Here is a 71,249-nt window from a genome sequence, read left to right as displayed (position 1 = left end):
TCTGGAATTTCCTGATTTAATTTAAATCCAGAAATTCAATTACTGCGTCAGCCTGACGTCACAATGACATCAGCAGGTCAACAGAGCTGGCTCGGGTCAAACCTGACGTGTGGGGTCCACACGTCAGTGTCACAGGGGCTAATCCCGCGTTGACCCCGGGCTGGTTAGCTTTGACTAACCCCTGGGGCCCACTTGTCAGCGTCTGTGGGTGGTGGGTTAGTGGTTAATTAACTAGGCCACGTCAGCTCGCCGGAGTTCTGGCCGGCGGCGACCAACAGTGCGGCGGCGATAGTGGTTTTGGACGTTTCGGCCACCAAATGGAACGTGGCGACCACCGGAGTGAAGCTGAGGACGACCCGCGGCTCTTGGTGGAGTCCGTTGGGGTCGGGGTGGCCGGAGTCGACGGCGGCGAGCTCGGCTGCGGCCGCCGGGGTTCGGTCGTGCACGGGAGTGGTGCTGGAGCTCGAAGTCGAGCAAGGTGAGGCGCTAGGGATGCTCTACTGGGTTCTGTGAACGCGTTGGACTCGCCGGGGTGACCAAATGGTCACCGGAGCTGCGTCGACGGCGAGCTCGGCGACGGCGGAGGTTCGGCCGAGGTGGGGATGCAGCTACGGTGAGGGAACAAGGGGGAGAAGAGGGGGAAACGGTGGCGTAGCTCACCGCGGTTGCAGTGGGCGTCGAAGCGGGCTCGGGGACGCGCTGGAGACGGCGAATTCGTCGGCGACGGTGGTCGGAGTCCGAAGAGGGGAACGGCGACGTGGCGGCGATGCAGGGCTTCCGGGGACTCGTGGAGCGGTGGGGAGGAAGAGGGAGTCGAGGCGGAGCTTCTGAGCTACTCGGGGGAGCGAGGGGTGGCCGGAGTCAGTGGCTACGGCGAACGGCGGCGACGGTGGTGTTCGGCCGAGAGCGAGAGAGAGCGAGGGAGAAACGGGGGAGAGTGAGCGAGAGCAGGGGGGATCGGGACGGCTGCGGGCGTCGTCCACGCGGCCAGGGGGCGTCGGCAAGCAGGAGGTGGCCGCGCGGCCGCGCGCGCGCGAGCACGCAGCAGCTTCGGGGCGTGGGGAGGAAGACGACGGGGAGCTACAGTGCTGGGCTGGGCCGGCCAGCTGGCTGGGCTGAACAGGGAGGAGCCCAGGTAAGCTTCTCCCTTTTAGTTTTTTTCTGTTTTCTGTTTTATTTAATATTTTTGCAGCTTTGTTGAATTAAATAAAATACCTAGACAACTCCAAAAATCACCAAACTACTCCTGGTCCATAGTTGGAATATTTCCAACATGAAACATTTTAGTTTGGAGATATTTGAGCATTTAAATATTTTATATTATTTTAAATGCCCAAATTCAAATAGTTATGATTTAACTCAAGAACCCTAGGATGGCCTAGAAAAGTGTGCACCATTTTTGGCAGAGGTTCTGAACCAAGGCTAAAATGATGGACATTTTAGAAGGGCATTTCAGGTTCATTGAAGAATTATTTTAGTAACCCTAATTGGTTTCAGAGGGAACTGGGGGTTCTGTCATCCCCATTTCAAGTTTCTGATGAAAGAATAAACATGATGCAACACTCTAATGCATGACTAGCTAGGGTGTGACAACTCACCCCCACTCAAAAGAATCTCGTCCCGAGATTTGGGTTCCTCCGAGAAGAAGGCGGGGTACTCAAGTCGAAGACGATCCTCCCTTTCCCAAGTTGCTTCATCTTCAGAATGGTGCGACCATTGAACCTTGAGAAACTTGATATTATGACGTCGCGTGGTACGCTCGGCTTGATCGAGGATACGAATGGGGTACTCTCGATATGTAAGATTATCTTGGAGATCAAGCGTTTCATGGTCCACTTCACGGATAGGATCCGAGAAGCAACGCCTGAGTTGAGAAACGTGGAAGACATCGTGAACTCTGGAGAGGTGCGGAGGTAGTTCCAATTGGTAGGCAACTTCTCCTCGTTTGGCAAGAATGCGAAAAGGTCCAATGTAACGAGGAGCCAATTTGCCTTTGATACCGAAGCGATGGGTTCCCTTCAGAGGGGTGACCCGAAGATAAGCCTTCTCGTCAACCTCGAAAGTCATAGCCTTATGTTTTCGGTCATATTGACTCTTTTGACGAGATTGGGCTGTTTTCAACTTTTCACGAACGATACGAACTTGTTCTTCTGCTTCCTGAATCATATCCGGGCCAAAGAATTGTCTTTCCCCGGTCTCTGACCAGTTAAGGGGTGTTCGACATCGTCGTCCATAGAGAACTTCAAAAGGGGCTTTACCCAAGCTAGATTGATAGCTGTTGTTGTAAGCGAATTCGGCAAATGGAAGGCACTTCTCCCAGTCCATTTCGAAAGAGATAACAGAGGCTCGAAGCATGTCTTCTAGAATTTGGTTGACGCGTTCCACTTGACCACTTGACTGAGGGTGGAAAGCGGTGCTAAAGGAGAGACGGGTTCCCATAGCATTTTGGAAACTTTCCCAAAATCGAGAGGTGAAAAGACTTCCTCGATCCGAATTGATTTCCAAAGGAACACCATGGAGGGACACTATTCGGGAGATGTATAAGTCTGCTAGCTGACTAGCGGTTATACTCTCACGAACAGGTAGGAAATGAGCTACTTTGGAAAGACGATCGACCACGACGAAGATAGCATTATTCCCTCTCTTGGTCCTGGGAAAACCGGTAATGAAATCCATACCAATTTTATCCCATTTCCATTCAGGAATAGCTAAGGGTTGAAGGGTGCCAGCAGGCCGTTGATGCTCTGCTTTTACACGACGACAGACGTCGCAATTGGCAATATACTGAGCAATTTCTCTCTTCATCCTAGTCCACCAGAACCTCTGGCGTAGGTCCTGATACATTTTAGTACTACCGGGATGAATGGTGAGAGGAGATTCATGGGCTTCCTTAAGGATTAATCGCCTTAGGTTGCGCACTTTGGGAACTACTAATCGATCCCCGAAGTACACGACTCCTTGATCATTAACGGAGAAACAATTCGCAATTCCTTTCTGAATGTTCCTCTTGATGCAGGAGATTCCCGGATCTACCTTCTGTGCTTTGATGATTTGATCCGTAAGGGTAGGTTTTGCCACCAAGGTGGAGAGAAAACCTTGAGGTACAATGTGAAGGTTAAGCTTCCGAAATTCCTCATGGAGAAGCGGTTGACTTTGTTGTAACATCAGGTTGTTACAATAAGATTTACGACTTAGCGCATCAGCCATGACGTTGGCTTTCCCTGGGGTATAGGTTATCCCTAAGTCGAAGTCTGTGATCAATTCAACCCAACGTCTTTGCCTGAGATTCAGATCCAGTTGGGTGAAAATGTACTTCAGACTTTGGTGATCAGTGAATATTTCGCAACGATTACCGAGGAGGTAATGTCGCCAGGTCTTAAGGGCATAGACTACGGCTGCGAGTTCCAGATCATGAGTAGGATAATTCTCCTCATGTGGGTGCAATTGCCGTGAAGCGTAAGCAATTACGTGTCGATCTTGCATGAGAATGCAACCTAGTCCTTGTCGCGAGGCGTCGCAGTAGATAACAAAGTCTTTGGAGAAGTCTGGTGGTATCAGCACGGGAGCAGAAGTCAGGCGTCTTTTCAGTTCCTGAAAGCTGTGCTCGCATTGTGGGGTCCATTCGAACTTCTTATCTTTCTTGAGGAGTTCGGTTAGAGGTTTAGCAACTTTGGAGAAGTTCTCGACAAAGCGACGGCAATAGCTCGCTAAGCCTAGAAAACTCCGAACTTGCTTGACCGATTCGGGTGGAGTCCAGTCAAGGACAGCTTGAACTCGCTCAGGGTTAACAGCAATACCTTTACCAGATATTACATGACCCAGATAGGTCACTTCTGGCAACCAGAATTCACATTTAGAAAATTTGGCATAAAGGCGATGCTCTCGAAGTTTCTGCAACACTAGCCTTAGATGTTCGGCATGTTCTTCCTCGTTCTTGGAGTATATGAGTATATCATCGAGATAAACTACGACGAATTTATCCAAATACTCCATGAAGATTGAGTTCATTAACCGAGAAAAAGTGGCTGGAGCGTTGGTTAAACCGAAGGACATGACGGTGTACTCGTATTGGCCGTAACGAGTAACAAAGGCCGTTTTAGGAATGTCCCCGTTTCTGATTTTGATTTGATGGTAGCCCAACCTCAAATCCATCTTGGAGAAGACTGAGGATCCAGCAAGCTGATCATACAGATCGTTGATCCTGGGAAGCGGGTATTTGTTCTTGATTGTGACCAAATTGACCGGCCGGTAATCTACAACCATTCGGTCCGTACCATCCTTCTTCTTAACGAATAGGACGGGGCAAGCCCACGGAGATGAACTAGGGCGGATGAAACCCTTTTTCAAGGATTCATCGAGTTGTTTCTTAAGCTCGGCTAGTTCTAGGGGTGCCATCTTATAAGGTCTTCTAGCAATCGGAACGGTTCCTGGAATGAGGTCTATTACGAACTCAACATCCCTGTCAGGTGGAACCCCTGGCAATTCTTCTGGAAAGACATCCGGAAAATCACGAGCTACCGGAACGTCCTCAAGGTCTGGCAAAGGGCTGGCGTTAAGAGAATATAATTGTCGCTTGGCTATTCGAGTCAAAACATTGACTATCTTCCCCGAAGGATGGGTGAGTTGAACGGTCCTAGAGAAGCAATCAATTTTGGCTTGATGAGCTGACATCCAGTCCATACCCAAAATGATATTAATATCTGAAGATTTAAGGGCTATCAAAGATGCAAGAAAAACAAGTCTGTCGACTTGGATTTCATTTCCATGGCTTACTCTAGAAGTTTGCCATTTGGATCCCGGAGTTTGAATTACCATGGAGGATGGCAAGTCACAGAATGCAACGTTATGCAAACGAGCATAATTTTCAGATATAAAAGAATGAGAGGCTCCTGTATCGAAAAGAACAGATGCCGGGTGGCAATTAACAAGAAGCGTACCGAGAACGACGTTGGGATCTTCTTGAGCTTCTTCGGCAGAGATACAGTTGACATGGCCACGTGAAGCGGTGACCGGTTTGGCATGGAACACCTTCCCTGTCGGCTTGCCACGGCCAACAGCTTTAGCAGATTGATTGGGGTTGGTCTGGGGACACTCACGCATATAATGACCAGATTCCCCACACTTGAAACAAGTCACGGAACTGGTACGTGGAGGAGCATTATTGGATGGACCCCCATAGGGCTTGGCGGGTGCAGACTGTTGAACAGGGCGAGGCGTCTGGAAAGATGGCCTCGGTGTGAACCTGGGTGGCAGGGCGGTGTTGGGTACCCACACGCGGCGCTTCTGAGGACCAGCACCGGATGAGGAGCCTGTATCACGTCCATGCTTGCGTGTTGCGTCATAATCAGTCTGACCAGTTTCAGCACTGATGGCTGTGTTGACAAGTTTCGAAAAAGATGTGCACTCATGCAGACGGAGGTCGCGACGAAGCTCAGGACTAAGGCCCTTACGGAACCTTGCTTGCTTCTTGGCGTCAGTAGAAACTTCCTCGGTTGCATATCGTGCAAGGTTACCAAACTCCCTGCTATAGACATCCACAGAAAGTCGGCCTTGGGTGAAATTGCAAAATTCTTCACGCTTACGGTCCATGAGACCCTCCGGAATGTGGTGTTCACGGAAAGCCTCACTGAATTCAGCCCAAGTTGTGACATGGCCCGCTGGGCGCATAGCTCCATAATTCTCCCACCATAGACTGGCGGGGCCTTCAAGGTGATATGCAGCAAAGGTGACCTTGTCAGCCTCAGCTACCAGCGCGGAACGCAGCTTGTGAGAGATACTGCGAAGCCAGTCATCAGCGTCGAGAGGCTCGACGGAGTGGTGGAACGTGGGTGGATGCAATTTGATAAAATCACTGAGTGACACCATGTTAGCCCTCTGATGGTGTGCTGTATTCTATTCAATACGCTCCAACAAACGGTTTGTCTCCCGCTTGTTTCTCTCAGCTTCCATCATCACCTCGGCTAGTGAGGGAGGATGAGGCAGATTTACATCCCTGGCTTCACTGCCTTCGGCCTGCTCTTGAGAAGCAGGGTTGGCGCGCGTGTTGACCATCCTAGGTAGACAAGGCAATGATTTAGTCAGAATGATAAAATTCCGACATAGGATACATAATGCAAGGAATAACTCGGAATGCAAGATGATCATCCGTATGACATGGTAGATACAGAAACTGCTTCTTTATTCCATCGTCATACACACCATACAAGGTTTAGTACAAGACCAAACAAAGTACTAATACGGTGAAAAGAGGATTACATCTCATCGGAGGCATTCCAAGCTCCTATACATTATTTTTCTACACTCCGGAAGAGTACAAACTAGGTCATATCCCACGAGACACGCAGGACAATAGACGACACAGCTAGTGCGAACTAGTGATACTACTACTAACTCAAACCGATCCGTAGTAGTCCTCGTAGAAGTCACCTCCATAGCCCGGAAGTTCAACATGATCATCCGGAAACAGACGGTCTCGCGGAGCTTGTGGACCATAGGGACTAGGGTGAGGTCTTGGACCAGCAAACGGTGGCCTGCGGGGACCGCGAGGTGGGGTGATGCCTCCTACATCACGCCAAACCATCACGTCTAGCAGAGCAGATCTCACAGGATAGAGATCGCGCATATCTGAATATCCAGCTTGCACCGCCGGTGCGAACCGAGTCAAAGTGGCCCAGTGGTCAGCACGGGTATTGAAGAGCTCTAACCTTAAGGCCCGGTTTTCACGGTCCTTATCCTCGAGCATCTCAGCAGTGGTGCGAGTCCGTGAATCCTCCTGAGTGGAGTCAGCATATATAGCCTGAAAATATCCTTGTGCTCCCGGAAGTGATCCTGGCATATACCGGAAATCAGAGTCCCGAAATAGACCAGATCTGACTCGCATAATGGTCATCATAGAGTAGGCGGCATCCTGCACAGCCATCTCGATAGTAACCCCGAGTCCATAGGAGCAGTGAAGAGGCTCAGTGGATCCAGGATAAGATGGAAATATTCTGACAGTGCAGAGATACTGGCTTTGATTAAAGTCTCGGAATTGCTCTTCGACCGTGTACTCAGGATACCAGCGGTATCCAGCCTCAGTCATTACCCTGACCAACTTAGCAGTATGGCCGGGTACATCTAGGCACCGAGTCAGGCGAACCACTTGATTGAGGTCGCGAGTGGCCATCTGAAAGCACAATTATAATGCAAAGGCATTAGAATTTCTAGCAAAATTTCGGCAGCATAACAGCTGTAAATGCTCAAAAAGGATATTGAGACATTTGACCAAGGATTTTGTACACACTCAACATCATCATATCAAGTCTTGAAACCATTCTTACAACATAATGTGGTAGTAGAACTGAACTAGGCTTGTAACCATCAAACTTATAAGGTACTACTGATTAGTAACTCGTGATCCTGATAGAGAGAGCAGATCCTAATTCCTTAACCCCCGGTGGAAGAATGGACTGACTCAGATCAGAAAGTCATAAGATATAAGGAGTAAAAAGAGCCTTACGTTCCAACCCACAAACAATTCCCCTACATATAACTAAAGAATTTCTAGACTCAACATCGACCAGTTTGGCTTGAAGAACCTACAGGCAGTCCGGCTCTGATACCAACGTTGTCAGGACCCCGACTCGATGTCACATCGATCTAGCCGGTAACACTTCATATCACTTTGCGGCCTCACGCACGGTATTCCCACGGGTGTCGCCTTACCTTTGCCCGGGACCGTTTGCGCCTTTTGGCTCACGTATATGATAGTGTCGCTAGCATCCATATGATAAAGAGCCCGGGCTGACATGACTATTCGTAAACCCAAAGTGGCACAGACTTACAGGGACAGGCATCCATGACCCAGCTTCGAACGTGTCGGTCATCAGCAAGTGGGTCCGGGCTGTAGCACTGGGCTAGCAGGACTCCGGTAAACCGGGCTGTAGCGGGCTAACAGGACTCCGGTACTCAAAGCGTGACATTTCCCCGAAGGGACAGACACAGGAACGAAGAAGGACACATGCCGGCCAGCCTAAGTGTTCCAGAGCAGTAGCAAGCTACCATGGCTCAGCGGTAACACTAGGAGACATTTCCCGGTAAGAGAGGCTACTAAAGATAAACAACTAGATAGTCAGATCCCACACATACCAAGCATTTCAAACATACACACAATATGCTCGATATGTGCAAATACAACGAAGCATCACAACATGACTCTACGACACAAGTACTTTATTTAAGGCTCAGAGAGCCATACATAACATACACACAAAGGTACGGGTCTCACGACCCAACATACAAGTCATACAGTCATACAGGCTAACAGCGGAAGTAACTTGTCTGAGTACAGACAACTAGTAAAATAAAAGAGGCTTGGAAAGCCTAGCTATACTACGTGGTCCATCACAAGCTCAGGGTCACCACCTGGGTCTTTAGCCTACTCGTTGATGTCAACGTCTACATAGAACCCATCAGAAGGGGTTGCAGCGTCTTCTGTAAAAATGTAGATTATAGCAACATGAGTACAAAGGTACTCAGCAAGACTTACATCAGATCCTACATACATGCATAGTATCAAGAAGGGTTGGTGGAGTTATTGCAGCAAGCCAGCTTTGACTCCTGGCTAGACTATCCTACGATACTCCATTTGAAATAGTTTTGCGCACTCGAGTCCACTATTCACCACTTCAATACACTACCGAGGATCCACCTCCGTCTTCCTACGGAAGAGCCATCCTCGGCACTCACACTTATCTTGAGGCTTTTAATAGTTTCCATTTACTTGTCTATGAACTGTATAGGCAACCAAGTAGTCCTTTACCGCGGACGCGGCTATTCGAATAGATCATGATAACCCTGCAGGGGTGTACTTCTTCATACACGCTCTCACCACTTATCGTCGTTTACACGACATGTACTCGGCAACCTTCAAGCGGAAGCCCAACGTGGGTGTCGGCCACGACCTACCTAATCACCTAAGCCTCCAGTCCAGGTTTATCGCCTATTCAGGTTCCATCCGCAGGGAGTCCGGCCGAGGTTTCCCATACGGCCCCGAACGATGTGAACAGGGTTCCCGAGATACCTAACGGGTATTCGGTACACCGTGCTACGTACCTACCGCATCACAGCCCACCCCTACGGTCAGCGCTGTCCACGGCCTCCAGTAGGCTACAAACACCAGAAACTACTTGCAACTCCTGGACGGAGAACTAGGGTGAATAAGAAGTCGAGAGGGTCCATTGGTTTCGGGCCCAATGCATGGTAGTAGCTGATTCTTAAATCACACATACAGATCTCAGTGCTTAAGGTCGGCTTCAATGAAACAACCCACCATGTACTCCTACATGGCCTCTCATCGATACCTTTACCAAATCGTGTTCACTACACCACTCTCATTACCGACATAATCATTTCACTCTAGCCCATCACCCAGATGAACCAGACCTGACACAACTCTAAGCATAGCAGGCATAGCAAGGTAGGAACAACACATACATATGGCTCAATCAACTCCTACACATGCTAGTGGGTTTCATCTAGTTACTGTGGCAATGACAGGTCATGCAGAGGAAATGGGTTCAACTACCGTAGCACACAGCAGTTTGAATCGCGTTGTCTTAATGCAGTAAAAGAGAGCAGGAGCGAGAACATGGGATTGTATCGATATGATCAAATGGTTGGTTGCTTGCCTGATGGTTCGTTGCACGGATACGATTCCTCGTTAGGGTAATCACGGTACTCCTCGGGGACAGATCCTGTCGCAAAGGATAACGATACACAGGCATCACCAAACAAAGTGCAACAATATGATGCATGCATGAAACATGGCAATATGGGTGTGTTGGGCTAATGCAACTAAAACCAGAAGTGTTTGAGCAAATTTGAATCAAAGATTCAAATTCCAAATTCGAATATGGCCTTTTAAAGTGCCTTTTCTTGTTCTGATTAAAACATCAGCTTAACTTGTTTGATCATGCATGAAAATGGTACAGATGGATAGATTGGATTTTTCTGATCATTTTTCATATATTATTTGTCCAGTTTGGAGTTACAGAATAAAAGTTATGAATTTTTGAAGTTTAAATAATATTCTGGAATTTCCTGATTTAATTTAAATCCAGAAATTCAATTACTGCGTCAGCCTGACGTCACAATGACATCAGCAGGTCAACAGAGCTGGCTCGGGTCAAACCTGACGTGTGGGGTCCACACGTCAGTGTCACAGGGGCTAATCCCGCGTTGACCCCGGGCTGGTTAGCTTTGACTAACCCCTGGGGCCCACTTGTCAGCGTCTGTGGGTGGTGGGTTAGTGGTTAATTAACTAGGCCACGTCAGCTCGCCGGAGTTCTGGCCGGCGGCGACCAACAGTGCGGCGGCGATAGTGGTTTTGGACGTTTCGGCCACCAAATGGAACGTGGCGACCACCGGAGTGAAGCTGAGGACGACCCGCGGCTCTTGGTGGAGTCCGTTGGGGTCGGGGTGGCCGGAGTCGACGGCGGCGAGCTCGGCTGCGGCCGCCGGGGTTCGGTCGTGCACGGGAGTGGTGCTGGAGCTCGAAGTCGAGCAAGGTGAGGCGCTAGGGATGCTCTACTGGGTTCTGTGAACGCGTTGGACTCGCCGGGGTGACCAAATGGTCACCGGAGCTGTGTCGACGGCGAGCTCGGCGACGGCGGAGGTTCGGCTGAGGTGGGGATGCAGCTACGGTGAGGGAACAAGGGGGAGAAGAGGGGGAAACGGTGGCGTAGCTCACCGCGGTTGCAGTGGGCGTCGAAGCGGGCTCGGGGACGCGCTGGAGACGGCGAATTCGTCGGCGACGGTGGTCGGAGTCCGAAGAGGGGAACGGCGACGTGGCGGCGATGCAGGGCTTCCGGGGACTCGTGGAGCGGTGGGGAGGAAGAGGGAGTCGAGGCGGAGCTTCTGAGCTACTCGGGGGAGTGAGGGGTGGCCGGAGTCAGTGGCTACGGCGAACGGCGGCGATGGTGGTGTTCGGCCGAGAGCGAGAGAGAGCGAGGGAGAAACGGGGGAGAGTGAGCGAGAGCAGGGGGGATCGGGACGGCTGCGGGCGTCGTCCACGCGGCCAGGGGGCGTCGGCAAGCAGGAGGTGGCCGCGCGGCCGCGCGCGCGCGAGCACGCAGCAGCTTCGGGGCGTGGGGAGGAAGACGACGGGGAGCTACAGTGCTGGGCTGGGCCGGCCAGCTGGCTGGGCTGAACAGGGAGGAGCCCAGGTAAGCTTCTCCCTTTTAGTTTTTTTCTGTTTTCTGTTTTATTTAATATTTTTGCAGCTTTGTTGAATTAAATAAAATACCTAGACAACTCCAAAAATCACCAAACTACTCCTGGTCCATAGTTGGAATATTTCCAACATGAAACATTTTAGTTTGGAGATATTTGAGCATTTAAATATTTTATATTATTTTAAATGCCCAAATTCAAATAGTTATGATTTAACTCAAGAACCCTAGGATGGCCTAGAAAAGTGTGCACCATTTTTGGCAGAGGTTCTGAACCAAGGCTAAAATGATGGACATTTTAGAAGGGCATTTCAGGTTCATTGAAGAATTATTTTAGTAACCCTAATTGGTTTCAGAGGGAACTGGGGGTTCTGTCATCCCCATTTCAAGTTTCTGATGAAAGAATAAACATGATGCAACACTCTAATGCATGACTAGCTAGGGTGTGACATTGTAACACAGGCAAGAACCCTTTCTTTGCTTGATCCATTTTGAACTTCTTCAAAACTTTGTCAAGGTATGTGCTTTGTGAAAGTCCAATTAAGCGTCTTGATCTATCTCTATAGATCTTAATGCCTAATATGTAAGCAGCTTCACCGAGGTCTTTCATTGAAAAACTCTTATTCAAGTATCCCTTTATGATATCCAGAAATTCTATATCATTTCCAATTAGTAATATGCCATCCACATATAATATCAGAAATGCTACAGAGCTCCCACTCACTTTCTTGTAAATACAGGCTTCTCCAAAAGTCTGTATAAAACCAAATGCTTTGATCACACTATCAAAGCGTTTATTCCAACTCCGAGAGGCTTGCACCAGTCCATAAATGGATCGCTGGAGCTTGCACACTTTGTTAGCTCCCTTTGGATCGACAAAACCTTCTGGTTGCATCATATACAACTCTTCTTCCAGAAATCCATTCAGGAATGCAGTTTTGACATCCATCTGCCAAATTTCATAATCATAAAATGCGGCAATTGCTAACATGATTCGGACAGACTTAAGATCGCTACGGGTGAGAAGGTCTCATCATAGTCAATCCCTTGAACTTGCCGAAAACCTTTTGCAACAAGTCGAGCTTTGTAGACAGTAATATTACCGTCAGCGTCAGTCTTCTTCTTGAAGATCCATTTATTCTCAATTGCTTGCCGATCATCGGGCAAGTCAACCAAAGTCCATACTTTGTTCTCATACATGGATCCCATCTCAGATTTCATGGCTTCAAGCCATTTTGCGGAATCTGGGCTCACCATTGCTTCTTCATAGTTTGTAGGTTCATCATGATCTAGTAGCATGACTTCCAGAACAGGATTACCGTACCACTCTGGCGCGGATCTCACTCTGGTTGATCTACGAGGTTCAGTAGTATCTTGTTCTGAAGTTTCATGATCATCACCATTAGCTTCCTCACTAACTGGTGTAGGTGTCACTGAAATAGTTTTCTGTGATGCATTACTTTCCAATAAGGGAGCAGGTACAGTTACCTCATCAAGTTCTACTTTCCTCCCACTCACTTCTTTCGAGAGAAACTCCTTCTCTAGAAAGTTTCTGAATTTAGCAACAAAAGTCTTGCCTTCGGATCTGTGATAGAAGGTGTATCCAATAGTTTCCTTTGGATATCCTATGAAGACACATTTCTCCGATTTGGGTTCGAGCTTATCAGGTTGAAGCTTTTTCACATAAGCATCGCAGCCCCAAACTTTCAGAAACGACAACTTTGGTTTCTTGCCAAACCACAGCTCATAAGGCGTCGTCTCAACGAATTTTGATGGTGCCCTATTTAACGTGAATGCGGCCGTCTCTAGAGCGTATCCCCGAAACAATAGCGGTAAATCAGTAAGAGACATCATAGATCGCACCATATCTAGTAAAGGATTACGACGTTCGGACACACCATTACGCTGTGGTGTTCCGGGTGGCGTGAGTTGCGAAATTATTCCGCATTGTTTCAAATGTACACCAAACTCATAACTCAAATATTCTCCTCCACGATCAGATCGTAGAAACTTTATTTTCTTGTTACGATGATTTTCAACTTCACTCTGAAATTCTTTGAACTTTTCAAACGTTTCAGACTTATGTTTCATTAAGTAGATATACCCATATCTGCTTAAGTCATCTGTGAAGGTGAGAAAATAACGATATCTGCCACGAGCCTCAATATTCATCGGGCCACATACATCTGTATGTATGATTTCCAACAAATCTGTTGCTCTCTCCATAGTACCAGAGAACGGTGTTTTAGTCATCTTTCCCATGAGGCACGGTTCACAAGTACCAAGTGATTCATAATCAAGTGGTTCCAAAAGTCCATCAGTATGGAGTTTCTTCATGCGCTTTACACCGATATGACCTAAACGGCAGTGCCACAAATAAGTTGCACTATCATTATCAACTCTGCATCTTTTGGCTTCAACACTATGAATATATGTGTCACTACTATCGAGATTCAATAAAAATAGACCACTCTTTAAGGGTGCATGACCATAAAAGATATTACTCATATAAATAGAATAACCATTATTCTCAGATTTAAATTAATAACCGTCTCGCATCAAACAAGATCCAAATATAATGTTCATGCTTAACGCTGGCACCAAATAACAATTATTTAGGTCTAATATTAATCCCGAAGGTAGATGTAGAGGTAGCGTGCCGACTGCGATCACATCGACTTTGGAACCGTTTCCCATGCGCATCGTCACCTCGCCCTTAGCCAATCTTTGCTTAATCTGTAGTCCCTGTTTCGAGTTGCAAATATTAGCAACAGAACCAGTATCAAATACCCAGGTGCTACTGCGAGCATTAGTAAGGTACACATCAATAACATGTATATCACATATACCTTTGTTCACCTTGCCATCCTTCTTATCCGCCAAATACTTGGGGCAGTTCCGCTTCCAGTGACCAGTCTGCTTGCAGTAGAAGCACTCAGTTTCAGGCTTAGGTCCAGGTTTGGGTTTCTTCTCTTGAGTAGCAACTTGCTTGCCGTTCTTTTTGAAGTTCCCCTTCTTCTTCCCTTTGCCCTTTTTCTTGAAACTAGTGGTCTTGTTGACCATCAACACTTGATGCTCCTTTTTGATTTCTACCTCCGCAGCTTTCAGCATTGCGAAGAGCTCGGGAATAGTCTTATTCATCCCTTGCATATTATAGTTCATCACGAAGCTCTTGTAGCTTGGTGGCAGTGATTGGAGAATTCTGTCAATGACGCAATCATCTGGAAGATTAACTCCCAATTGAATCAAGTGATTATTATACCCAGACATTTTGAGTATATGCGCACTGACAGAACTGTTCTCCTCCATCTTGTAGCTATAGAACTTATTGGAGACTTCATATCTCTCAATCCGGGCATTTGCTTGAATTATTAACTTCAACTCCTGGAACATCTCATATGCTCCATGATGTTCAAAACATCGTTGAAGTCCCGATTCTAAGCCGTAAAGCATGGCACACTGAACTATCGAGTAGTCATCAACTTTGCTCTGCCAGACGTTCATAACATCTGGTGTTGCTCCAGCAGCAGGCCTGGCACCCAGCGGTGCTTCCAGGACGTAATTCTTCTGTGCACCAATGAGGATAATCCTCAAGTTACGGACCCAGTCCGTGTAATTGCTACCATCATCTTTCAACTTTGCTTTCTCAAGGAACGCATTAAAATTCAACGGAACAACAACACGAGCCATCTATCTACAATCAAGCATAAACAAGCAAGATACTATCAGGTACTAAGTTTCATGATAAATTTAGGTTCAATTAATTTACTTAAAGAACTCCCACTTAGATAGACATCCCTCTAATCCTCTAAGTGATTACGTGATCCAAATCAACTAAACCATGTCCGATCATCACGTGAGATGGAGTAGTTTCATTGGTGAACATCACTATGTTGATCATATCTACTATATGATTCACGCTCGACCTTTCGGTCTCTGTGTTCCGAAGCCATATCTGTATATGCTTGGCTCGTCAAGTATAACCTGAGTATTCCGCATGTGCAACTGTTTTGCACCCGTTGTATTTGAACATAGAGCCTATCACACCTGATCATCACGTGGTGTCTCAGCACGAAGAACTTTCGCAACGGTGCATACTCAGGGAGAACACTTCTTGATAATTAGTGAGAGATCATCTTATAATGCTACCGTCAATCAAAGCAAGATAAGATGCATAAAAGATAAACATCACATGCAATCAATATAAGTGATATGATATGGCCATCATCATCTTGTGCTTGTGATCTCCATCTTCGAAGCACCGTCGTGATCACCATCATCACCGGCGCGACACCTTGATCTCCATCGTAGCATCGTTGTCGTCTCACCAATCTTATGCTTCCACGACTATCGCTACCGCTTAGTGATAAAGTAAAGCATTACAGCGCGATTGCATTGCATACAATAAAGCGACAACCATATGGCTCCTGCCAGTTGCCGATAACTCGGTTACAAAACATGATCATCTCATACAATAAAATTTTAGCATCATGTCTTGACCATATCACATCACAACATGCCCTGCAAAAACAAGTTAGACGTCCTCTACTTTGTTGTTGCAAGTTTTACGTGGCTGCTACGGGCTTAAGCAAGAACCAATCTTACCTACGCATCAAAACCACAACGATAGTTTGTCAAGTTGGTGCTGTTTTAACCTTCGCAAGGACCGGGCGTAGCCACACTCGGTTCAACTAAAGTTGGAGAAACTGTCACCCGCAAGCCACCTATGTGCAAAGCACGTCGGGAGAACCGGTCTCGCGTAAGCGTACGTGTAATGTCGGTCCAGGACGCTTCGTCCAACAATACCGCCGAACCAAAGTATGACATGCTGGTAAGCAGTATGACTTATGTCGCCCACAACTCTCTTGTGTTCTACTCGTGCATATAACATCAACATATAAAACCTAGGCTCGGATGCCACTGTTGGGGAACATAGTAATTTCAAAAAATTTCCTACGCACACGCAAGATCATGGTGATGCATAGAAATGAGAGGGGAGAGTGTGATCTACGTACCCTTGTAGATCGACAACGGAAGCGTTCGGTTGATGTAGTCGTACGTCTCCACGGCCCGACCGATCAAGCACCAAAACTACGGCACCTCCGAGTTCTAGCACACGTTCAGCTCGATGACGATCCCCGGACTCTGATCCAGCAAAGTGTTGGGGAAGAGTTCCGTCAGCACGACGGCGTGGTGACGATCTTGATGCACTACCGTCGCAGGGCTTCGCCTAAGCACCGCTACAATATTATCGAGGACTATGGTGGAAGGGGGCACTGCACACGGCTAAGAATATGATCACGTGGATCAACTTGTGTGTCTAGGGGTGCCCCCTGCCCCCGTATATAAAGGAGCAAGGGGAGGAGGCCGGGCGGCCCTATAGGCGCGGCAAGGAGGAGTCCTCCTCCTAGTAGGAGTAGGACTCCTACTAGGAGGGGGAAGGAAGTGAGGAGGGAGAGGGAAAGGGGAGCGCCGCCCCCCCTCTCCTAGTCCAATTCGGACCAGGGGGGAGGAGGCGCGCGGCCCACCTTTGGCTGCCCCTCTCTCTTTCAACTAAGGCCCATATGGCCCATTACTTCTCCCGGGGGGTCCGGTAACCCTCCGGCTCTCCGGTTTTCTCCGAAATCACCCAGAACACTTCCGGTGTCCGAATATAGTCGTCCAATATATCAATCTTCATGTATCGACCATTTCGAGACTCCTCGTCATGTCCGTGATCACATCCGGGACTCCGAACTAACTTTGGTACATCAAAACTCATAAACTCATAATATAACTGTCATCGAAACCTTAAGCGTGCAGACCCTACGGGTTCGAGAACAATGTAGACATGACCGAGACACGTCTCCGGTCAATAACCAATAGCGGAACCTGGATGCTCATATTGGCTCCTACCTATTCTACGAAGATCTTTATCGGTCAGACCACATAACAACATACGTTGTTCCCTTTGTCATCGGTATGTTACTTGCCCGAGATTCGATCGTCGGTATCTCAATACCTAGTTCAATCTCGTTACCGGCAAGTCTCTTTACTCGTTCCGTAATACATCATCTCGCAACTAACTCATTAGTTGCAATGCTTGCAAGGCTTATGTGATGTGCATTACCGAGAGGGCCCAGAGATACCTCTCCGACAATCAGAGTGACAAATCCTAATCTTGAAATACGCCAACCCAACATGTACCTTTGGAGACACCTGTAGAGCACCTTTATAATCACCCATTTACGTTGTGATGTTTCGTAGCACACAAAGTGTTCCTCCGGCAAACGGGAGTTGCATAATCTCATAGTCATAGGAACATGTATAAGTCATGAAGAAAGCAATAGCAACATACTAAACGATCGGGTGCTAAGCTAATGGAATGGGTCATGTCAATCAGATCATTCACCTAATGATGTGATCCCGCTAATCAGATAACAACTCTTTGTTCATGGTTAGGAAACATAACCATCTTTGATTAACGATCTAGTCAAGTAGAGGCATACTAGTGACACTCTATTTGTCTATGTATTCACACGTGTATTATGTTTCCGGTTAATACAATTCTAGCATGAATAATAAACATTTATCATGATATAAGGAAATAAATAATAACTTTATTATTGCCTCTAGGGCATATTTCCTTCAGGAGTAATGGGCCACGGGTAGGCCAACCCGAGGCCCAGAACCTTTCAAGACATCGGGGCAGGCTGCGCCCCTCAAGACCCCAAGACGAAGAGCCGCCTTCTAAGGAGCCGACGGCAAGATGGCCGACTGACCACTCACGGCTGAGTCCCAGGGGCGACTGCAGCGTAAGCCGACTCCTGACTGGCGACTTCCAAAGAAGCCGGCTTTGGGGAGCCGGCCTGTGACTCCAACAAAACCCCATGACCTCATCAAGAGGGACGGGGCAGGGAAGTGGCTACAGTGAAGCCCACCCCCGCCCCTTACCAAGGGCGGGCATGGCCACAGCACGCCGTACCCCGGAAGATCTCCATGCGGTGTGGCACTATTGCCGAACCGGCCCTGACATCAGCACCACAGGATCGAATCCTGTACCCACGACGGCTTGTCTGTATGGACCAGGGGCAGCGGGTCCCACCAGTCAGTGAGACCCCAGGAGACGGCAAGAGGACCACCAGCCGGACCCGTTGGGAGTCGGCCCCGGGGAGTCGGCCGAGCCCTCCCCCGGGGCCCACGCACCATTAATCAAGATGGGATGGAGAGTGGCAATAGTGATCGCCCGCCAGGCGGCGGGGCTGTTGCCACAACCTCATGATCAAGCCCGCGTCATCAGAAGCATGGCTATAGTAATCAGCAGCCGGCAAGACCCGCCCGTGGCGGACGTGGCCTGTCGGCTCCGTACCAGACCAGTCGGCGGGCCCAGCAATCGGTGGAGAAGATGAAGGCCAGAGGCACTGACGACTGGGCCCGCGTCTAGCCGGATTACCATTATACCCCTAGGGGGTAGGCCTATATAAACCCCCCAGGGCACCCATGCAAAGGGTTGGAACCCAGTAGCTCTAGACCAGATCATATAAGAGGGAGAGAGCTAGCCTTGCCCTCTCCTACCACCAGGAAACAGCTCAAGGAGCAACCGTGTAAACACTTTGCCATAGTGATCATGCGGAGACCCCGCAGAGCAGCAGTAGGGGTATTATCTCCTCGGAGAGCCCTACAGCTGGGTAAGATTCGACGGCGTGCATGTCTTCGCCTTATCCCATTTCCAGGCACCAGCGACGTTCTACTCGCCCCCACCATGATAAGCCATCCTTTGGCATATGTTGCACCCAACCCCCGACATTTGGCGCCCACCGTGGGGTCTGGTGCACCGCCGTCCGGAGACCTGTTTTGGACGAGAACCCTTTTCCTTCCTAGCGATCGCAGCCAGCCAGGCACGCCAGACGGAGTTTGCACCGACGCGCTGCACGGCATTGAGATCGCCTGCGCAGCCAGCTCCCTGGCCGAACTTGTCGGCGAGGTTCACCTCTCCGACGAACCTGCATCCAACGCACTCACGGGCGGTTCCGAGAGCCTCCTGGCGGGCCTCCTCGATCAACTCCATGTTTCCGGTGAACCTGCCGTAGACTTGGAGTCTGTAGGCTCCACCAACCCGATGCTAGTTGACTCCGACACCGTGTCGCTCGACGCGTTCCCCACTAATGTGGTGGTCTACGATGAACCTCTCCCTCGCGCGGAGAGCGACGGAAGCACCGCCACCGAGGTGCTTGTCATCAGTCATGACGAGCTCCCCGGCGGAGGAGCGCACGACTCACTCGACGCGGCGCTACAAGACCTAACTGCGCCCATTCCGGAAGACGCTGACACAGAGATGCTGGAGGCGCGCCGCCTTCAGCTCGTCGAAGGCGCGAGGAAGCTGGCCAGCATGAGACGCTTGTCAAAAGCCTACCAGCTGGAGATGGATCGCGCTGTTGGCGGCTCACCGGCCCCGGCAGGGCCCAGCCGCCTTGGCGTGGTCCAGCAGCGTGGCATAGCCATCGCCAGCCTGTTTGGGGCCAGCCGCCCTGTGTACGCTACACCAGCGGAGAACATCCGAGTCGCCCAGGCAGCGGCAGACAAGCTGGACAATTTCAAGGGCGAAGAACGCCGCCTGATGCTGGAGCGAGTCCAGCAGCTCCTCGACGCGGCTGCCGCGCAGAACGAGGCCGGCTGCCGCACGGAGGCGCCACAGCGGCAAAACGACAAACTTTGCCGAGATCAAGGTGCGACGTCTCGGACGCCGACTGGCGGCGCCCAAGGAAGAAGAGACAAGGATTCGGCTGTCAGCCACAGTCGGACTCGCATTACCATAGAGCACGACCGAGACGGCCGCCCAAGAGCAGTGGAACGACGGGATGGCTGCCCGCCTCCTCCTCCTCGCAAGGAGAGGCGAGTCTCCCCGCCGCCTGTTGACCATCTGACTCTCGGCGACCGCCTTGGCCGCAGAGAGGGAGTCAGAGAAAATGACGCCCGCCACCGGATCGACCGACTACACCGATCCCTGGCGCTGGAAGAAGAAGATGAGCTGGGTCCACCTTGTTTCGGGCCCCACATTCGAGACGAGCCCTTTCCCAGAGGGTTCGCGCTCCCAAGAGACACGCCCAAGTATACCGGCTCCGTGAAGCCGGAAGACTGGCTGGTCCACTAGTCCACGGCTGTTAGCATAGCAAACGGCAACAAGCGCGTCACCGTAAAATACGTTCCACTCATGCTCCAGGGCACGGCCCGGACGTGGCTGAACAGCCTGAGGCCCCGCAGCATCAACAGTTGGGTTGACTTCACCGAAGCGTTCGTCCGCAACTTCACCAGCACGTACAAGCGTCCTCCCAAGCCTTGACAGCTCTCCTTGTGCATGCAAGGTCCTGACAAGTCGGCCCGCGACTACCTCACGCATTGGGCTGAGCTCCGGAACTCCTGCGAGGGCGTGCACGAGGTGCAGGCCATCAAGTACTTCACGGCCGGGTGCAGAGAAGGCACCCTCCTCAAGCACAAGATCCTCTACAACGAGCCAGAAACCCTCGACGAGCTGCTGATCATAGCGGACAAGTACGCCATGGCCGACTCCTCCATGAAGGCGGAGATTCAAGTCAGCAGAACTGGCAAAGTGGCCCCTCAAGCTCCAAGGACTCCGGTGGGAGACGCCAACCGGCGACAACAGCAGGGCGACCACAAGTGCAAGGCCCCGCAGCCGGCTTCCAGCAGCTGGCAGGTCGCAACCATTGAAGCCCAGCAGCCGGATGGGCAGCCTCCGCCCAAGCGATAGAAAGGCGGCAAGACAAACTGGTTGCCGGCCTTCTCCTACAAGCAGACCCTGGATGGACCTTGCAAGTTCCATAGCGGCGCGGAGCCGTCGAATCACACCACCCGGAAGTGCCACTGGCTCACCAGGATCACCAAGGGAGAAGGCCTCCTGCCTCCCCCGCCTGCTGGGCAGGCGCCTCCGCCTCTGCCCCAGCAGCCGGCTGCCAGGCGAGTGGGCGCAGTACAAGACGAATACCCTGAAGAACACAGAGCCTACATGGTGTTTACCAGTATGGCTGATGATTGACGCAGCAGGCGGCTGCAGCGATAAGAGGTGAATGCGGTAGCATCAGAGACGCCAGAATTCATGCACTGGTCCAAGAAGCCTATCAGCTGGAGCCGGGCTGACCACCCCAAGGTGATGCCGAGTCCGAGCTCCTATGCCTTAGTCTTGGACGCCACCTTCACTACAGATAGACGAGTTGTGCGTTTCTCGTGATTTCTGATAGACGGAGGCAGCAGCATTAATATCCTGTACAAGGACACCATGGAGAAGTTAGGAATCAAGCAAAGACAGCTTCAGAACAGCCGGACTGTGTTCCACGGCATTGTTTCTGGGCTTTCCTGCTCACCGATCGGCAAGATCCTGATGGACGTCCTCTTTGGAGACAAAGATCACTTCCGTCGAGAGTCTGTTTGGTTTGAGGTGGTGGACCTCGAGAGCCCATACCATGCGCTACTCGGCCGACCCGCCTTAGCCAAGTTCATGGCGGTCCCCCACTATGCCTACCTCAAGATGAAGATGCCCAGTTCCAGGGGAATTCTGACTGTAGCCGGCGACTACCGGAAGTCGTCTGCCTGTGCGGCTGAGAGCAGTCGGCTGGCCGAGTACCTGGTAATTGCGGCCGAGAAGCGGCTCCTTGAGCGAGTTGTGGTGATGGCCGGCAAGCAGCCTGAGGTATCGCCCAACCCAATGGAATCGGAGGCTGAGGGTTCGTTCAAGCCGGCCAAAGAGACAAAAAAGATACCCTTGGATCCGGAGCACCCAGAGAGGTACGCTATCGTAGGTGCAAACCTCGACAGCAAATAGGAAGGCGAGCTCATCGATTTCCTCCGTGAGAATCGGGACATCTTCGCATGGTCCCCCAAAGACATGCCAGGTGTACAGACGGAATTCGCCGAGCACAAGTTACATGTCCGATCTGATGCAAAGCCGGTCAGGCAGCCCCTGCGCCGCCTATTAGAAGAGAAAAGAAGAGTTGTCGGAGAAGAGATAGCCCGACTCCTAGCAGCCGGCTTCATGATGGAAGTGTTCTTTCCGGAATGGCTAGCAAATCCGGACCTGGTACTGAAGAAGAACAAGCAGTGGCGAATGTGTATTGACTACACGAGCCTCGACAAGGCCTGCCCCAAGGACCCGTTTGCTCTGCCAAGAATCGATCGGGTGATAGACTCCATAGCCGGATGCGAGCTGTTGAGTTTTTTGGATGCATACTCAGGATATCACCAGATCAAGCTGAACCCGGCTAACAGACTGAAGACCGCCTTCATCACGCCGTTTGGAGCCTTCTGCTACCTCACCATGACGTTCGGCCTAAGAAATGCCGGCGCCACCTTTCAGCGTTGCATGCAGAAGTGCCTCCTCAAGCAACTCGGTAGGTACGCCCATGTCTACGTGGATGACGTAGTGGTGAAGACGGAAAAGCGTGGAACACTACTGGAAGACCTCAAGGAGACCTTTGAGAACCTGCGCTGATTCCAGATCAAGCTCAATCCCGAGAAGTGTGTCTTCGGAGTACCAGCCGGCCAGCTCCTTGGCTTCCTGGTCTCTGAACGCGGCATAGAATGCAACCTAGTAAAGATCAAGGCCACTGAGAGAATGGAGGTACCCAGCCGACTACTGGATGTGCAAAAGTTCACCGGCTGCTTGGCGTCCATCAGCCGATTCATCAGTCCGCTGGGCGAGAAAGCTCTCCCCTTATACCAACTCATGAAGAAGACCACTTTTTTTGAGTGGAACCATAAGGCAGACAAAGCTTTTCTCCAGTTGAAGAAGATGCTGACTACTCCACCCGTCCTGGCGGCTCCGACTCCCAAGGAACCTATGCTCCTGTACACCGCCGCCACCAGCCGGGTAGTCAGCACGGTCATTGTGGTGGAACGCAAGGAGGAAGGAAAGCACTACCCGTCCAGAGACCGGTGTATTACTTGAGCGAAGTACTGTCGACCTCCAAGCAGAACTACCCCCACTACCAGAAGATGTGCTATGGCATACACTTTACCGCCAAGAAATTGAAGCCTTACTTTCAAGAGCATCCAATCATGGTGGTCTGCACGGCCCCGCTTGCCGAGATCATTAGTAGCCGAGATGCTTCTGGCCGAGTGGCCAAGTGGGCCATAGAGCTGGCTCCCTGCACCATCCACTACCATCCCCGCACGGCTATCAAGTCACAAGCCCTGGCCAACTTCCTCGTCGACTGGGCCGAGACCCAGTACCTACCTCCAGCGCCTAACTCCACCCATTGGCGGATGCATTTCGACGGCTCCAAGATGCGCACCGGCTTGGGAGCCGGCGTCGTCCTCACCTCTCCTAAAGGCGACAAGCTCAAATACGCACTTCAAATCCATTTTGCCGCCTCCAACAACATCGCCGAGTACGAGGCGCTCATTCACGGGCTCCGGCTTGCCAAAGAACTTGGCATCCGCCGGATCTTGTGTTATGGCGACTCGGACTTAGTGGCCCAGCAGTCATCTGGCGACTGGGACGCGAAAGATGCAAACATGGCAAGTTACCGTTTCCTCGTGCAGCAACTCAGTGGGTATTTCGAGGGGTGCGAATTCCTCCATGTGCCAAGAAACGACAACGACCAAGCAGACGCCTTGGCACGAATCGGCTCTACCCGCCAAGCAATACCATCCGGTGTCGCCCTTCAACGCCTCCTCAAGCCGTCTGTCAAGCCTTCACCAGAATGAGACTCCATCTTCGTACCGGCTCCTCCCGAAGACGTCGGATCCGACTCCAAAGCCCCGGCAGGCGGTACGGGGATTTCGGCAGATGGCTCCAGAGCCGCCATAGTCGAGGCCGGTCCAGGGACTGCGGAACCCGGCCCGGGGACTGCGGCGGCGGACCCGAAGACTCAAGAACTCGACCCAAGGGCCGCGCTAGTCGGCCTGGGGACTTCATTAACCCAGCAAGCGGTTGTTGACTCCAACCCGCCGCCTCCCAGCCCGGCCGCCCTCGTCCAAGTCGTAGTTCTGGCAGTCGAAGAAATAGCAGCACCCTCATGGGCCCAGCCCATCCTCAAATTCCTAGTGAGCAAAGAGCTGCCAACTGATGAGACCTTAGCTCGGCAAGTACAATGCCGGGTGGTAGCCTACACCATAGTCAACAGAGAGCTGGTCATACGCAGCGTCACTGGTGTCTACCAGCGCTGCGTAGAGCCAGAGCAAAGCCAAGCAATTCTCAAAGACATCCATCAAGGCGAGTGCGGCCACCGTGCGGCTTCAAGAGCACTCGTCGCCAAAGCCTTTCGACACAGTTTCTTCTGGCCGACTACCTTAGAAGAGGCCAAGGTGTTGGTCCAAAAATGCAAAGGGTGCCAGAAGTTCAGCTCCAAGCCGCACCAGCCGGCTTCTGTGCTCAAGACCATCCCCATTGCCTGGCCTTTCGCAGTTTGGGGTCTAGACATGGTGGGACCATTCAAGACAGCACGAGGTGGCCTAAATCACTTACTCGTCGCAGTGGACAAGTTCACCAAGTGGATAGAAGCAAAGCCAATCAAGAAGCTGAACGGTCCGACTGTCGTAACTTTCATCTCCGATATCACAATTCGTTACGGCATACCACACAGCATCATCACCAACAACGGCACAAATTTTGTCAAAGGCGCCTTGGCCCGTTTTTGCGCAACACAGGGCATCCGACTGGACCTAGCGTCCGTCGCCCATCCACAGTCAAACGGCCAGGTGGAGCAAGCAAACGGCCTCATCCTATCCGGCATCAAGCCTCGGCTGATCGAGCCTCTGGAGCGCTCGGCTGGCTGCTGGCTCGACGAGCTGCCGGCCGTCCTCTAGAGTCTGCGCACGACTCCAAACAAGTCAACCGGCTTCACGCCTTTCTTCCTTGTCTATGGTGCCGAAGCCGTCATCCCAACGGACATAGAGTTCGACTCCCCGCGAGTCACCATGTACACCGAGGAGGAAGCAGAAGAAGCACGACAAGACGGCGTCGATCTGCTGGAAGAGGGCCGGCTGTTGGCACTCAGCCGGTCCAGCATCTACCAGCAGAGCCTGCGCCGATACCACAATAGGAAGGTCAAGCCAAGATCTTTCCAAGAAGGCGACCTTGTGCTCCGACTGATCCAGCGAACAGTCGGCCAGCACAAGTTGTCGGCGCCTTGGGAAGGCCCTTTCATCATCAGCAAAGTACTGGGCAACGACTCCTACTACCTGGTTGACGCCCAGAAGCCCCGAGCACGCAAGAGGGACGACTCTGGCAAGGAGACGGAGGGGCCATGGAATGCAAATCTCCTCCGAAGATTTTACAGTTGATGCAGTATGTACCATGCTATGTTTTGTATTAAAGTACCAAGACTTTGGGCCCCCAAGACGAGCTCGGGGACTGCCCTCCTTTGTGTGTATGATAAAAATTATGCCTACAAGTATGTTACTCTTTTTATGTCGTTTGGCACCGGGCTCGACAAGTCGGCCCGGGGACTTGCCGCCTTGCACTATGAAATTCTTCTTGCATTCGGACAAGTAGTGTGTAAACGCCTAAACCATCTCTTGTCAGAAGCCGCAGCTCGCAGAGCGACTGTACAGTGGGCAGAAGTAAGGTAGAACGGGCATTCGCATGAAAAATGGCTAAGGACTCCAAGCATAAAGAATAGTTCAAGACGGCTTCCAGCCTTTTTGCAAACCGACCCTCGAGTAGTTGGATTGCCGCCTTCTATCCAACTTGCTCAAAAACTCTTAAAAACGGCTAAGTACTTGCCTTCCCAAAGTAGCCAAGCATTTGATCCAGCGGCAGTCCGCAGAGCGGCTGTCCGATTGGCAAGGCAGGCAACTAAGAGAAAGCGGCAAAGGAAAAAAGCCAAAAGAGCAATGAGCAAGAAAAGATAGAACTCGGATAAATATATTTACATAGCATAGGCCCTTGGCCGAATCTTCGAGCAGAATCTCAAAATACACCCCACGGGTGGAATTGTACGAATTAACAAGTTCTTCAAAGACTACTAATGCAGATAAAATAAAGGTAAAGCAGCAGACGGACTCGGAGGGTCGGAGGAGGCGGCAGCGTCAGGTGTCGGGGCGGCCGGCTGGCTAGTCTCGGCTTGATCGCCTCCGGCGGTAGTCGGGCCGGTCGCACATGGCTCGTTGCTGGAGGCGCGGTCGAGCTGAGGCTGGCCGTCTGCTCCGTCCTCTGGTGCCTCCGTCTCACCTCCGTCCTCCGCCTCGCCTTCCTCCTCGACGCTGGAGCCAATCACCTCCGCCGAGTCCTCGCCGTAGTCTGGGTTCATCCCAAACCACTCCGGCGGTACCTCCTCGCCGTCTTCAGACCGCTCAGGGATGAAGATGCTGGTGTCGGTGTACTCGGCGATCACCGCAGCACGCTTGACGAGGGCGTCTTCCGCAGCTGCCAGCTCCGGTTGGGCCTCCGACCGAAGTGTGGCCAGCCGGTCTAGATCTAGCCCCGGATACCACGCCATGACGAACTCCAAGGCCCGGCGTGCTCCAGCTCGGGCCGAAGAACCCTTCCAGGCCTCAAGACGATCAGCCGCGACCTCTAGCCAGTCGGCCGTCAGGATGGGGGTGCATGGAGCCTGCATATCCGGCCACAGGGCGGCAATCGCCTGGGCACCGACACGCTGAAGCCGGCGCAGCATCCGGTGAGTCGGCCGAAGACGAGCCTCGATACTCAGGATGTGCTCGTCAAGGGTTCGGGGGGCATCGGCGGCAATCTCTGCACCTTCCGCCCTCCGACCTTCACAGTCAGCCTCGATGGCTTGGATGGCAGCCTGCGAGTGCCCAGGAAAGAAGCCTGCCAAGACGGAAGAAATGAAGAAGCAAGTCAAAAACCAGGAGTCGGCATGACTTATAATCGGCAGCTCAAAGAAAGAAAGTAAAGAAACTCACCATCAACGATGTCTTCAATCTCATGGAAGCCGGAGGCCAACATCGCCCCCTTGTCAGACCAGGAGGAGCGCTCGCCCGCGAACTCGGCAAGGAGGGCGGTCTTCGTCTCTTCCGCCTCCCTCTGCGTCTTCACAAGCAGCTCCTTCTGCTCTGCCAATTGAGTGGCCAGCAGATCATGCTCCGTGGCGAGCTTGCTGCACTCCTCCCCTTTTGTGTGCAATGCGGAGTTGGCTTCGCTCAGCTGCTGCTGAAGAGCAGCGTTGGCTCCTGAAAAGAAGGAAGAAAGAAGGCGTTAAATCATCAATAAAGAAGATCGCCGGGGAGATCCGGCCCGACTGCACAGCAGTCGGCCCGAATCTTGGGGACTACAGCCCGCGGGAGCGCCAGCGCGCCCCCGCAGAGAAGAAAAAGGACTTACTCCGGCTCTCTGACAAATCGGCGGTCCGCTTGCCTAGCTCTTCAACGTTACGGTTGAAGCCAGTGACGTGGAGGTTGTGGTAATCCTGCATCAAGCGTTTCAGATAAAAAGTCAATACCCAGAGTTCATCAATTGGAAGTTCCGGGCTGCCTGCTCAGCAGCCAACCCGAAACTCGGGGACTACACCCAGTGGGTGCGCTGGCGCGCCCCCACAGAGAGGAACAAGGAAACAAGGACCAAAGGAAGAAACATACCCGGACGGCTACACACGACGCCAGGTACGCCTTGGTGCAATTCTGGAGAGCGTCGCCCTCAGCACGAAGCTTCACCTTGACGTCCAGAAGCGCCTGGTTCAGCGGCCCTGTGCCGCCTCCTCGCACCCACCCAATGGGCGCGGCGCTCGTCGCTTCGGTGTCTGGGATTGCCGAGCTGGCGGGGTGCCGAAGTCTCCTTCTCCAGACGGCGGTGCGTCAGCGAGCCGACTTGGAGGAGTAACCTCGCCACGGCCCCGTCTTCGGTCGCCGCCACCGGAGGGTCCGCTGGCTGCTTGCCTTGCGCACTCTCAGACGGCGGCAGAGGCGGCGGCGGAACGATCACGTCCCGTGTAGGGGGGTCGCCGCCTTCCCTCTCCATGATAGGGTTCTCACCGCCGGCTTCCCTAGACTGCCCTGTGAACTCCGAAGGCGGTGGCGCAGAGTTTAGCGGGGTGATGAACACCACCGATTGGCGACGTGCAGCCTCCTCAGCCTGCCGCTTCATCGTGGTGGCGGTTTCGGCATACCCGGACGGCTGCCCGCGACGCCAGGTATGCCTTGGTGCAATTCTAGAGAGCGTCGCCCTCAGCACGAAGCTTCGCCTGGACGTCCAGAAGCGCCTAGTTCAGCGGCCCTGTGTCGCCTCCTCGCACCCACCCAATGGGCGCGGCGCTCGTCGCTTCGGCGTCTGGGATTGCCGAGCTGGCGGGGTGCCAAAGTCGCCTTCTCCAGACGACGGTGCGTCAGCGAGCCGACTTGGAGGAGTAACCTCGCCACGGCCTCGTCTTCGGTCGGCGGCACCGGAGGGTCCACTGGCTTCTTGCCTTGCGCACTCTCAGACGGCGGCGGAGGCGGCGGCGGAACGATCACGTCCGGTGTAGGAGGGTCGCCGCCTTCCCTCTCCACGACGGGGTTCTCGCCGCCGGCTTCCCCAGACTGCCCCGTGAACTCCGGAGGCGGCGGCGCAGAGTTTAGCGGGGTGACGAACACCGCCGGTTGGCGACGTGCGGCCTCCTCAGCCTGCCGCTTCGTCGCGGTGGCGATTTCGGCCTCCGCCAATTTTTTCTTGGCGAAGGCCTCCGCCCTATCGGCCTCCGCCTTCTCCAGGTGAATGGCCTCTTATTCGTTGCGCTTCTCCTGCGCATTCCATTCTGTCGCCTCCCGGAGGTCAGCAGCGGGGTCAATCCGCCGAGTGGTGGCGGACGTCTCCATTGACCCCATGATGGACGCGGCAGTGACCCTCTCAAGAGTGAGGGGAGCCCTGAAGTAAGGGAAGCAAGCAAAAGACTCAGGCAAAGCCACAAAGAAAGAATAAAGCATTGAGACAGAATACTCATGAGGAGACCAATGGCGGCTTCTTCACTTCCTTACGAAAGCGGATGGCATTCGCAGCCGCCTCATCCTGCCGGGTCGCCGCAGCCGACTGCCGAACAAGGTCGGCACGGCCCTGCGCTTCTTCTCGCCGCCTGGAGCGCCCGGCGCGGCAGAAGAGCCCACGCCAGGCTAGCTGGCTCCTGGCCGATGGCGAGGGGCGACTTCTCCCTCGGCGTCGTCGTCAGGCCAGTCGGCGGAAGTGGCCGAAGGCCTGAAGTCGCCTGCTGTTCCTCCTCCTCCCTCGGCGTCGTCCTCCAGAGCGGCCGCCCCCAGATCGGGGTCGTCAATGTCGCTCTCCGCCCGGTCGGCGAGGAACTCGCGGGCCGGCCCCGAGGTGCCGGCTGGTGGGTGGAGGAGGGAATTCTGACCAAAGCTGACTGGTCAAAACAAACTCGGCAAGAAAGAAGACAATCCAAAGAAAGAAAGAAAAGGTAACTCACCACGGGCGGGGGGTTGGCGCGAGAGTACGGCTCCTTGGCGAACCGCCAATCCTCCAGGAGCTTGCTGTCCGAGAGGTAGTTCACCATGAAGACCACCTCCTCGTGAGGCATGTCCTTGGTGCACATCCGACTCGGGTCGCGGTGCCCGCTCATCTGGCATATCATGTGGGGGCGGCCTTGGAGCGGGAGAACTCGGCGCGCCACGAAGGCGGCCAGCAGGTCTGGACCAGTCAGGCCCTCTGACTGCGTCAGCACTCGGAGTTGCGTGATGATGCCGGCTCCCACAGGCGTCAGCGACTTGGCCCGGTACGACCAGTTGGGCAGTCTCCCAGCCGGCGGGCCAGCTTCGAAAGCCGGCAGGTTGACCCAGTCGCCCCTCGCGGAGACGCTCCTGATGTAGAAGTACGATCTCTGCCACATCTTCACTGACTTTATCAACGAGATGGAGGGGAAGGGGTTGTCGGCCCCCGACCTTCGCACGGCGATAAAAGCGCCGCATTGAGCCGGCACGCCTGCAGCCTGGGTGCCGAGCTTGGAGAAGAAGAAGTCCCCCTAGAGCTCGAGGGTGGGGAGGACTCCGAGGAAGCCTTCGCACAAGGCCACGAAGGCGGACAGCAGCACCATCGTGTTGGGGGTGAGGTGGTGTGGCTGGAGGCCGTAGAACACCAGGAAGGATCAGAAGAAACTGCTCGCCGGCAGCCCCAACCCGCGCAAGCAGTGCGAGCGGAAGATGACCCGCACCCCCTCCTACGGCGCGGGGGAAATCTCCCCCTTCGATGCAAGTCGCACCCGCACGTGATCCTCGCCGGGGAGCCGACGAGTCCAGCGGAGGAACTCGATGTGGTCATCGTGAACTTCGGAGCCGTCCCAGGTGCCGGAGCGCACCGGGGGAGGCGCGGCGGCAGAGGAAGAACTCATCACGAGCTGATCACCGCGGCGTTCGTCGGAGCTTGGGTGCGCGGTGGAGCGAAGAAGAAGAAGAAGGAGGAGAGCGAGGAGCAGTGAGAAGAAGGAGAGCGAGGATTAGTGGGAAGGAGGGGCGCGCGTGCCCCCCTCTTTCCCCTACTTATAGCCTCGTAGGCTGCGAAGCCGAGGGGGCGATCGCGAGATTTACTGCGCCCGCGGCCCCACAACCCCCATGTCCCACGACAAAGTTACTGCGCGCAGTAACTCCACGGTAATACCAACCGTCCGCCGGGGCCGCGGCGGATCCGCTCGGGCGCCGAGGCGCGGTAGTGGCGGGCCCCGCCTACGGGCCTGTCCCGTCGCACGCGTAGGCTGGCAAAATGGCCCAGCCACGTGTCATCGCATGACAGGCCTAGAGCGGGCGGCGGCCTGGAGGCTTAGCAAGCACGCTACTTGGATCCCGCCGCGATGTTCGAAATATTGTGCAAGTCAAAGTTGGGCGAGTCCGACTCCTTCTAGCCGGCCCGGCGGAAGTCAACCAAGAGCCATGTGTTGAGCATCCAGAAAGAGAAACTGCTGAGGCTTCTCGGCCGATCGACCGCGGCGCCTTACCAGCTTCGGGGACTACTGTCGGAGTAATGGGCCACGGGTAGGCCAACCCGAGGCCCAAAACCTTTCAAGACATCGGGGCAGGCTGCGCCCCTCAAGACCCCAAGACGAAGAGCCGCCTTCTAAGGAGCCGACGGCAAGATGGCCGACTGACCACTCACGGCCAAGTCCCAGGGGCGACTGCAGTGTAAGCCGACTCCTGACTGGCGACTTCCAGAGAAGCCGGCTTTGGGGAGCCGGCCTACGACTCCAACAAAACCCCATGACCTCATCAAGAGGGACGAGGCAGGGAAGTGGCTACAGTGAAGGCCACCCCCGCCCCTTACCAAGGGCGGGCATGGCCACAGCACGCCGTACCCCGGAAGATCTCCGTGCGGCGTGGCACTGTTGCCGAACCGGCCCTGACATTAGCACCACAGGATCAAATCTTGTACCCACGATGGCTTGTCTGTACGGCCCAGGGGCAGTGGGTCCCACCAGTCAGTGAGACCCCACGAGACGGCAAGAGGACCACCAGTCGGACCCATTGGGAGTCAGCCCCGGGGAGTCGGCCCAGCCCTCCCCCGGGGCCCACACACCATTAATCAAGATGTGATGGAGAGTGGCAATAGTGATCGCCCGCCAGGCGGCGGGGCTGTTGCCACGACCCCATGATCAAGCCCGCGTCATCAGAAGCACGGCTACAGTAATCAGCAGCCGGCAAGACCCGCCCGCGGCGGACGCGGCCTGTCGGCTTCATACCAGACCAGCCGGCAGGGCCCACCAGTCGGCGGGCCCCAGCAAACGGCGGAGAAGACGGAGGCCAGAGGCACTGACAACTGGGCCCGCTTCCAGCCGGATTACCATTGTACCCCTGGGGGGTAGGCCTATATAAACCCCCCAGGGCACCCATGCAAAGGGTTGGAACCCAGTAGCTCTAGACCAGATCATATAAGAGGGAGAGAGCTAGCCTTGCCCTCTCCTACCACCAGGAAACAGCTCAAGGAGCAACCGTGTAAACACTTTGCCATAGTGATCATGCGGAGACCCCGCAGAGCAGCAGTAGGGGTATTATCTCCCCGGAGAGCCCTGAAGCTGGGTAAGATTCGTCGGCGTGCATGTCTACGCCTCATCCCGTTTCTAGGCACCGGCGACGTTCTACTCGCCCCCACCATGATAAGCCATCCTTTGGCATATGTCGCACCCAACCCCCGATAGCTGGGGAGTATATGGCGCGGCATATTGGTGCTTTATCCCCTCTTCATGCAAGAATTCAGCCATTGTATAGTTTTTGAACTCGGTGCCATTGTCACTTCGGATTGCCTTGATCTCACAGTTATGTTGACGTTGAGCTTCTTTGGCAAAGTTGATGAAGGTTTCTTGAGTTTCATCTTTAGTCTTGAGAAAGAACACCCAAGTATATCTTGTGAAGTCATCAACAATGACAAGGCAATATCTCCTTCCTCCCAAACTATCATATGTTGGAGGCCCAAATAGATCCAAATGGATAAGCTCGAGAGGCCTCAAGGTGGTGATGATAGCCTTCACTTTATGAGCTTTTTCATGAAACTTTCCGGCAATGCAAGCACTACAAGGACAATCTTTGGCAAAAGACACATTGGTTAGCCCAGGAATGTGCTCCCCCTTTAAGAGAGCTTGTAAATTTCTCATGCCCACGTGGGCTAGCCTACGGTGCCATAGCCACCCCACGTCGGCCTTGGCCATTAGGCATGTTGCAAGATGAGTTTTCTGTTTCGAGAAATCAACCACGTAAAGGTTGTCTTCAACATGCCCAACAAAGACCACTTTGAGATTGCTCCTTGTCGGTGTCAAAACCGGCGGATCTCGGGTAGGGGGTCCCGAACTGTGCGTCTAGGCCGGATGGTAACAGGAGACAGGGGACATGATGTTTTACCCAGGTTCAGGCCCTCTTGATGGAGGTAAAACCCTACGTCCTGCTTGATTAATATTGATGATATGGGTAGTACAAGAGTAGATCTACCACGACATCAGAGAGGCTAAACCCTAGAAGCTAGCCTATGGTATGATTATCTGTTGTGATTGTTGTCCTATGGACTAAAACCCTTCAGTTTATATAAACACCGGAGAGGGTTAGGGTTACACAAGGTTGGTTACAAAGGAGGAGATATCCATATCCGTATTGCCTAGCTTGCCTTCCACGCCAAGTAGAGTCCCATCCGGACACAAGACGAAGTCTTCAATCTTGTATCTTCATAGTCTAACAGTCCGGACAATGGAGATAGTCCGGCTGTCCGGAGACCCCCTAATCCAGGACTCCCTCAGTAGCCCCTGAACCAGGCTTCAATGACGATGAGTCTGGCGCGCAGTATTGTCTTCGGCATTGCAAGGCGGGTTCCTTCTCCGAATACATCACAGAAGAACTTGAAAACGAGGATAGTGTCCGACCCTGCAAAATAAGTTCCACGTACCACTGTAGAGAGAATAATATTTTCACAGATCTAATTTGTTGGCCTGTTTCGGCAGCATGACGTTATGTCATGGCCCGGTGATTATTCGAACCGTTCCCTTTAACCAGCCCTGCACATAACGCGAGGCAGTTTTTTGACACGTCTTGTCAAAGCAGAGATCGTGTCCCCTTATTACGGGATTCTCATCAATACGAGCGTGGGTAACCCAAACGCGCCATCAACTGCGGCGCTTGGGGGATAAGCGAGTTTTACCAGTCAAGTGGGGACGCTTAGCTTCGTCCGCCCATATAAGGGATAAGGATTCACCTTTCTATCCATGCCTTCTTCCTCCTTTGCTCATCCGTTTTAGCACACTCGAGCTCTAGCGCCCAAGTCCACACTTCCCACCTCAACCTTCTCCAACCATGTCCGGAGTGAGAGGCAGGTGGATGGTCTCCTCCGTCACGGAGGGAGACATCAAGAAACTGAGGAGAGCCGGATACCTACCCGACGACATCGCGCACCGGCTCCCAGATGAGGGGCAACTCATCCCCACCCCCAGGCCCCATGAGAGGGTAGTATTCCTCACCAATTTCCTCCGCGGGCTGGGATTCCCTCTCCATCCATTCGTCCGGGGGCTCATGTTCTATTATGGCCTGGATTTCCACGATCTGGCCCCGAACTTCGTCCTCAACATCTCGGCGTTTATCGTCGTGTGCTAGGCCTTCCTCCGCATCAAGCCCCACTTCGGCTTATGGCTGAAGACCTTCAATGTCAAGCCGAAGGTGGTGGGCGGCCGCCAGGCAGAGTGCGGAGGCGCCATGGTGGGCAAGATGCCCAACATAACATGGCTCGAGGGCTCCTTTGTGGAAACCATAAAGGGGTGGCAATCGGGGTGGTTCTACATCACTGAGCCGCGCGACCCTGTATGGGCAGCGGCCCCCGAGTTCTGATCTGGCATCCCCACGCAGCTCACCTCCTGGAAAGAGAAGGGCCTGTCCTGGGGTAGTTCGGAAGAGCTTACCGGACTCCAAACATGTATTCAAAACATGGTGAACAAGAAGCTCAAGCTTGTCAACATAGTCCAAGTTATGCTCATCCGCCGAATCCTCTCGTGCCAACAACGGGAGTTTAACTTGTGGGAGTTCGACCCGACGCAGCACCAAACTCTGAGTGAGCTCTTCGATATGACGCACAAGGATGTCTGGAAGGTGTTGTTCAAGGGCGCCGAGGTCCCCCTTCTCTCGCCGAGGACCGCGGACTAAGCGCAAAGCGTCTAGCGCGTTCGGTGAGTTCAATACGTCCCGTAGGACATTTATTTTCCCTAGCTTAATTATGCGCGGGGTCTAATCTCCATGCCTTTGATAGGAATAGGTGGAGATGTCGGGGCAGATTAACTGTCCGGCCCCTTTGCCTGAAGACACTGCGAGCACTCTCCTGAGGAGATGCTGGCTCTGGCTCCTTACAAGGTGCTGGAGAAGACCAAGAAGGCCAAGGGAACCCAAAAGAGTTCCCAACGCCAGGTGTTATCGGACTCATTGTCCGATAACTCTGCGGCACACTCTTCCCCCGAAGATGAGGAGGAAGAAGAAGATGCTCCCCCTCCAGGCAAGGGAGACAAGAAAAGGAAGGCCGCCCCAACTAGGGAGGCCAAAGGGTCCAAGAAGGGGAGGACTCTCCTTCCAGACAGTTCCACCACCGCCGACGAGGGCGAAGATGAGTGGTTGCCCCGGGCCAAGCCCCCGGGGAGATCGTAAGTATTCGGATACCAGAGTAACTCATAGCATTCCTTTGTCGCACTGCTTTCCCTAACGCCGAACATGATTATGCAGGCTGCCGCGAACCAGCATCGATGTATCATCGAACGGCTCCCTGGGCTCGTCGGACATGGATCGTGATCCAGTCCCGACCGCCACCTCCCCTCATCCTGCTGACGACGCCGAGGTGCTGTCTCAAGAGGCACCGGGTCGAGGGGAGACAGTCCTGGAGGCGCCTCAAGGCGACCTTCCGGACTTCGGGAGCCACGAGGACGGGGCCCCCGAGAGCTACGAGTTCGGCCCTCAGCCGAACACCGCGCCGGACCCTCCAGCGGTTCCGGGCTCGGGCAGGCGGCCTCCTTCTAAGAGGGGCAAGACACCTGTGCCAGTGACCTCTGTCCATCTAGAGGCACCGGACAATCTGCTGGAAGCGCTTCACAGCGCTTCCATCGACGAGGAGCACCACACTATCATGAGTGCGTTGATCCAGAAGGTTCAGTATGCCAAGAGCGGATTGACTGAAGCATGTGCCAGCCTTCTAACAGGCTTTGAGGTAAGTGTTTTAAAATATAGTAGAAATATTACCGCATAGACAGTAGCCCCTGATGCTTTGTTCGGTGTTCACAAAGAAATTTCGAACAAAGGATCAAATAATATCGCAGGAGTCTAATATAAGTGTGTCAATACGCATATGCAGGCTTCGCTGCTGGCGTCAGCCGCACTGACTGTGGAGGTCGTCGTACTGAAGCAGGACCTCGAGGGGTCCAGGAAAGAGCTCGGCCTTGCCAAGAGGCAGCTCGAGGAGAACAAGGGTAAGTAATACCCCGTCTATAGATATGTATATATATAAAAGGACGCGGTTGCAAAATGACAGGATCATTGTATGTTTTCCAGGGGCCACGACCGAGGTGGCGACCCTGAAGCAAGCGCTAACCAAGGCCGAAGATAAAGCGGCCAAGGAGCGCACCGAGCGAGAGAAGCACGAGGCTTGGGTGGGCGAAGTACGAGGCATTGGAGCTTGACTCAAAGACGCGGGAGTCTGAGCTTGCCGTGGCCCTCGAGAGTGTAAAAAGTGCCAAGGCCGAAGCCCAAAAGGCCCTCCAAGAGATCGACACAATGAAGAAGATAGCGGTGGGTAAGGCTTTCTATATGCAAAGCAAGCATGTAAAAGTAAATTACCGATTACTTACCCGAATCCGGAGCTCTCCAGGAGCATTCGCAGATCTGCCCCGCAGTGTGTCCGATGCCGCACAATTTTACCAGGCCGAGGATGGAAGCTCAACGGAGAAGCTGTTCTGGTCTCAGTATGCTGAGGCCGAACACCCAGTGCCAATGAGCGACCAGCTGAAGCAGATGGTCGAGCTACATAAGGCGGCCGATCGGGCCATGAAGAGCTTTATTATCCGGCTGTGGCCTGGCGACGCCCTTTCGAACAGCTTCTTCGGCCTGGTGAGGCGGCTTGTGGATGCCTGCCCGCGGCTGGAGGTCGTCAAGCGATCTGTCTGCATTGAAGGTGCACGCCAGGCTTTCGCCCGTGTGAAATTGCAGTGGGTCAAGCTAGACACCGTGAAGCTGATCAAGGAGGGGCCGCCGGAGGGCAAGGAGCACCGCCACCCCGAGATGTACTACAAGGGTGTTCTGCCGGGTGCCCGTCTCATCGCGGATGAGTGGTCAAAAGATGTAATATTAGAATGAGACATGCTCGTGTGATCATGTATGATGAAAACTTGTTTCATATGCGCTATGCAACGCTTGTGTGAATTTAAAATACTACCTTCTATTTGGCCGTTTATCCAATCTGCAAGATGGCTAGTCCTCGGCTTCTGCCCCCATGCCGCGAGTGCTGGGGTGTTCGGGATAAACCTGAGCACTCTTGTTCCCATATTTGGGTCCTTCGAGGGAGGTGCTCAGCACAACAAACAAGGCAACCGGACTAATAATACTTTATCACTCTCACTTAGCCATAGAATTCTATAATTTTAAATTTCGGCGAAGCCCCTGGTTTTCGGAAGGCCGAATTCGGGGCACGATACATGCCTGTAAGCCGGACAGGGCCGGCCCCTCGCCCTAAGCGGCATAAGTCTTTAGGGACTCGAAAAACCTCGCCGAACAGCGACCAGTCTCTCGCCTTATCATGACAATCAGTTTTAGCTTTCTCTACTGACGTGCTAAGCCCAGCAGAACTGGGGCACAATCGCAGTAGTTCTCCTAGCGCTACCTTAGCCGGTAGAGCGGAACATAAGGTACCAAAACATAGGAGCCGGGCAAACCCAACATTTAACCAAAGACATGATTCAGAGCTGATGCATATAATGCTATAAGTTCGGGGTGCCGCACTTGTGAAAGTGTTCGGACTTTTCACACCGTATTATGGGGTACGTAAGCCCCTGGTGTATTGGTCGTACCAGAGTGTACGGTTGCAAGGCATCATTAATGAACACATAGATATATATATATATATATATATATATATATATATAACAAGAATGCAATAATAGTCGTAATGTCATGCATTGTTTATTAAAAAATTGCGTTAAAGCAGAGTGATACAGATAGTGCGATAAGCAAAGAGTAGGACTATGTCCTTTCCAAGGGCAAGCTAAGGAATGATATTAAATTAAATATTTCACTTGTTACTATAATCAACCTGGGAATTCCGTGGTATGACGTAGCTGTCTGCCTCCTTGGTTGCTGCATCATGTGTTTGGCAATAGTGCTGCCGGACCGTGTTTCCAGAGATTAAGTTCCTGGAAAAAAGAAAAATAACCAAACGGGAAGCCCTTAGTGCGGTTTAGGCCGCGTTTTGGGGCGTGCCGCAGTTGTGCCCCCCTCCCCACATGTGCCCATGGTATTTTCAATGCGTAATTATGTACGCGCGGCACGAATTTCGCCGTTGGGCTAGGATTGGGGTGGCCGCTGTATTGCTACGCGAGATCAGATCGCTCCAGGCGGTCTATTTGCTGATTGCCCCGAGCGCGCTTGAAGGTGTCCGGGCTTTGAAGCGCCGAACTAGTTGATTGCCTTGAGAGGCTGCTTTGCGCTTCTACTGCGAGGGCCGCGGTGTGCTCCTCTGTCCGGAGAGAGCGCTCTGTGTTTCCATTGACTGTAATAACTCCGCGAGGTCCTGGCATCTTGAGCTTGAGGTATGCATAATGCGGTACCGCATTGAATCTAGCGAATGCGGTTCGCCCAAGCAGCGTGTGATAACCACTGCGGAACGGGACTATATTGAAGATTAACTCTTCGCTTCGGAAATTATCCAGGGATCCGAAGGCCACTTCCAGTGTAACTGAGCCTGTGCAATGGACCTCCACACCTAGAATGACGCCCTTAAAGGTTGTTTTTGTGGGTTTGATCCTTGAGGGGTCTATACCCATTTTGTGCACCGTGTCCTGATAAAGCAGGTTCAGACTGCTGCCGCCATCCATAAGGACTTGAGTGAGGTGAAATCCGTCAATGATTGGGTCTAGGACCAGTGAGGCGAATCCGCCATGATGGATACTAGTGGGATGGTCCCTGCGGTCGAAGGTGATCGGGCAAGAGGACCAAGGGTTGAACTTTGGGGCGACTGGCTCCAACGCATATATGTCCCTGAGCGCATGCTTCTGCTCCCTCTTGGGGATGTGGGTCGTGTATATCATGTTCATCGTCCGCACTTGCGGGGAAACCTCTTCTGCCCTCCAGTGTGCGGCTGCCGGGGCTCCTCCTCGTCATCTCTATGCGGCCCTTGTCCTTGTTTTCGACAATTAACTTGCCGGCCTTCTTGAACACCCAACAATCCCTGTTGGTGTGATTGGCTGGCTTGTCTGGGGTGTCGTGTATTTTACACGAGCGGTCGAGTATACGGTCCAAGCTGGACGGACCCGGCGTACTTTGTTTGAATGGCTTTTTCCGCTGATCGGGTTTAGAGCCTTTGAATCCGGTATTGATTGTCATATCCTCAGTATTTTTGATGTTAATGCGGCGCTTATGTTTGTTGTGACGTGACCTGCTATTGCCGTCCTTGTTATCTGAGGTACCATGGTTCTTTGATATGTTATTACTGCGAGCCAGCCAGCTGTCTTCTCCCGCATAAAAGCGGGTCATGAGCGTCGTGAGAGCCGCCATAGATTTCGGCTTTTCCTGACCAAGGTGCCGGGCTAGCCACTCATCTCGGATGTTGTGTTTGAAAGCCGCTAAGGCCTCCACATCCGGACAGTCGACGATTTGATTTTTCTTTGTAAGGAACCGAGTCCAAAATTGCCTAGCCGACTCTTCTGGCTGCTGAATTATGTGGCTCAAGTCATCGGCGTCTAGTGGTCGCACATAAGTGCCCTGAAAGTTGTCGAGGAATGCGGCTTCCAGATCTTCCCAATAGCTAATGGAGTCTGCTGGCAAGCTGTTAAGCCAATGTCGCGCTGGTCCTTTGAGCTTTAGTGGGAGGTATTTGATAGCGTGTAAGTCATCACCGCGGGCCATGTGGATGTGGAGGAGGAAATCCTCAATCCATACTACGGGATCTGTTGTGCCGTTGTATGATTCAATATTTACAGGTTTGAAACCTTCTGGGAATTGATGTTCCATTACTTCGCCTGTGAAGCATAAGGGGTGTGCGGCGCCTCTGCATTGGGCTATATTGCGACGCGGCTCGAATGGGTCTTGCCCGCTGTGTTCGGCCCGGCCGGATTTGCTTTTACTGTATCCGGCATGACGTTTATCGTCTCGCAGAGTGGTGCGCATCGTGATCCGTAGATCGATCTTGCATGCTTTGCTTTGTCCTCCAATATGTCTCGCAGGTCTGGCGTATCTCCCCATGCCTTTTTATTTGAATGGCGTCAGGGTGGAGGCTGAGATTTTGGCTGGAATGCCTCTCTATCGCGGCCACGAGGTGGCCGATCAGCCGTATCATACGCTTCTTCCTCCAGTCGGGGTAGTAACCTGCACTTTGGGTAATTCTTGGAGGGGCGCTCGAGTTTATATTCCTCGGCCGCGAGGACTTCAGTCCATCTGTCAGCCAGCAGATCTTGATCAGTTTGAAGCTGCTGCTGCTTTTTCTTCAGGCTATTTGCCGTGGCCATAAGCCGGCGCTTGAAGCGCTCTTGTTCGAGGGATCCTCTGGGACAGCGAATTCATCATCGCCGAGGCTTGCCTCGTCTTCGGAGGGGGGGATGTAATTGTCATCCTCCTCCTCTCTGTCTGCCACTCTCTCAGGAGAGCTGGCTCCTTCATCCTCCTGCTCTAAATCTTGCTGGAGGGGATTGTTGTTGTCTTCGGCACTATCCGGAGTGTTATTATCTCCTGTGCCGCTATCACCACTTTTGCTTTGGCGGGATTTAGAGCGGCACCACTGACGTCGGCGCTTGGGTTGCTTCTTGGAGGGGTCATCCTCCGCTATCTCGTCGCCATTGCCTTCGTTGGGTGTATCCACCATGTATATGTCATATGACGAGGTGGCTTTCCAGTGCCCTATAGGCGCTGGTTCATGTTCCTCTCCTACATCATCGTCCATACCGTCGATCTCTTCGGAGTCGAAGTCGAGCATGTCGGTTAAATCATCGACAGTGGCTACAAAGTGGGTGGTGGGTGGTCGTCGAATTTCATCGTCGTCCGCATCCCAATTCTGTTGGCCATAGTCCGGCCAGGGCTTTCCTGACAAAGAGCGAGACCTTAGTGAATTCAGAATGTCGCCGAAGGGCGAGTGCTGAAAGGTATCCACGATGGTGAATTCCATTATCGGCGCCCAGTCGGATTCGATTGGCAGGGGCGCGGATGGTTCGGAGTCTGGAAAAGAGTCCGGCACCTTGGAGTCACGGGCTGCGCAGAGGGTTAGGCAGGTGTTAGGCTCGATCGCCGTTGAGACTGCAGCCCCTGAGGCGGTGTCTAACCACCCATCCTCGATTGGCGTAGTTGGCTTCGAGCTAAGGGTACTGTTCGGCGGCAGAGCTTGGTCATACCCATCGTGACAGTGCGGCGCGCCCAGCTGTGGCTCGAATCCGTCGAAGATCAAGTCTCCGCGGATGTCGGCCGTGTAGTTCAAACTTCCAAATCTGACCTGACGGACAGGGGCGTAGCTTTCAATCTGCTCCAGAAGGCCAAGCGAATTATCCCACAGTGCAAAGCCGCCGAATACGAAGATCTATCCGGGGAGAAAAGTCTCACCCGGGACCGCATCGCTATCGATGATAGTAGGAGCCATCAAGCCTAACATCGACGACACAGAGGAACTCTCAATGAAAGCACCAATGTCGGTTTCAAAACCGGCGGATCTCGGGTAGGGGGTCCTGAACTGTGCGTCTAGGCCGGATGGTAACAGGAGGCAGGGGACACGATGTTTTACCCAGGTTTGGGCCCTCTTGATGGAGGTAAAACCCTACGTCCTGCTTGATTAATATTGATGATATGGGTATTACAAGAGTAGATCTACCACGAGATCAGAGAAGCTAAACCCTAGAAGCTAGCCTATGGTATGATTGTCTGTTGTGATTGTTGTCCTATGGACTAAAACCCTTCAGTTTATATAGACACCGGAGAGGGTTAGGGTTACACAAGGTTGGTTACAAAGGAGGAGATATCCATATCCGTATTGCCTAGCTTGCCTTCCACGCCAAGTAGAGTCCCATCCGGACACGAGACGAAGTCTTCAATCTTGTATCTTCATAGTCTAACAGTCCGGCCAATGGAGATAGTCCGGCTGTCCGGAGACCCCCTAATCCAGGACTCCCTCACTCTTCTTAAAGACGGTCACATGGAATTCACCAAAATGTGAATCATATCCGGCACGAGCCAATTGAATAGTTGAAAGTAAATTGTAGTGAAGGGATTGGACAAGCATGACATTTGCAAGAGATGAATCATTAGAAATTACCACCTTGCCCAAACCCAATACCTTTCCCTTGCTATTGTCACCGAAGGAGATGTTCGAAGAGGCCTTGAGTGAATCAATGAACTCCACAAGAATCTCCCTTTCTCCGGTCATATGATTGGTGCATCCACTGTCGATCACCCATTGAGTTCCACCGGAGACATAGTCCTACAATAACCAAGCTTTGGTTATAGGTACCCATTTTGCAATGGGTCCTGGTGAGTTAGCAACAAGGGTCTTGGGAACCCAAATAGTCCAAGCATAATCATCATCGTTAGTTCCAACAAATTTTGCAAAGGTATAGCCATCATCTCCTCTCATGAGAACATATGATGGATTGTTCTTGCTGGCAAAATTCTTTGGAATAGTCTTGTCCCTAATGACCTTACCATTCCCAACACCCTTCATTTCCTTCTCCTTCTCCCTGTGCCCTTCTTGCACAAACACTACCTTTTGGGGAGGGGAAGGAGTCGGACCGATCTTCTTGTTGTTCTTCTTCTTCTTGTTCTTACCACTCTTAGATGCAGGATTAAACCCAACTCCCTCCTTGGCAACACACTCCTTTTGGTTGCTCAAGAGATCATGTAGGTTTTTCTCCCCTTGGATGCATGATACAAGCCCTTTCTCAATTTGAGTTTTCAACTTCTTATTTTCCTCTTGAAGGGAGGTGCAATCATGAGCAAAGTTAGCCGTACAAGCATCATCATTTAAATCAATATGAGGTACGGAAGTGAGAGCCTTAATGGTTGTAGATTTTAATTGAGCATAAGACTCGGTGAGAGCAATGTGGTCACCTTTGACAACCTTGGAACTAATCACAAGGAACTCATGCTCCTCAACAAGTCTTGTATGGTCAATTAGAAGTTTTTCAACTCTAACGTTAAGAGCATCTTTATTCTCAAGAGCAAGTTGCAAAGCATCGTTGGTTTTAACAAAGTCAATTTGATGAGCAGATAAGGCTTCCTCAAGTGATGCTCTCATGACACTCTCTTCATTAAGTTCGTGCTCGAGGAGATCAACTCTCTCTTTTCCTCTATAAGGAGGTTCTCAACGTTCTCAATAAAGGCATCGCGTTCGGCAAGTGACTTAAGGAGATCGCCAAAACGAGCACGAGCTTCACCATGAAGAGTTTTCATGAAAGCCATTAAGGATTCCTCATCATTATCCACACCCTCCTCACACTCATCCTCCACTATCTCACATGAGACATTGGGAGTGTAGTTGTCGGGTCTCTTAGGTTTGGACTTTGTTTTTACCTCTTTGGCCATGAGGCATCGATGAGTGAATGGCTTGTCCTCGTTTGGAGAGTCGAAGAGGTCGGTGGTGGAGGAGGAGGTAGTGGCATGCATGGCGAAGGCGGCTATGCCCACTTGATCATCATCACCGTCATCTTCATCTCCAGACATGTATTCTTCATGAACAAGAGCCTTGTCATCCTTCCTCTTTGCAAACTTGGTGAACTTCTTCTTCTTAAGCACAAGCTTCTCGGACTTGTCTTCACGTCTCTCATATGGACAATCATGAACAAAGTGTCTTGGGCTATCACAATTGTAGCATTTCCTTCGTCCAAAAGATCTTCCTTGAAGATTTCTTCCTTTGTTTGCCATGGTCCCGGAGTACTTCTTGACTAAGAGAGCCAAGTCTTCTGCAAAATCATTTGCCGGCACGAGGTATCATTATCCTCCTCACATGTCTCTTCACTCACTTCTTCCTCCCTTGAGGGTTGGCTCATCACTTTCTTGGCCTTCAAGGCAAGATTGGAGTTCTTGGTTGCTTGAGCTATTGCAAATGTTTTCTTGGACTTGCTTTCCAACAGAACATGGCTAGAGAAGGTGGAAACAACTTGAGCCAAAGTCAACTTGTGATAGTCTGGACGTTGATCAACCATCATGACCATGGAATGTTTTGTGAGAACCATAGCATCTATGAACTTGTCCTTGATGAATTCATCATTTTCCCAAGTGCACCCAAAGGTTCTCAAGTTGAGCACAAGGGACTTCAACCTTCGGTAAACCTCTTCTGCGGACTCACCCTCATTCCTCACAAAGAGATTGACTTTTTGTTTGAGCAAGGCCAACCGAGATCTTCGAATTGCTTCATCTCCTTCAAGAGCCTCCTCAAGGCAATCCCAAATTTCCTTTGCGGTTTTGAGAAGAGCAATGGAATCACTATAGTCTTTATTCATTGCGTTGTGAAGCATGTTGTGTGCGGTAGCATTGAGTTGATCGTCAACTGCTTCCCTTGGAGTGAGATTCATTGGGTCCTTGTGGTTGAATCCATTGACCACAATCCACCACAATTGAGTTGAAGCACTGCGCATGTGAGACTCCATATCTAGCTTCCACTTAGCAAACGCATTAGCTTTCAAAGGGGGCAGAGGCCCAACAGGATTAATGCGGGGATGTTGCAAGGGTTGAGGAGAGTAAAAGGGTTCCACAGCATTGTACTGGGGAACTTGAGTACGAGCCGGGGAAGCAAGAGGTTCCCTCGAGTCAGCCGCATCATGAACCTCATTTGGGTTAAACAAGTTTGATGCGGACGTTGATGGCTTTAGGCGAGCATCAATTTCCTCTTTGACCGAGGCACGAACCACTTTCAACATAGAGACTTTGAGGTCCGCAAACATTGAAAGAAGATCGGCCGCAGTCAAGGGGACATTCAGGTTAGTAGTAGCAGCAGGAGCAACGACCGGAGCACCAAGTGTCTCATTCGCGGCGGGGGGTTGGTTTTGACCATCCCCCCCAACGGGTAGGCCACCTCCCTCATTCCCTAGATCGACCATATCCTCTAAGGTTGTAAAACCTTATATTAGAGCACGAGGCTCTGATACCAATTGAAAGGATCAATACGGTCGACTAGAGGGGGGTGAATAGGAGACTACAAATTTTAATCTTTCTTGTACATTTTAAGGCTTAGCGGATAAAAGAGTTCATTAGATATGCAACTAGGTGAATGCAACCTATATGACAAGCAAGCTCCAAGAAGAAAAGCTAGGCAACAAACTACTTAGCAAGCCAACAAGCATACAACAACTAAGAAAGGTGTGGGAAAGGATTAACCACAAGTGAGACGAGGACGCGGATTTTAACCCGAAGTTCACTCTTCCTTGGGGAAGAGCTAATCTCCGTTTGGAGCGGTGCCGGAGCCAAATCTTGTGGAATGCCACCAAAGGCTCACTGTATTCTCCTTCGAGTCACCCCCAACGGATGAGCCTCGAACCACTCGGGGTTGGTCTTGAAGGCGACCACCACACCTTTACGAACTTCTCCGGAGCACACCACAAGCAAGGAAGCTTCCGGAGGAACCTCTAACCGCCTAGGAGCCCAAGCTCCAAGAGTAACAAGTCAATGGGGAAGAAATGTTGCGGGGAACGCGAATTGGTTTGGTCAAGTTGTAGATCGGGTCTTGCTCTCCCAATCCCCAAAGTTTCAACAAGTTTGGGTGGAGGGATTGAGAGTATTGAGCAAAATGGGGTGTAGCAATGGTGGAGCTCAACAAGACATTAGGGTTAAGGGTTGGAGGAGGAAGAAGGGCCTTTTTATAGTGTTCATGTGAGGGTGGGGATTTCTGCCCGTTGGACCCCGTGCGCACAGGCTAAGTCAGCCCCGTGCGGACGGGGTATCCAGAGACAATCGCACCACCCCGTGCGCACGGGGGTCAAAAGACCATGGGGTATCCAGAGAGTTACGCAGTAACCCGTGCACACGGGGTGTGCGCACGGGGTACCCAGAGAGTTACCCAGTACCCCATGCGCACGGGGGTTAAAAGACCCCATGCGCACGGGGTACCCAGTAACTTACTGTTGCAACTTTCTGAGTACCACAACACACACACTAGGTTCATATGAGGTGGTTGGAGTGGGAAGGGTAAGAGAGTAAGGCTCGGCAAAGGCATTCCCACACAACATTTGTCCACACAGACCCCTCTTAATAGTGCGGTCTTTCCTACGACTCAAAGCAAACCAAAACTAAACCTTCGAAGTGTCGAAAGACCACGCCTTTGTCCTTTTTGAAATGGGGGTTCGCACATCTCCATCGCGGGCGCTTAGAACCAATAACCTGAGATAAACTTTAGCAACCGATATTAGTTCAACTAACCACATTATCATCACACCAAAATATAGCTTAAGTGCCATTAGCACTTTCACCACCAAAGGCTTAGAACGACGAAGGCCACTGTCACACATGCAGTGAAGATCTGGCACCAACCACATGCTCCATCGTCCTCACCTGTGGCAGCAGAATTGGTTGACAAAACATACTCGTCATTGTCGCCGGATCTGAAGGTCCATGACCCTTCGTCCCATTACGACAACTGCCTAGAAGCGCAGGACCATGACGCCATTCACACATCTGAGCAGAAGACCACCTGGTTTCGAAGGTCCCTGCTGTCGCCCGCATAGCTGAAGATGGGACCAGTGGCGAAGGCAGAAAGTTTTCAAGATATGGCCGGCTTAGGCAGGGTAGCACATAACAATTCCAAGCATGAAGCTTTCTTAAACATTCAATGTGCATATAACATGAAAGGGAGGAAAAGATTAAGGTGTGGTGGAGGCCAAAGCTTGCCAAATTTCTGCCTCAGCCACTAGATGAGACCAAGGCCACCGATGCCTCATCCTTAAAGACTGTTGGCCCGGTTGGGAAGTGTAACGACCCGAGACCGACACTCCAGATGCCTTCCATGTTTTTCATTGTTGCCATGTGTTTTATTTTCTTATTGCATTTCATCATCGCATCATTCGTATTGCATTGGCACTCCGTTGCCGTCATGTTTTCAAAAGTTGCATCCACTCGTAGTCGTTGTCGGTGTCAAAACCAGCAGATCTCGGGTAGGGGGTCTCAAACTGTGCGTCTAAGGATCGATGGTATCAGGAGACAAGGAACACGATGTTTACCCAGGTTCGGGCCCTCTTGATGGAGGTAATACCCTACGTCCTGCTTGATTGACTTTGATGAGTATAGGGGTTACAAGAGTTGATCTACCATGAGACCATAATAGCTAAACCCTAATTGTCTAGCATGTATGATTATGAATGTGTCTAGCCTATACGAATTATGTGGCTAAGGTCATCGGCATCTGGGGGGCGAACATAGGTACCTTGGAAGTTGTCTCTGAATGCATCCTCCAGGTCCTCCCAACTACCAATAAAATTTCCTGGTAGACTGTTTAGCCAGTGTCGTGTTGGTCCCTTAAGTTTGAGGGGAAGGTATTTGATGGCGTGTAGATCATCACCGCGAGCCATGTGATTGTGGTGAAGAAAGTATTCAATCCATACTACGGGATCTGTTGTGCCATCATATGATTCGATGTTCATGAGTTTGAACCCTTTTGGGAACTGGTGCTCCATTACCTCATCGGTGAAGCATAGGGGGTGTGCGGCGCCCCTATATCATGCCGTGTCACGGTGCAATTCGGATGAAGTCCGTATGCGGTTTTCGGCCGGCGCGTGGTTATACTTTCCGTGCCGGGATTGGTAACCGTCCTCTCACGCCGGGGCTTGCCCCTGTGATCCATAGATTGATTCGGTTTGCAGCAGTGGCTATGACATCTGAACTTGGTGGCGCCGGATAGAAAGAATTGGTGGGGCCGAGTTTGACTTTTGGTTTAGGTCATATGTGGATGTGAGAAAGTAATTGAGGGCTTTGGAGCATATTACTAAGCACTTTGAGCAAGAGCCTCATTAAGCAACACCTCATCCCTCCTTGATAGTATTGGCTTTTCCTATAGACTCAATGTGATCTTGGATCACTAAAATAGAAAATGCAGAGTCTTGAGCTTGGAGCCTGAGCCAATCCTTTTGTCCTTAGCATATTGAAGGGGTTCCACATCCTCTAATCCATACCACTTCATTGTTGAACTTATCTGAAACATATTAGGTAAAAGTGTTAGTCCAACAAGAGATATGTTGACATTAATTACCAAAACCACCTAGGGAGCACTTGTGCTTTCACCAAAGCAACCCAAGGTAAAATTCAAGGACAACCAAAAGCCTAAGCTTGGGGATGCCCCGGAAGGCATCCCCTCTTTCGTCTTCGTCTATTGGTAACTTTACTTGAGGCTATATTTTTATTCACCACATGATATGTGTTTTGCTTGGAGTGTCTTGTATGATTTGAGTCTTTGCTTTTTAGTTTACCACAATCATCCTTGCTGTACACACCCTTTTGGAGAGACACACATGAATCGGAATTTATTAGAATACTCTATGTGCTTCACTTATATCTTTTGAGCTAGATAATTTTGCTCTAGTGCTTCACTTATACCTTTTTAGAGCACGGTGGTGGTTTTATTTTATAGAAATTATTGGTCTCTCATGCTTCACTTATATTATTTTGAGAGTCTTTCAAAACAACATGGTAATTTGGTTTGGTTATGAAATTAGTCCTAATATGATAGGCATCTAAGATGGGTATAATAAAAACTTTCATATAAAGTGCGCCTTGATCTTGCTGAATGGAGGGAATTTCTCGGGAAGAAGAACCAGGCCACACCTAGACCGTCTGCCCGGTGAAAGCCCCCCCATCCAGACTACACCAAGATCAACTTTGATGCATCTTATGACATTGCGACATGATCAGGGGGATGGGGTGCCCTAGCCAGGAATGTCGAAGGCGAAATGCTCCTGGCAGCGGCGGGAGGGTTGTAGAATATGCATGGGCCGGGTGATTTTCCAAACGGATTGCCTCCCCTTGCAGCAGGCAACGGCCTCGTCGATGTCAGATCGTAACCCCCTGGGAGTCTTATTCAGGGAAGCAAAGTTCCAGCTATAGCAAGCGTTTATTGAAGCCAATGTAGTGTTCGAGCCCAGGAATTGTAACAAGCCAGCGCATGTGCTGGTAGCCTCTCACGATCAGAACCTCCCAACTGGCCAGCATGCTTGGCTCTCGGAGTTCCCCGTAGATGTAATCCATGCTGTGGCCGCTGATTTGGTTGGTCCACCATAATTTTTGGAATGCAAGGTATTCCAGCTCAAAAAAAACTTTCATATAAAGTGCATTGAATGCTATGAGAAGTTTGATACTTGATGATTGTTTTGAGATATGAAGATGGTAATGTTAGAGTCATGCTAGTTGAGTAGTTGTGAATTTGAGAGATACTTGTGTTAAATTTTGTGATTCCTGTAGCATGCACGTATGGTGAACCGTTATGTGATGAAGTCGGAGCATGATTTATTTATTGATTGTCTTCCTTATGAGTGGCGGTCGAGGACGAGCGATGGTCTTCTCCTACCAATCTACCTCCTAGGAGCATGCGTGTAGTACTTTGTTTCGATAACTAATAGGTTTTTGCAATAAGTATGTGAGTTCTTTATGACTAATGTTGAGTCCATGGATTATACACACTCTCACCCTTCCACCATTGCTAGCCTCTCTAGTACCACGCAACTTTCGCCGGTACCATAAACCCACCATATACCTTTCTCAAAATAGCCACCATACCTACCTATTATGGCATTTCCATAGCCATTCCGAGATATATTGCCATGCAACTTTCCACTGTTCCGTTTATTATGACACGCTTCATCATTGTCATATTGCTTTACATGATCATGTAGTTGACATCGTATTTGTGGCAAATCCACCGTTCATAATTTCATACATGTCACTCTTGATTCATTGCACATCCCGGTACACCGCCGGAGGCTTTCACATAGAGTCATATTTTGTTCAAAGTATCGAGTTGTAAGTAAATACAAGTGTGATGATCTTCATTATTAGAGCATTGTCCCATGTGAGGAAAGGATGATGGAGACTATGATTCCCCCACAAGTTGGGTGAAATTCCGGACGAAAAAAAGAGGCCATAAAAATAATAGAAAAAGGCCCAAATAAAAAAATGAGAGAAAAAGAGAGAAGGGGTAATGCTACTATCCTTTTTCCACACTTGTGCTTCAAAGTATCACCATGATCTTCATGATAGAGAGTCTCCTATTTTGTCACTTTCATATACTAGTGGGAATTTTTTATTATTAGAACTTGGCTTGTATATTCCAATGATGGGCTTCCTCAAAATGCCCTAGGTCTTTGTGAGCAAGCGAGTTGGATGCACACCCACTTAGTTTCTTTTGTTGAGCTTTCATACACTTATAGCTCTAGTGCATCCATTGCATGGAAATCCCTACTCACTCCCATTGATATCTATTGATGGGCATCTCCATAGCCCGTTGATACGCCTAGTTGATGTGAGACTATCTTCTCCTTTTTGTCTTCTCCACAACCACCATTCTATTCCACCTATAGTGCTATGTCCATGGCTCACGCTCATGTATTGCGTGAAGGTTGAAAAAGTTTGAGAACATCAAAAGTATGAAACAATTGCTTGTCTTGTCATCGGGGTTGTGCATGATTTAAATATTTTGTGTGATGAAGATAGAGCATAGCCAGACTATATGATTTTTTAGGGATAACTTTCTTTGGCCATGTTATTTTGAGAAAACATGATTGCTTTATTAGTATGCTTGAAGTGTTATTATTTTTATGTCAATATTAAACTTTTCTATTGAATCTTTCGGATCTGAATATTCATGCCACAATAAAGAAAATTACATTGAAAATTATGTTAGGTAGCATTCCACATAAAAAATATGTTTTTATCATTTACCTACTAGAGGACGAGCAGGAATTAAGCTTGGGGATGCTGATATGTCTCCAACGTATCTATAATTTTTTATTGTTCCATGCTATTATATTATCTGTTTTGGATGTTTAATGGGCTTTAATATGCACTTTTATATTATTTTTGGAACTAACCTATTAACCGGAGGCCTAGTGCCAGTTGCTGTTTTTTTGCCTATTTCAGTGTTTCGCAGAAAAGGAATATCAAATGGAATGAAACCTTTTCGAGGATCTTTTTTGGAACAAAAGCAATCCAGGAGACTTGGAGTGGAGGTCAAGGAAGCAACGAGGTGGCCACGAGGTAGGGCGGCGCGCCCCTCACCCTCGTGGACCCCTCGTAGCTCCACCGACCTACTTCCTTCACCTATATATACTTACCCTGAAAACATTCAGGGGAGCCACGAAACCACTTTTCCACCGCCGCAACCTTCTGTACCCGTGAGATCCCATCTAGGGACCTCTTCCGGTGATCTGCCGAAGGGGGATTCGATCATGGAGGGCTTCTACATCAACACCATAGCCTCTCCGATGATGTGTGAGTAGTTTACCACAGACCTTCGGGTCCATAGTTATTAGCTAGATGGCTTCTTCTCTCTCTTTGGTTCTCAATACAAAGTTCTCTTCGATGTTCTTGGAGATCTATTCGATGTAATTCTTTTTGCGGTGTGTTTGCCGAGATCCGATGAATTGTGGGTTTATGATTAAGATTATCTATGAACAATATTTGATTCTTCTCTGAATTCTTATATGCATGATTTGATATCTTTGCAAGTCTCTTCGAATTATCAGTTTAGTTTGGCCTACTAGATTGATCTTTCTTGCAATGGGAGAAGTGCTTAGCTTTGGGTTCAATCCTGTGGCGTCCTTTTCCAATGAAAGTAGGGGCATCAAGGCACGTATTGTATTGTTGCCATCGAGAATAAAAAGATAGGGTTTATATCATATTGCTTGAGTTTATCCCTCTACATCATGTCATCTTGCCTAATGTGTTACTCTATTCTTATGAACTTAATACTCTAGATGCATGCTGGATAGCGGTCGATGTGTGGAGTAATAGTAGTAGATGCAGAATCGTTTCGGTCTACTTGACACGGACGTGATGCCTTTGTTCATGATCATGCCTATATATTCTCATAACTATGCGCTTTCCTATCAATTGCTCGGCAGTAATTTGTTCACCCACCGTAATATATGCTATCTTGAGAGAAGCCACTAGTGAAACATATGGCCCCCGGGTCTACTTTACATCATATTAGTTTACTGGCAACTAGCCATTTCTGTCGCCGTTTATTTTGCAATCTTTACTTTTCAATCTATACGACAAAAATACCAAAAATATTAATCTTATTATCTTTATCAGATCTCACTATCGTAAGTGACCGTGAAGGGATTGACAACCCCTTTATCACGTTGGTTGCGAGGTTCTTGTTTGTTTGTGTAGGTACTAGGCGACTTGCATGTAGTCTCCTACTGGATTGATACCTTAGTTCTAAAAAACTGAGGGAAATACTTACGCTACTTTGCTGCATCACCCTTTCCTCTTCAAGGGAAAACCAACGCATGCTCAAGAGGTAGCACTTGTGATGGGCTAAGTTGGGACACCCCTGCAAGGTATAAACTTTCGAGAGCCGTGCATGCGGTTATGTGGCAGATGAGAATTTGTTAATATCCGGTTGTAGAGTACTTGACACTTGACTTATTTTAAAATGCATCAACCGCGTGAGTAACCGTGATGGTCTCTTTCCGACGGAGTTTGGGAAGTGAACACGGTTGGGTTATGTATGAACATAAGTAGTTCAGGATCACTTCTTGATCACTTCTAGCTTACGACCGTTGCGTAGTTTCTCATCTTACTCTTGTACTCGTATGTTAGCCATCATATTTTCTTAGTGCTTGCTGCAACTCCACCTTATAACCACATCCTACCCATAAGCTTACATAGTATTGATCTCGCGGGTTTTGAGATTGCCGAGTCCTCGTGACTCACAGATACTACCAAAACAGTTGCAGGTGCCGATGATACCAGTGCAGGCGATGACAACGAACTCAAGTGGAAGTTCGATGAGGACCTTGGCCGTTACTACGTGTCTTTTCTTGATGATCAGTAGTGGTGCCCAGTTGGGACGATCGGGATTTAGCATTTGGGTTTATCTTATTTTCATTTGGATTTGTCCATAGTCGGACTATGTGTGTACTCTGAATGATGTATGAATTATTTGATCATTGTGTTATGTGGCGATTGTAAGCCAACTATTTATCTATCCTTGTTCTTATACATGGGATTATGTGAAGATGACCCTTCTTGCGACAAAACCAACATGCGGTTATGCCTCTAAGTCGTGCCTCGACACGTGGAAGATATAGTTGCGTCTTGGGCGTTACAGGAAGACCACCACTCTACTACACAACCATACCATCTACCTCAAGGCGTCGTTCGTATATCCCATCTCGTCGATGAAGGCTGCCGGAGCAACAAAAAATACCACGGTCGCGTTCATCGATCAACGTTGAGACTTAGTCCGACCTCTAGTCTCTAGATGCGGTGAGGGAAGGGGGGTGAGAAGGTAGGAGCTAGTGGCTGTGGGGAAGGGAGGAAGCGACGGCTGTAGAAAAAAACAGGCCTGCCCTCCACAAGTCTTTCTTGTGGAATGGATATTTTGTTGTCTTTTTTATACTTTATAATTTTGGGGTATCCACATGTACTACGAACGTTCGAGGTTTGTTTTATCGAAAAGATTCATTATGCAATAAGATGTTGGAAGTAGAAAGTTAATTTCTAGAATAAACTGATAATGCCAACTTTCCAAAATATGATTCCAAAAGTTTGCAAAATTGTTGCTCTCTTTATAGTGTCTCTGAGCCATAATTTCCTTTAACCTTTGTCTTTGTTTCGATGAGATCTTTGAAAACAGACCCTGATAGGATTTGTTTTGATACTTTTTAGGTTCCTCCTCAGCTGCCACTCCTCCTTTGCCGGTAAATTGTCGTTCTACTCGTCCTCAATCGGTGAGGGTGCGTGTGTGGGGAGACTACGATCCACCAGTGGGAGCTATAGTTACCCTTGTATTAGGGCATTAGTCAAGTCTCCATTTGTCCACAGCTTCGTCCCTTCGATGGTGGTGGAGACGGTGTTCAATGATTGTTCATCTGGCTTCTTCTCTGGCCCTGATGGTGCGTGGCATTGTCGGTTCCAGTGACGAGATCGGGTGAAATGCATGTCTTCATTGTGCACAACTTTGTCCCTTCCGGTGGTGGTGGCGTAGGGTTCAATAGGGTCTCCTTGACTTCTTCTTCAGCTTTGGCGATGCAACCACTGTCAAATCTAGCAACGAGATTGGGGTGAGCATGTTTTTCCTTTCGTCCGTGGAAGTAGAGGTGGTTGGTTGTTTTGTCATAGGGTCAATACTGCTTCGGCATCAACAACATTGATCTAGTTATTTCCTCGAACCGGACGGATGTATAGATAGGATCGACCCTGTGCCACTTCTTCTCTAGGCCGCGAATCATCCAGGATCGACATTGTCAGCACTTTCTGGCAGAGGTCGATGAATTCCCAACTGCCTTTTGTGAATGCTATTTGTTGTTCCATGACAACGCAAAACTCCATGGGCAACAACATCGACAGGTCATCAGCATGCGCATGATAAAGATGATGAATGATTCTCCAAATACATGATTGTATTTCTTTTCTTTAGAAGTTTTTTTATAATGTTGATGTTTTTTTGCTGGTGTTTAATTAATATTAGTAAATGCGCACGTGCAATACACGTTAATATTTAGATAATATATTAATTGCACGCAGATATTAGGTATGGCATTATTTGTGTGTTAATCCTGTGATTAGTGCAATATTTGGTATGATATTAATTGCACATTAAACACAATTAATGCCCGCCATTGGAGTAGTCTAGGTCGTTGGATTGACTTAATTCGATGGCCGAGATCAATTGGGTCTGCCCCTTTGATCTCTTTATATTGGTATAGATGTAAAGATTTTTGCTTTCTTCGCGAATCAACCTGTGGTTGAGTTGGTTAGGTGGACAGTGGTATCCCCAACCCACCAGGGTTGACGTTCCCGTCGATGACGAGGCGCCTACGGTAACTTTGTAAATCTCAAGATGATATGCCGGTTCAGTCTCTCGGAGGTGCTCATAGGGATAGGGTGTGCTTGTGTATGTTCATAGGGATGAGTGTATGCGCGTGTATATGAGTGCTTGTGTCTGTACTGATGCTCAAAAAAAATTTGCTTTCTTCGAATTTTTTTTCTGTTGGTACACAAGCATCACAAGAGAAAATAGTGTATCGAAAATTCTAAACGCACGGGCTCTTTACAGAGATTTCACGGGTCTCTTCCAAACTAATTTCCCCTGAATTCAGCGACGGTGGCCCCTCGCCTTATTTCTATGCAATCTAAATATGCTAGTTAAGAGCAACTCTAGCAGACCCTGCAAAAGCTCTTGACTTGTAAAATAACCGTCAAAATGCGGGTGTGGTCCGAAAAGCCTGCCCGGCCAGAACACGTATCCCGCCCTGGCCCGCAAAAATTTTTAGGGGGCATGGCAAATTTTCGGTCCCAACCCGGGAAAACGCGGGTTTCCTCCTCGCGGTTGCGGTGCCCTGCATCACAGAGAAGCAGTTGGCGGGAGGGACATTTCAGCCCGCGCTCTTTTTCTCCTTCCTTCCGTCGCCGTCCGCCCTTGCTTCCGCCCGCCCGCCGCCGGCGATTCCGGCCATATCTGCGGGCGGAATCGCTCTGCGGGGCCGCCCCACACCCTCTCGCGCCGAGCCGCTGCACCGCCCCTTCAGATCCGGCGAGAAGAGCCACTCCCAGTCGCTGCCGCCGCTGGGATCGACCGCTGGGATTTGAGATTTGCGGGCTGATGATTTGCGGGGATGCATCGGCGCAAAGAGCAGAACCCGCATAGCCGACCCGTAAAAAAGCATATTCCGTAAATATATTTTTTTACGGATCCGTTTGGGGGGGGGGGGAGGGTCTGCATCTGTGCCAGCCCGTGCCGTCCCGTAAAAAGCTGTTTTACGCGAACTGCATACGCATTTTGCGGGCCGGCGTTTTGCGAGGTCTGCTAGAGTTGCTCTAAGCCACTCTGTTGATCCCTTAAAATGCCGTCTATGTGTGTAGCATTGCTCGTTGTGTACTGCCTTATGGATAGTAGTCTACTGCAGTTCTTAACCTGAAATTTTGTTTTGGACTACTGTCCTAAAAAAGACACCGGAATAATTGTTTGTACACATATGTACCAATCAAGTACTATAAAAATGGAAAAAAGAATACACATTCATTTTTTAGAGGGAAAATAATAAAAGAATGAAACTGCCTTGTGTACGATGATTTTTCGTACGATTTTCGTACGACAAAACACAGGCACGTTTCCTGAGGTTTGGGCCCACATCACCAGATGAGTCTGGTCGTATAAAAATCGTATGAATTTCTGTCGTGCATTTTTTTTTCTCTCGTACATATAGCAGCTCTCATAAAAGAGTACGCAGTGAGGATCTGTATTTTCGGATCTGCGTTCTGCTTGGGCTATGCAGTGTCCTTAAAGCCTATCAGGCTCCAATTCATTAGCCAGCCTGAATACCGCGCTTCGGGAGAAAGAAACCCAGTCCTAATCGAACCAGCCCAAGACCCCCAAATTGGGCTATCAAACTGTGGCGTGGCCCGTATTTCTTGTCCCCTTTCATCGCCTGCGCCGCCGCGCGTCATTGCCGCGACAGCGACCAGCGCGCCCCGTCAGCGTCTTCCCCTCCCTTCAGCTCGTCAAAGCTCAAAGACCAGCGTGGGTGGAATGGGCGGACGAGGCGAGGCGAGCTCGGCAGCCATGACGGCCTCCTCAGCGCCTCTCCTCCTCCCCCTCGCTCCGGCGCCGGCGGCGCGGGACGAGGTGCGGCGGCAGGTGGGGCTCGCGGCGCCGCTGGTGGCATGCAGCCTGCTGCAGTACAGCCTGCAGGTGGTCTCCGTCATGTTCGCCGGCCACCTCGGCGAGCTCCCCCTCTCGGCCGCCTCCGTCGCCTCCTCCTTCGCCAACGTCACTGGCTTCAGCGTCCTGGTAAAGCCCGTGTTGCTACTTGTGAAGCATGACAAAATTGTTTCCAGAACTGAAATTGTTTCCGAAGTTGAAAGGAAGAGCGAGTTGATATGAAATGCAAAGCGAGCATCTAGGAGCTAGTAGTTTTTAATGCAGTGTGAGCAAGATTATCAGAAAATTAGTATGCTTATGTGACCAGCAGGCATAAAATCTTCTTCCAACATTATCAGATGATGCCTACTTTCAGTTGCAATTAGATTTGATGAAAATTCTCACCTCTTCATGTCGTTGCAATGCGCCAGCTGGGAATGGGAAGCGCACTCGACACATTGTGCGGGCAATCATATGGGGCAAAACAGTATGATATGCTAGGGACGCATGCTCAGAGGGCTATCTTCGTTCTTATGCTTTCAAGCGTTCCACTGGCCTTTGTATTGGCCTTCACTGGCCAAATTCTTACTGCTCTTGGTCAAAATCCAGAGATATCGTATGGAGCTGGAACATACGCCCGGTTGTTGATTCCCGGTCTTTTCGCATACGGATTGCTTCAGTGCCTTACCAAGTTACTGCAGGCCCAAAATATTGTCCACCCACTGGTAGTTTGTTCTGGGGTGACGTTGATATTCCACATTGTGCTGTGCTGGTTCCTTGTTCAAAATTCCGGTCTTGGCTACAGAGGTGCAGCTCTGGCAACCTCGGTATCTTACTGGTTCAATGTGATATTGCTAGCACTGTATGTTAAATTCTCTGAAGCTGGCAGAAGGAGTTGGCATGGATGGTCAAGGGCGGTGTTAAAGGATGTGAACTTGTTTTTAAGTCTGGCCATTCCATCTACATTTATGACCTGGTAAGCCTGATATGAGCAACCGCTAAAAAACAATGTCTTGCTAATAAGTATCTTGGCAATAGAATGTCTTTACAACTGGGTGAAAAGTGATATGTGGTTTACCACCTTTCTTCTTCTTCATGGAACTGGTTGTTTGGCTTGCAATATAGTTCAGCTTGGAGTACTGGGCATTCGAGATGGTGGTTCTCCTTGCAGGTTTTCTTCCAAATCCAAAACTGGAAACTTCAATTTTATCCATCAGGTAAGAAAACAGGACTTGAAGCACTCTCTTGCACTAAATTACTGAGAATCTTTAACAAACAGACGATTTTTAATAGATTCAACAGTGTTGTTATATAACAAGACTATTTACCTGCCTGGTACACTTAAATCACATGGTGGTAGGCCAGTAGCATGGTGTTACACACCTTCCCTTTTCCATTTCTTGTGATAATCACGAAGTATAATGTTAGCTAGCTTGACATTACGCTTTCAGATACTTGATTATGCCACTAACTTTGGTTCATTTATCTAGCCTAAACACAATGTGGATGGTTTATACAATTCCAAGTGGCCTCAGCAGTGCAATAAGGTCAGGGGAGCACAATATCAGAATTCCACTCCGTTCCTTTCATTTTATGAGATTTAACATCTCAAAATTGTACTTAACCAGTTTGAATTCATGATTAATGTTTGTACGCAGTATTAGAGTGTCCAATGAATTAGGCGCCGGGAATCCACAGGCAGCACGTCTATCAGTTCTTATTTCAGGAATTATGTGCCTAGTAGAAGGCCTCCTTGTAGTTATCATCACAGTTTCTGTACGAGATGTGTGGGGTTATTTGTACAGCAATGAAGAAGAGATAGTAAAGTATGTATCAATAATGATGCCAATTCTCGCCACTTCTAACTTCATGGATGGAATACAATGCACGCTATCAGGTATGGCCTAAATACACATCTTAATATTAATTTTATATGTCTAGAATACAGTAATTTTCTCCCTTCTGAGGAAGCCTTATGTGTAAACAGAATTCATGTTGCATAGTCCCCTGACTCATTTTCTGCCAATATTAATGCTGTTTGGTTTGCCTCAAGCATGTTACCTTCGAATAGTAGCCATCAGATTGAACTTAAATCATTAACAGATATTGAACATAAATTGCTAACAAATGTTTAGAAACAGGATAATTTGGAGGATGGGTGGAATTTTTTTTTTACTTGCATGTGCTATTTCAGAAATAATCTCAGAATGTTTTCATATATACACTGACTGTACAACAAAGCATCAATTTCCCTGCAAGAAATTGCAGTTGATATTTCTAGTTTTGCTCAAACTCTCACAAACCGTCCGTTTATTTTTGTTTTTTCTTCCTTTTCTTTCTTTGGCTGAAGCTAAATTGTCCTAATTTTCCATCCTAATGTATTGAAGTGCAAATTCCCTGCACGATCTAACAAAAATATATACATCTCTGAAGTAGTACTCCTACACATAATGTCCACACTAACTAAACAGGCAACTGTATTCATGCTTGCTTGGAGATCTCTTCGATCACCAAAACTCTAGCTCTATGGATTGTAGCAAGGCACAGGCCCACGTGCTCTTCTAGCTCTATGGCCAATCTCCTAGAGCTGGAACAACTCCTCCTCAGCTCCAACACCATCTCCTGCACCGGATACTTCTCATCCACCATCTCCATGCAATATGTTGCCATTGCATTCTCCCGCTCGATACCATCAGAGAGGCGCACGGCGAGTTGGCTCACCGTGTCGAAGTCCCTGCCAAGAACATATGTGCCCTTTGCGGCAGTATCAAGTTGCTCCTGCAGCTGCTGCAAAGACTCTGTCTTAGAACGTTTCAGCCTCGTGACCCTCCTCTTGACCGCAATAGGGCAGAGCCCCATGAGCGCAGATCCAACCAGAAGGCTAAAGACCAGCAGGTGTGCTGCAATCCCAATGGCAACCGCACCACCGGCAATGACAAGGCAAGTCCTTGAGAGCTTCTTGATGATTTTCACTATCTTGAGCTTCTTTGCCACTTTCCTGTGACTTGATTTGATGGTCTTGAGCACGGAGGAGTACCTGTCATGAATCTGTCTGAAATTGCTCCTTGTGGTGGTGCTGAAAGGGTTGCTTCTACCCGGGATTGTTTCCAGTGCAAGGGAGGTACTACTAGGGGCAGTAGTACAGCCTATGCTTGCAAGGAAGCTGTCCATTGATTGGTAGTTGCTTTCGGTGTTCTTGATATTCCTCAGTAGCTGCTTGCAGATCTCCGAGGCCTCAGCACTGGCATCAAAGTAACCGGACATTGCGAGCTTGATTTCAGCAGATTTTTTCTGCCCCATTTTGTGAAGCATCGGAAGGATGAGATCTTGCTGAGGCTGAAGAAGGGCTTCCATCTCTTCCTTGTTTGATAAGAAGCGCACGTTAGACTGCGTGCGCATCGCGTTGATATACTCTTGCTCTATGTTCAGGCCATCTTGCACGCCCGCCAGCATCTCCATACCTGCTGCAGAACACGCAGAATTTCAGCTTGCAAACTCTAAATTCAACAGAACTGCATGCCATCGAAATTGTTTTGGGAAGAGAAAACAGAAAACAAGCACATGTAGAGAAGCTCGATCTTACCTGTGAATTCACGCGTTGATTCTTCAAGGCCCCCCAAGCTCCTTCAAGTTCTTGATCCTTCTGAGACGGTCACTGTATGCCTCTTATCTTGGTGCACCAATTGGCAACTGCACTAGCGCCTTCCTTGGCTTTAAATGTATCTCTCCTCAGGCTTTATATACAAGCACCTGAGCCGATAAAAATCTCGTGCTTTGTCTTGTATTGCGCCCCAAGAGCTTGTGCGGCTTAAGGCTTAAGTTTGGCACTCCCTGACCCTCCTGGATATCTCCTGATCCTGAGGCTGTGGCAGTTCCACGGTGTATTCTTTTCTGACCAACTCGTGCACTCCACATCACTGTAGCAGTCCAGCAGTGTACATCTTCATCATCTGTGTCCTTTACCAGCCGCCGTACATGCTGGGGCGTTTAGATTGTGTGCAAGATTTCCTGGTGGTTGCTGCTCTAATAAGCCGTAGAGACACTAGGTATGCTTCAGGTGCTCAAGTTGCCTGAAGTAGCTTCCTTTCTTATGGCTACTTGCCCGCGCCAAGACACATCATTTTCTTTGAAATGTGTATCCAACATCTTCAACAGTCTGCCATGAAGTAAAAAATAAAGAATTGAGTGCATTATGGGCATGCCATCACATTTTAGAACATGCACTTGTGCAAAGAAACAAACTGGTGGTTTGGGTGTTCAGAACATATTAACAGATCAAACGGATGCAAGCCACCAGATCAATTGGTAACAACTTGCTTAAACTGCTGAACAAAATTGAACAGTGACTTGACAAAAATGAGAGGACAATCTCTGTATTTTCAATTTATTCCTGTAGTACGGTTGGCACTTTGCCACAGAAATGCACTGCTCTTGCCTCTTGCTTGCACAGGAGGACATCTGTGTCTGATCACATCACCTGAACACGGTATCCCAAACAGAAAGCTTTTAGATGTGAATCACCTCATCATATTACACGTCAATGACATCATATGTGTACACATCATACACGGCAGCTCTAAGATGAGCCTTTTTGGCACATGTAGAACCTGAATCAAAATGGGTCCTCATCAGGTAGTAGGATCCCACGTGCACAGTGCCAACACGGGATCTTAAATTAATCCTCAGGTAGTACGATCCCATTTGCAGTGCCAGCATGGGCTCTTTCCTCTTAAACTTTGGGCCATCAACAGTACTAACATGGGCTCTTCCCTTAAACGTTGGGCTTAAACAGTACCAACAGGGGGCATGGTCCCTTTTGCAGCTCGTTCCACTTAAACATAAGTAGGTTTGTCTTTTACTTAATATGCTTCAAATGGCCACCCCTTTAATGTTTTCCTTATATAAGAAACAATATATCATTGTTGCTTGTTGGAAACATTAGTAGGTTTGGGGTTATTTTTTGTTGAATATGGTTCAAATGTCCACCCCTTTAACATTAGATTTGCCTTCATATGAGAACAATAATCTACCCCTGTAGCTCTTTGGAAACATTAGTACTGATCTTGGGTAACAATTTCTAAATTTATCTGCTTATTGCTCTGAAGGTGCCGCTAGAGGTTGTGGCTGGCAAAAAGTATGCTCCTTCATCAACCTATGTGCTTACTATGCTTTTGGTATCCCTTCAGCTGTTATTTTTGCATTTGTTCTGAAGATCGGTGGTAAGGTAAGTTGTACGATATGTTTTATGCAATTCTGGGAGGATACGTTTTGCGGGTTCTGCCTGAATTCTAGCATGAGCCTCCTTTCTGTGGCAGGGGCTTTGGCTGGGAATCATATGTGCCATGGTAGTGCAAATACTAGCTCTGCTTGTGATGATGCTTCATACCAACTGGGATAAAGAGGTAGGCCCGTGCTCTCTGTTGATGAAATTGGATGGTAGTATTATCTACTACTCCCTCCGTTCCATATTAGTTGTCGCTGAAACGGATGTATCTATGTCTAGATACATCCGTTTCAGCGACAACTAATATGGAACGGAGGGAGTAAAATTTAAGCTTCATCGCCGTCAAAAAAAATTTAAGCTTCATAAAATTGCTCCTGGGAAGGACCAGCTTAGAGCCTTAGACAGCAGGGCAGGGCATAGCCGTAGCAGTGTGGGACCAACGGGGAAAGGGATGCACCGATGGATAATGGATGCAGCATTAGTAGTCTTTGTAAATTACTGCCTTTTATGCTCTGTGACAAGAAAAATGAAATGCAGTTCTTGTTTCCGCTGAACTTACTTTCCACGGACATATCCATATCGACATTAGCCTTTTAGATTGCTTGGTAAAGTTGGTATGATAACGAAGTCTTGTATGACTGAATCTGCATCACCACCACCATACATGGCCTTGCTTACCTCACCAGCCCGTCATGCTGTGCTAGTGTGCTGGGATGATGTGTATGCTCTTATTTTACTATGTTGTCTACGATGAACTCATCTTTGAATCTCACTTTTTGTTTCCTTTCCTTGTAGGCTGAAATAGCCCGGGCTAGGACTAGAGTTCAGGAATCAGATGACACAATAACATTTGCGTGAATGTCATCATTTCTGGTATTTAGAGAAAAGGCCTATGGGCTATGGTCCAGCTTTTCATCCAAAGCTTTTCCGGAGTTGGATACAGTTGAAAGAAAACAAAAGCCAGGGGTTGCCTGGTAACCATATACAACTACAAATCTACAATCAAGGATAAACCAGGTCACCTTTTCTGATTGTTCCGCCATTATGGTTCATTAAGGCCTGTGCTTCATTGTACATAGTTCAAACTTGATCCCGTCTTGAATGTCATCATTTCTCGCCATATCACCAACAAGGTAGGTACTCTATTTTACCACGCAGTTCATTCATACGACGGAGTATACTCAAGTGATGGAACATGTTTAGTAACCTTTATATCGGCGGGGCGGAGCGGAGCGGAGAGATTCCAAACAGGGCGTATCTGTGCACATTCACCTGCACATTTTCCATCCTCGCCCTATCATCGCTTCCAGTGAGAATAGGACTACCGTCCTGTAGTAGGCGACACTAAACCATCCGAAACGCCAATGGTGGCAGGCATACCGGTAGGTAGGCGAAAGCTGCAAGAGACCATATTATAGTAGTTGGTAAGTAAAAGCTGTGGTTGAGCTTCGCCGGATGAGACGTGTCACCTGTGCAGTTTTGCCAGTCATGTCCACCTACCGCGCGCCTTCATCTTGAACCCCATGCATGCATTGCATACATGAACACTCGAGCACCCGCAGTGCTTGCATATCGATCGAACGCAACAATGCACCTCGTCGCCATGGACATCCCTCTCCCGTTGCTCCTCTCCACCTTGGCCGTTGCCGTGGGCGTATGCTATGTGCTGGCCACCTTCTTCCGCGCCGACAAGGGGCGCGCGCCGCTGCCGCCGGGGCCGAGGGGCTGGCCGGTGCTCGGGAACCTCCCGCAGCTCGGCGGCAAGACGCACCAGACCATGCACGAGATGTCCAAGGTGTACGGGCCCGTGCTCCGGCTCCGGTTCGGCAGCTCCGTCGTCGTGGTGGCCGGGTCGGCGGGCGCGGCCGAGCAGTTCCTCCGCACCCACGACGCCAAGTTCAGCAGCCGCCCGCCCAACTCTGGCGGCGAGCACATGGCGTACAACTACCAGGACGTGGTGTTCGCGCCCTACGGCCCCCGGTGGCGCGCGATGAGGAAGGTGTGCGCCGTGAACCTCTTCTCGGCCCGCGCGCTCGACGACCTCCGCGGGTTCCGCGAGCGGGAGGCCGCGCTCATGGTGAGGTCCCTCGTTGATGCCGCTGCTACCGGCGGGGTGGTGGCGGTCGGCAAGGCGGCGAACGTGTGCACGACCAACGCTCTCTCGCGGGCGGCGGTGGGGCTCCGGGTGTTCGCCGCGGCCGGCGCCGAGCTTGGCGCCAAGGAGTTCAAGGAGATCGTGCTGGAGGTGATGGAGGTGGGCGGCGTGCTCAACGTCGGGGACTTCGTGCCGGCTCTCCGGTGGCTCGACCCGCAGGGTGTTGTTGCCAGGTTGAAGAAACTGCACCGCCGGTTCGACGACATGATGAACGGGATCATCGCCGAGAGAAGGGCCGGAGGTAGCACGGCCGGCGAGGAGAAGGAAGGTAAGGACCTGCTCGGCTTGCTGCTCGCCATGGTGCAGGAAGACAAGTCCCTCACCGGCGGCGAGGAGGACAGGATCACGGACACGGACGTCAAGGCGCTCATACTGGTAACAATCTATTTCGTAGTCGGCCGTGACTGTGACCGCTGACCGGCATGGCAAATCCACAACCGCAGCCGTTCAATGTGCCTGATTAACTCTGCTTGCATGCATGCATGCAGAACTTGTTCGTGGCGGGCACGGAGACGACGTCGACGATAGTGGAGTGGGCGGTGGCGGAGCTGATCCGGCACCCGGACATGCTGAAGCGGGCGCAGGAGGAGATGGACGCCGTCGTGGGCCGGGACAGGCTCGTCTCGGAGTCCGACCTGCCGCGCCTCACGTTCCTGAACGCGGTCATCAAGGAGACCTTCCGGCTGCACCCGTCGACGCCGCTCTCGCTGCCGCGGATGGCCTCCGAGGAGTGCGAGGTCGCCGGCTACCGCATCCCCAAGGGCACGGAGCTGCTGGTCAACGTGTGGGGCATCGCCCGCGACCCGGCCCTGTGGCCCGACCCGCTCGAGTTCCGGCCCGCCCGGTTCCTCCCGGGAGGGACCCACGCCGACGTCGACGTCAAGGGGGGCGACTTCGGGCTGATCCCGTTCGGGGCCGGCCGGCGGATCTGCGCGGGCCTCAGCTGGGGCCTGCGGGTGGTCACCGTGACGGCGGCCACGCTCGTGCACTCGTTCGACTGGGAGCTGCCGGCGGGCCAGACGCCCGACAAGCTCAACATGGAGGAGGCCTTCTCTCTGCTGCTGCAGCGGGCCGTGCCGCTGATGGCCCACCCGGTGCCCAGGCTGCTCCCGTCGGCGTACGAAATTGCATAAACAAAGACAGAGGGAAGCGCGCCACTGATTTGTCGTGATGATCTATGGAGGAGAAGCTCCAGTTGTGCTATGTATTGTTGTCGATGGGGGTGTGCCTCATCGTTTTCAACTAAAATAGTTCCACATGTAACTTCTGTACTGTTTTTAGATATAGCATGGAAAATAACATTTTATGTATCAAGGAAATATTGCTTTGCTGTCACAAATTAGAGATCATTTCACGTAAAAGAGAAGAAGGCAATGCAACAGGTTAAAAAAAGTGATAAGTGCCACACGTCAGGTGCGTAACACTCCTGCCCTGACATTTTCGATGACAATTCCAGTCACGCAAGGATGGCAAATTCTGGCGAGTTTCTGTAAAAAATGAACTGAAGCACAAAAATTGTCATGACTGCCAACTAAAGTTGTCATCCTTGCGTCACCAAACTTGCCATAAAAACGTTTGGAGTTGTCATGTGCTCGTGCCACTTGTGTGGTACTTATCAGGTCCTAAAAAAATGTACACCATGTATATTGTTATGCTACTATGTTATCTATGACCAAATAGTCTTTGTTTTCTTTTCTTGTATGTTGAAATAATGAAGGCCATTTCCCGCAAAAATATATATAGAAATAACCTAGGCCATGACTATAATATGGCATTATAAGGACATATACAGCTGTTGGTAAAACAATCTTATCTTGAGCAGTTTTGATAAATAAGAGATGGCAATAAAAACATATGTACAATTGTTTTTTTCTTAGTCTTATGTTCAACTAGTAACCAGTTATTCCTAAATATGTGATGAGACATTCTAAGATATCATCTATTAATTAAGAGAAGGCAAGCCCTTTTCCCTTCTTATTTCTCTTTCCTCCACCTTCGCATTTATCCTATTTGGCAGTTATAAGACAAAAACATCGTGCATGACCTAACATTTCCCCGAATGCCACCATTCCTCGTTACGGTGCCAGTTGCTAGAAGGACACCTTTTTGGTGATCATGCTCACACGCGTAAGAGCAACTCTAGCAAAGTCAACCATATCATTTTGATCGCCATAATAACCGTCATTATAGAGATTTGGCGAGGGCGCTACAGACCGAGACCCCGAGCCTCCACATTTGGAGGTTTGGCGAGGCAATGTAGCACGCCCTCCATCTATACAAATGTTGGCACCATGGACATTTTAGGTCACATGCTCCCTTGCGTTGCCATCCACATCCTCGTGCCGCCTTCGTTGGTGGCCACCTCCAAAGCCTAGACCACCGTGATTTGGCCAATGTCGCCTCCGTTGAGCCATTCATGGACCTACCACACTTTTTCGTAGCCCCGTCACCTTTTTCTCATCATCCGCCTGCGCCACCCCTTCCACCGTGCGACCTCAAAGTGGTCAATGACTTGTCAAGAGGTAAATTTCTCCAATATTTTCTTGTTGATTTCGCTTAACATCTCGTAGATTCATACATACGATATATGATTCACATTATGTGTAGATGGACCCGATGTCAAGAGCTGAGGTTTTTGATGATTCACCATCGAATTCGAGCTACTAGCCCGAGAGTGAAATCATGAACGCTGAAGAAGACGAGGTAATATTGATGGTTGCTGAATGGATGGCACCAATCAGAATGAAGAGGACATGTCTGAGATCGCAGGTTGGTCGTGCGACATTTGGCTAGAACAAAATCCAAGCCCACAGGCAGCTTGTGCTAGACTACTTTGTCCTGGTTCTAGTGGGTTACCCCCCTGAATAGTTGCTCCCATATGTGCGCTTCGCATCATAATGCCGATAAAAGCACAGGTTTGTTTGACTAGGACGACCCATTTGCTTTCCATGTTGTAGCATGTTGTTCCTTTTTTCGGGGTTTTCAGTCGGTTTTTATGTTGATTTTAAGTCATGATTTTTTTAAAAAGTGATCCATTTCTAAAATGAGTATTTTTTGAAGTAGGCAAACACTTTTTGAATATCTGAGAAAACACAAACAATTAAAAAAGAGATTTCTAAAATTCAAAAATCTTTTGATTTTTTGTTGAATCCAAAAAAGGAAAAACAGTAAAGAAACAAGCAGAAAAAAACCCAGAGCTGAAACCTTCCAAAACAAGATCTCACTCTAGCACTTCTAGATGGGCATGCTCATCACTTGCTCGCTTTGCTAGATTGTGAGATTATTCGAAGAAGGAAGTCCTCATTGTAACACGAACAACGACAAAGGCGTCGTGACTAACTCCACCGACGGGGGAGATGAACAATCATAACAACGCCCATCACCGATGTCATTGACAGAGAAGAGCCTTGAGGAGGCCATACTCGCCATCTTGGCTAAAAATTGCCTGGCAAAGGAAAAAGGCAGATTTCAAGCTCAAGGCAGCTCGAGAACATGACTATGCAGAGACCATGGTGCACCAACGATGCCAACCTCACAATCGGGGAACCAAATCCATGGTCCAAAGGGGTTGTGGCACTATTTATAATCGAGAGATGAAAGGTCCCTGTTTTTACAAGTCTTGCTCGGTGGCGGAGCTAGGCAGGATATTCAGGGGGGCAAGCAGAAATAATGAAAGTTTGGGGGTGGGGTGGGGAGGGAAAAGGGTGTATATATTTTTCTAATCTAAGAACCCCATAAAAAATCCTTCCTGCTTTTGATTGAGGCTGGGGGGCATGGCCCCTACAGGCCATAACATAGCTCTGCCATTGGTCTTTCCCAAAACCTCACCACGACCAATGCTTTGGTCGACACCCCTGAGGCATAAGGCATCCATATGGTGCAAATCTTTATGAGGGAGGTACTATAGCCTACATGCCCTTGACAAATGATCATGGGTCCAAGGTGTTGGAGAACGCAGTATTTCAATTTTTTCCTACGAACAGGCAAGATCTATCTAGGTGATGCATAGCAACGAGAGGGAAGAGTGTTGTCTGTCGTGGGATTAAGTCTGACAGTAATGTAGGGGGGTAGGTATGGAGAGGCAAGATCTTAGCTATGGAGTAGTTGTAAGCACACGAGGTTTACGAGTTCAGGCCCTTCTCGGAGGAAGTAATAGCCCTACATCTCGGAGCCCGGAGGCGGTCGACTGGATTATGTGTGTATGAATTACAGGGGTGCAAACCCTTTACACTGAGGAGGGGGTGGCTTATATAGAGTTCGCCAGACCCCTCCGGCCCTCAGTTATGCAGGGTTTTAAATACATTAAGGTTGGGCGTTACTGGTAACGCCTCTAATAAAGTGTTATGATGACCATAAAGGCTACTTAATGACCGACCGTTAGCGTGCGGTGTGACTTTAGGTCTCCTGGCCGTCGAGTGGTTGAAACTGGGTCGAGTGATTGCTTCTTGGTCGAGTGTCTTCGAGTCTGTCGAGTGGAACACCTCCAAGTCGATTGAAAGGTGATTTCTTCTAGAGATGTCCTTGGGTAGGGCAGTTAGGACAGGTCCATGACCCTACCCTAGGTACATAGCTTCATCATTAGCCCCCGAATGGATCGAGGTTTGAGTGGGGAAGGAGTTGAGAACTTCTCCGACTCATTTTTCATGCCATGAGCATATCTTGTTCCGGATCAATGAACCTGAGTGATGACAACAACTTCCTTTTCAGTCGCCTTGATCCATTCTTAGTTTTTTGTCGAGTGATGGTGTGGAGGAGATCTTTTGTCTGACAGGTTGTTCTGCTGCCCGCAGATTTCGCGGGATTCGAATTTTGGGAAGCACGCAGGACGGGGGAGGCTGCAGTAATCGGATGGGATAGGGCGGAGTCGCCTCGATCTCCGTGCCACCTTTTTCGCCACGTATCGTGCGCGCGATTGTTACGGGATTTGACAGGATCGTCCGGGCCTACCAGTCAGCCACTCGGAAGCGACCTCATATAAGGCGTCGGACCGGGGTTTCTTGAACAGTGCATTCTCATTTCCTCTTCTCCTCTTCAGGTTTCTTCGTCGCGCTCGCTCTTGCCCCAGCGCCGCCGCTCTGTACGCGTCTCGCCGGCGACGAGGGGGAAGGAGAAGATGGCGGCTCTGGAGCGGGCGAAGAAGGCGACGACAAAGGCGAAGGGGAAGGCGACCAGTCGGGGTGGATCTTCCTCACGAGCCGGCCTGCCGAAGGGCTGGATCTAGGGCGACTGGATCCGCTCTGCGATCCGCCAAGAAGACCTCGACGACCTAGCCAACGGAGGGCTGATCCCCCATGGATCGGCGCGGCTTCTAGGGAAGGAATCTGAGCCGCAACTCGGGAGGGTGAGCGCGTTCTCCTTGCCACCCACGTCGACCGTGGATTTTCCTTGCCTCCTCACCCTTTCTTTCGGGGATTTCTGAATTTCTTTGGGGCACAACTCCACCACTTCACTCCCAACACAATCGTGTATCTCGCTGCTTTCGTGTCTTTGTGCGAGAATTTCTTGGGTTGTCGGCCTCACTGGGGTATTTTCAAGCACATTTTCACCTATCGTTCTCAGACGGTGAAAAAGGCCAATCGGAGTGACGAGAGAACACGAGTGATTCAGATGTGTGGGGGTCTTGGTGTTCAGATGAGAGGGAAAAGTTCCTTTCCGGGCATGATTTTTCCCGACTCGGTCCGCGAATGGCAGTCGACCTGGTTTTACTGCAAAGACCAGCCGACGCCAGGGCAGTCGACTGGCCTCCCTCCTTTTACCATGGACCGAGTGAGGAAACCCTCCTCTTTGAAGGTGCTCCCAGAGGAGAAGGCGCAAGTTAGGGTGCTGGTCGAACGAGTGGTCCAGCTTATCCGTGACGGGGTCACTGGTATGGATCTCTTGGAGGTTTTCCTTCGGCGGCGCATCCAGCCTCTTCAAGCTCGAGACCATCCGATGTGGATGTATTCGGGTCTTGACGACACCACTCGGATTCACCCGGAGGAGGTCGATGACGACACACTGGAGGGGTGGCTGTCGGGCATCACCGGAAACAAGGACAACCCCAGGGGAGCCAGGAGAGTTCCTCCATTCGACCAGTCCCACGAACCAGAAAAGGTCCGATTCTGAGTTTTTTATTATAATCTGAATTCACTCGCGCAGCTGTCTATACTGTGTCGACTGACTTTATTCTTCCTGCTTTCTTTCAGGCCCTTATCGAAATGTACTCAATGCCCAACGGAGAGCAAGAGCAAGACCCGGAAGGAGAGGCGAGCGGCGGCGACAGTGGCGAACGGCATTCTGACGGAGAAGGGGACGAAGAAAGCGACAACCCAAGTGACGAAGAAGAAGTCGAGTCGCCTCCTCGTAGGGAGAGGCGATCCAAGCTTGACCAAGAACGACTGAGCGCCCGTGAAAAGGCGATTGCTCAGACTGGTCAGTCTTCAAAGCGTCCTCGGACATCTTCACCAACTCCAACTGAAAAAGTGTCAAAGCATCTCAAAGTTGCAGAGCAGAAGCCTCGGAAGGCGTTGCCGAAGATTAAGATCGACATCCCCGTCGCTTCTGCGTGAGTGTCTCCCTTTGTATTCACTCGACGCTCCGTGATGTTTATTTTTTTCTTGATTTAACCAGACGAACTTTGGAACTGGCAGCGCTGCTACTTCCGGGACCTCAGCTTACAGAGATGAGGATGAGGCAATGGAGGATGCAGTCACTTCCAATCTGGGTATGATTTCTGTCATTCTTGTTTATTTGGTCGACTCAACTGCAATGTGTACGATTGGGTGATGTGATTTTGGCGATTGATCTTTGAACAGCTCCTAACATTATTGACCTCCCCGATGATGATGATGAAGAGCCTGAGAGGCCTTTGACGAGGAAAAATAGGAAAGCTCCTGCAAGCAAGGTGCCACAGTCGACGCCGGTGGCGGAACCAGTCGTTCAGGACGCTGGTGATGCCAATCGGGGTTCTGTTACCTTCGCCGTACCATTGTCGAGTGCCCTGCCTTCTTCATCGACTGCTCAAGCTCCTGCGGACTCACCTTTAGTTTTCGCGATCCATCATGTCCCAGAGGACGAAGTGAATGCTGCCAAGGAAGCCATACGCCAGGCGGGCATTATGATGGAGAAGATGAAAGCGGTGCGGGACGCCAGTCAGGCCGCTTATGACGCCAGCTCGGCTCTCCAAAGCAATGTTCAGGTTAGTTGGTCACCACTTGTTCTATTAGGATATGCTACCTGAGGACTCTCTTTCCGAAAATCTTTGCGTCTGTACACCCACTGGGA

General features: G+C 50.3%; 3 protein-coding genes across 3 annotated transcripts; 2 read left to right on the top strand and 1 right to left on the bottom strand.

Annotated features, from left to right (window-relative positions):
• The first annotated feature begins 56,361 nt into the window (after window positions 1-56,361).
• LOC123148569 (protein DETOXIFICATION 16) lies at window positions 56,362-62,864 on the top strand. The gene is made up of 8 exons (XM_044568004.1): window positions 56,362-56,757; window positions 57,039-57,583; window positions 57,738-57,824; window positions 58,098-58,154; window positions 58,266-58,504; window positions 61,713-61,831; window positions 61,923-62,009; window positions 62,627-62,864. Exons 1-8 carry the CDS (start codon window positions 56,497-56,499, stop codon window positions 62,687-62,689), a joined length of 1,458 nt encoding a protein of 485 aa, XP_044423939.1. The 5' UTR covers window positions 56,362-56,496; the 3' UTR covers window positions 62,690-62,864.
• On the bottom strand, window positions 58,848-60,376 carry LOC123148570 (putative UPF0496 protein 2). The gene is made up of 2 exons (XM_044568006.1): window positions 60,191-60,376; window positions 58,848-60,071 (listed from the first exon to the last, which is right to left on the bottom strand). Exon 2 carries the CDS (start codon window positions 60,064-60,066, stop codon window positions 59,089-59,091), a length of 978 nt encoding a protein of 325 aa, XP_044423941.1. The 5' UTR covers window positions 60,067-60,071; window positions 60,191-60,376; the 3' UTR covers window positions 58,848-59,088.
• Window positions 62,865-63,137: 273 nt separating the features above from the next.
• On the top strand, window positions 63,138-65,305 carry LOC123148568 (flavonoid 3'-monooxygenase CYP75B4). Its single transcript, XM_044568003.1, has 2 exons — window positions 63,138-64,361; window positions 64,475-65,305. Exons 1-2 carry the CDS (start codon window positions 63,372-63,374, stop codon window positions 65,117-65,119), a joined length of 1,635 nt encoding a protein of 544 aa, XP_044423938.1. The 5' UTR covers window positions 63,138-63,371; the 3' UTR covers window positions 65,120-65,305.
• Window positions 65,306-71,249: the final 5,944 nt, after the last annotated feature.

This window comes from Triticum aestivum, chromosome 7A (assembly GCF_018294505.1).
Source record: "Triticum aestivum cultivar Chinese Spring chromosome 7A, IWGSC CS RefSeq v2.1, whole genome shotgun sequence".
NCBI lineage: Eukaryota > Viridiplantae > Streptophyta > Magnoliopsida > Poales > Poaceae > Triticum > Triticum aestivum.
This window is presented reverse-complemented; position numbering and strand designations above follow the sequence as displayed.

Coding starts and splice junctions, on each gene's coding strand:
- LOC123148569 (XM_044568004.1), top strand. CDS start 56,497: ATGGGCGGACGAGGCGAGGCGAGCTCGGCAGCCATGACGGCCTCCTCA. Junction 57,584..57,737: donor CCATCTACATTTATGACCTG/GTAAGCCTGATA, acceptor AATATAGTTCAG/CTTGGAGTACTGGGCATTCG. Junction 58,155..58,265: donor GGCCTCAGCAGTGCAATAAG/GTCAGGGGAGCA, acceptor GTTTGTACGCAG/TATTAGAGTGTCCAATGAAT.
- LOC123148570 (XM_044568006.1), bottom strand. CDS start 60,066: ATGGAGATGCTGGCGGGCGTGCAAGATGGCCTGAACATAGAGCAAGAG.
- LOC123148568 (XM_044568003.1), top strand. CDS start 63,372: ATGAACACTCGAGCACCCGCAGTGCTTGCATATCGATCGAACGCAACA. Junction 64,362..64,474: donor ACGTCAAGGCGCTCATACTG/GTAACAATCTAT, acceptor GCATGCATGCAG/AACTTGTTCGTGGCGGGCAC.